Genomic DNA, 72089 nt, shown 5'->3' on the forward strand with positions numbered 1-72089 from the left:
TGCTGGGTGAATGGGTGGTATTTAGGCTCATTACAGGAACCTATTCATGTTGTTTCTGCAAGGTATGACAATATTTTTGGAGTAAATACTTCTAAGACAAACCCAGTAAACTATGAAAGAGTTCTGTACACTGTAGGAAAGAGTGCTGGGGTGCATTTGACTTTCTAGCATGTGTAAATATTTACTGTTCGGCTTTGTGCTTCTTCTTCTAGACATTACCCAAAGCAGTCCTTCACTACAGTGGCTGATACACCAGAAAATCTTCGCCTGAAGCAACAAAGTGAATTGCAAAGTCAGGTAAATCAAATAATTCTTTTGTCTCATTAATATTAGACTGTCACTTCACTTCTCTAGTTTTTCAAAGCAGTGTTAGTATTTCTTTGTGTGCCCAGGTGGCCAAGAAGGCCAACAGCATCCTGGCTTGTATCAGGAATAGTGTGTCCAGCAGGAGCAGGGAAGTGATCATCCCTCTGTACTTGGCGCTGGTGAGGCTGCACCTGGAATACTGTGTCCAGTTTTGGGCCCCTCAATACAAGAAGGTCATTGAGGTGCTGGAGCATGTCTGGAAAAGAGAAGGCTGAGGGGAGACCTTATTGCTCTCTACAGCTACCTGAAAGGAGGTTGCAGTAAGGTGGGTGTTGGTTTCTTCTCCCAAGTAAGTAGTGATAGGACAAGAGGAAATGGCCTCAAGTTGCATTAGGGGAGGTTTAGTTTGGATATTAGGAAAAATTTCTTCACGGAAAGAGTGGTCAAGCATTGGAACAGGCTGCCCAGAGAGGTGGTGGAGTCCCCATCCCTGGAGGTGTTCAAAAAACAGGTAGACGTGGCACTTTGAGACATGGTTTAGTAGGCATGGTGGTGTTGGGTTGATGGTTGGACTGATGATCTTACAGCTCCTTTCCAACCTTTGTGATTCCTAGTTTTTACTTTCATTAAAAAATAATCCAGCCACCAAGCCAGGAACATGAAACTAATTATCACTCTACCCTTAACTGTTTTAGTGGCGGACTTGGTAGTGTTATGTTGATGATTGGAGTGGATGATCTTAAAGGTCTTTTCCTACCTAAATGATTCTATGATACATAGTAGCACTCTAATGTAATTGTAAAAAGTATTCGTAGGTTGGTATAACACTGCAAAACTCAGGGTTTTATTTCTGATCTCACTTATACTAGTTACCATAGTATTGTAAGTCTGTTGACATCACTGAAATACTTCGTAAACTGTTGAAAATGAAGGATCTAAGTAATTTTTAATGTTTGAAATGTTATAGCTCAACCCAGAGAGTTCACTTGCCTTTGATAAACTGTCATTGTTAGCTTGCATCAAACTTAATCATAAAATAGCTGTGTGATTAGCAAACAATTAGTCATTAGCAAACATTTAGAAGCCTTTAATACTTGTCAACACTAAACTGACTGAACAATCAGTTTATGATCTGTTATGTCCTCTGTGAACTCATATACGGAGCAGTCTGTAAGCCAGTTGTGATAAATATGTTATCAATCAAAAACTCTGTAGGTTAATAAGAAATACATTGAAATTAAAATGTAAAAAAAAAGGGGGGGGGGGGAGAAGAAAATGGCGCTGAAGACTTCTGTGACACAAACATGATGTTTATTTACTATTGTTACCCCATAGTCTGTAACATACAGTTCTTATTGTTATTAATTCCTTAATATCTGGGCAGCCTCCCTTTTCCCCCCAATATCACTAATATCACTTTCCTATTGTTTGATTTCATGCAACACTGGAAGTTAGCCTGGCTGTGTGAGACAATTGATAATATTTGATTGCTTCTTATTTTGTAAAAGTTGTGTGGGTTTTTTTTTTTTTTTTTTACTGTTGTGGTTTTAGTCTGGATTTAGTGGCAATCTCTCGTTATAAATTGATAATTATCATTGTCAATTAATGTAATAAAAACCTGTAGCGGAAAACAGACAGTAGGCAACAAGAGGTTTCTTGTTTGTGAACCTCTCTGTAGGTTAATGGGTAAAATCAAAGGAGGGCTAAAGAGATATGCTAGCACAGGTATTTATGATGATATAAATTTTAAAAAATTCTTTACCTTTTACCTTTTACCAGTTATTGATTAGAAAACTTAGAGAAATTCTTTCATGCTGAGATTCTGCCGTCTGGAAAGAAGAAAGTTTGTAGAATGTACATGTCCTCTTGACTTCAGTCGATTTTAGAGTGGAGTTGCTTCATTTTCTTGTAGTCCAGTGGTTCTGTGTACCATAGTTACCACTCTGTCAGAGAGTTAAGAGGAACTTGTAAACTATACTTTTACAGGTCTGTTTAAAAGAATATAAACTTTGAGCCCACTGTTTTTCTAGTGGTTTGATAGAAAATCTTGGAATTCAGGAGAACAATAAAATTTTACTCATCTGTCAGTTTTTCACTGGATTGTCTTGTGTATCTGCACACGCACCCATGTGCACACGGATATATACAAATCTGAGTCCAAAACTTAAAGCAATCGGGTGTATGCTTTGCCTATGGCTACCTCTGTCTGCTTATCCCCAGGATATGAGTTACACCATGGGTGAGTTTGCCCACTGGGACTTTATAAGGGTTCAGCTACACGAATAATTTGGTGACAGCTCTCTGGTACAGTGGCAGAGTGGAAGAGAAGCCAGCTGACTTCCTCACAGCTACATCACCTGCCTTGGGAGCCCATGGTGAAAAAAGCTGAGACAAAGATTTCAAACCTTGTGCTCACAATTCTATACGTTAACTCTCATGTGAATTGTGAGCCTTAATCTAAAAGGCTCTCAGGGAAGCCTCCAAAGCCATACTTTTTAAAGTAGTGGAAAAAGACAGATCTTAATGGGACTGATTTCTGTAGGCAGGCAGGTTTTAACAGGAGAGCTTGTTCGAAGTTGGTTAAGAAAAGTATGGATGGGAGGAATCCTGTTTGAGTGTTTAGAGAGGACAACTCTCCTGTATGAAGTCCAGATGGATCAGAATCTCATTTAGGAAATATACCTTGTCTTAAAGCAGTCTACTTTCTCCATGGTTATTGTGATAATACTTCTGAGGGACTAGGGGCTGTTGAGAATTGTCAGGGAGGTGTAGAGGTCAACTGGTAGGCATCAGTTTGAGTTAAGATTAATGTAGTAAAGACCGAAATAATTTCTGGTTTATGACTGTGTGCTATCCCCATACATGATGGGCTTGGTACATCTCCAGTTTAGCTCACATGTTCCAAACCTGCCTGTATCAATTGTCTGTATTGGCTAAATGTTGACTAACCCAAGGAGTGTGGTCTATTTCCAGAGCCTATAAGAGAAATGGCTTTCCCTTGCCTATTTGAAATATGCTGACATGGCACTTTAGAAGTGTAAGGAAACTTGTTCTGGTATTGTTCTCTATTTGTAAACAAAGGACTTAGTATTCTAGGACTGGATAAGCAGTATCAATAAGAAGCTTGGAGTTTGCTTATGTATAAACTTGCTGCAACTGTTCACAATGGACTGGCATAAAATGCTAGATAAGGATCTACTCAAAACTTGGAAACAGAGAAGCCCTTAATTTGTACAATGTGCCTTTTTACAAGGTTATTAGGCAGTGAAAGATTTGCAGTCGATGCAAATATAGTTCTAAATTATAAGGGCACAATTTACCTACTTGGAAGAAAAGCCGTAATATTTCTGATCATCATTTCCTTCCTTGGTGTTGATTCACATCAAGACTGCATAAAGTAGCCTAACCTGTAAATTGTTTTAGTGCTGAAATAAATATTCCAGGGACTCTTCATAATCCAATTAAAATCTTGTAATAAAATAAAACTGTAAATTCTGAATAATTTCTGTAATATTTAGAAGAGTATAAGGACAGAGAAATTGCCATCCTGAATCAGCCCTATTGGCCATCTAGTCTATCGTTCTGTCTTTTCAGAGAAAGTTGCAAGACTCCCAGTTGAAACAAATACATGATATATGTACATATATACATGCCATCATTCAGGTCTCATGCTGTTTCAGTGCTGTGTAGTAGGAAAAAAGGGTGTATGTGTTTCAAGAAAAGCCTTTCACGTGAAACCAAACTTAGCTGGATAGAATCACATTATTACTACCTTCCAGTATTCATGAGAGCTGCCTGAGCCTCCTGCCAATGCAGTGACAATTTGGGATTGAACAAATTCTGTGTTAGGTAATGTACAAAATTATGTTAACTTCTGAGTAAAGGAGAAATGCTTTTCTACAGTAATAGGTGCTTTCTACTTTCTAAGTAAACACCTTTAATGCTTTTAGTTCTGAAGAGGCACAACCCTGTGTTTAACGGTAAGACTCCAAGTGTCTTTTCAAAATCCGTAGCTTTAGAACTATTGTTTATCTTACTCAGCAAAGCAGGAGGAATTGGTAAAGGAAACACCATTAAATATTGTGTAAGCTAAAAGACATGTTTTTTTGTAAATTTGTTGTTTTGATTTTCGTTTAAGCAGCAGTTGACAGTGTTTTAAGTTGAAGTGCTGGGTCCTCTATCAAGCATCCATTAAGGTCAGCATCAGGTGCCAGGCTGTCATGTTGACATACCATGACAAGAGCAAAACCAACAAAACCCAAATACCGTTTTCTGGAGGAGTCAATAGAGAATAGATTGCTCTTTAGAATACTTGAAAAATTATGTTGTTAAGAAGTCAAAGGGCAACATTTAAAAGCTTTCCAGAGAATGTTCTCCTTCTATACAATATAATTTCAGAGCTTTTCCCTCCTTTAGCCTTTTGCTTCTATGGGCTTTCATTCAACTCTGTAGTTTGAAGGAGATACAAGTGCATTTTAGGAGAAGCTGTAAGTTTGATTTCCCATTCTGGAAAACTCCCCAGTTCAGTGTGCTTCCTGACTGAAGGAAAATGAGTTTTAAGATCTTTCATCCTCTAAATAAAGAGTATAGACAGGGATCCAGTGTCTCGAATAAGATTTTTCTTTATGTCTCTCTGATGAAAAATCCTCATCTTTGCTTTGTCGGGGGTTAGGGCATTCTCTTACTCCATTAGCATACAATGGATACTTTCCACATGCACTTGCCTCTCCTAGATGAACTCAACTACAGAAGTTTCCGATACGCTCATCTCAGCTATGTTTACTTGCGAATTGCCTTCATGTACCTTAGCTACTGATCTCTCTAACTTATAACAGTGTAAATTGCTCTGCAGCCTTTAGTTCTTGTCTGTGGCAATGCTGTGTAGATCAAAATTAGCAACTCCAGTTGAACTTGCAGAAAGAAATGGAGATGTTCTGCAGCAGTTCTTGGCAGGAAGGATATGGAAGTGTTGGATCAAAGGGATGGCTGATGTTTAAGGTGGATTCTCATACTCCAGCACTTTCTGAGGAAATCTACTTTCCGGTAAGTCTTGGGGAACTTGATACAAAATCACGGGTTATCGTCTTACAGCCTTCTTGTCCTAATCTTTGGTGACGCAGCCTGAGGCTGCTGTCCTTGGAAACTCCCAGTGCTCCTTTTCATATGGGAGAAAATACTTTTCTTGTACTTCTCTTAGAGCAACTTGGATAACTGAAAGTGTATGGGATGTTTTTCTGTAGGAAGAAACATACTTGTTTTTCTTGTTAAACCTACAGTTTTTCTTGTTAAATAGAGTTAATAAAATGTTGATTTTCAAGAAGTACCATTTTTCCTTAGGAGACATACCCAACTGAATCAGGCAATTATCCTAAAAGGCTAATATTTAAAGACTCCTTACTTTCTCAGGAACTGCTTGTGTTTGAATTTTTATCTACCAACTCTCACCAGGATGATTGTGGTAATATTGAGCATTTGGAAGAGAGTGAATCTCAGAAAAGGAAACAAAAAATCCTTATGGTCAGATGTTTGCCTCTAGGTTGGCCATACTCCTCTCTGTTCAGGTTGAAGAAGAGACAGACTCTGCCTAGCAGTTCCCTGTGAAAGCACAAGAGATGATGGGTGTAAACTGAAATATGGAAAATTCCATTTATACATAGGGAAAAGCTTTTCCAGTGTGAGGGTGGCTGAACACTGGCACAGGTTGCCCAGAGAGATTGTGGAGTGTCCATCCTTGGAGATTTTCAGAAGAGGACTGGGCACAGTCCTGAGCAATCTGCTGTAGTTGACTCTGCTTTGAGTACTGTGATGCACTAGATGATCTCCAGAGTCTACCTCCAACTTCAGCAATTCTCAGATTCTGTGTTTCCTCTCTGTCCTGTCCTTCCTCCGGTTCCTCTTGACCATTTCAGTCTTCTTTCTTGCTGCCTTCTCTTTGCCTCTCTGTTCCAAGAGTATGTGTTAGCAAACTTCCAGGCAGATTCTTTTTATTAGCTGTTTTTCCTGATTTGTTTAAAAGTTTTTTCAGTTTATATGCTCCACTTTTACGAAGTCTTTGGAATGAACTGCCACAGTGAATGCTATAGGGGAACAGAATGCTGGATGGATTACTAAAGCAGATATTTAATGGATTTCCTGGGGTACCCTGAGTGAGCTCATTGGAGAAGTCATGGAGAAAACAGTCCTTGGAGCTAGAGGCAAAGATAAAAATACCCTCCTTCAGCTGAGGAAAGGAGGAAGAAATATGGGATAGAAGGCAGAGAGTCCTGGTTATAGCTTTATGGGTGATTTTGTAAGTTGTGTCAGAGGACCCTGGAACAGAATTTAAAGATGGGATTTTTCCAGAGAGGCATCAGGTGCTGATTATTTATCTGTTCCTCTCTCCAGTTGTCCAAGGATCTGATCTGAACCCAATCCACCACATGTGTATGAAGAGAGGGGAGAGCGAACAAGAAGAGTGTAGGCTTCTCAGTTGTTGTCTTCCTATTACTTGTGATTGAGAAGTCCTGGAGTCGTTGATTGGGGTTTTTGCATTAAAATAAACCCAGACTGCCTGCAGGAAGTTCTCCCTTGCTCCCCTGTGAGCCCCTGCACAGTAGCATTTTGTAAATCATGCTCACCTACTAAATGTGATCTTTTTCAACTCGTGGTTTGTTCCTTCTTCCCCTCTGAAGACTATTTAAATGACTTGTTTTATCTGCATGAGTCAAAGACACAAAAATCATTCTTGATGTGAATAATACAAAGCTCGAGAGGAGTGCAGAAGGCAGAATGGATTTCAGTCTTCTGGGAAAATGGCTGTCACCTCTTCTGATTGTTATCTTGCTGAGTATGTGAGGGATTCTGTCTACATCCTGTCTGCACTGTACTGGCTCCTGTTACTGTGCTACCATATATCTACACTGTTTCTGTGGTTTGGTGGTTGTTTTTTTTTTTTTTTCTTTCCTTCCTGCAGTTACTAGACAGGCTCTAAGATTCAGGATGTGTCGGTAGTTGTTCTTCTTCTTTCCTGTCTGCTACTCTTCACTGTCACAGAGGCTGGACCAGCACGCGGAGATAAACAAGTTGTAACCCTGTGGTCAGGAGACACCAGAGCATGAAGCAAAGACACCAGTGTGTAGTACTGTAATAGTTGATAAATAGATTGGGAAGCAGAGAGAGAGTTTCTTTGTGGAATACATGACTTATTTTTGTGTTACTGACACATTCGTAGCATCCTGAAATTCTTTGATTTCACAGGTGGAAATACAAATCTTCTGCTGGAATATAAGATCTGATTATGGACTGCTTTTTGAAATAAAAAAGAAGAATGGTTTGCTTTAGCTTTAAGTTGTCAGACTTAAGTCTAAAATCTGATTCCTGGTACTGGCTGCATATCCTACATTTTTTAAAAATTATTTTTATCTAATATCATTGGCCTGCATAATTATACAGAATTTTAAACTAACTCTCTAATAGTAATGTACTGGTCAGTGTAACAAAAGTTACTTGTATAAAGGGGTTGGGACAGTAGTATTTTTTTGTTTTTACTTGTTTATAAAAATAACTATTTTTTCTTATGATGTTGACTGTTCTTTCCCCTATTTTCTTTTTGGGCCAGATCATGCCTTGAAAATCAGTAGGTTAAGCTGTGTACGTTCACTTCCTTTTTTCTGAACCTATGTTATTATGTATATCTGCTTTTATATCTAAGGGTACAATTACAGGTTTCGATGCCTGAGCAAAGCAACTGCTTCAGACCATTCTTTTTATACTATTCATTTCTCTGCAAAAAAAATCTGCAATGATGATGATGGAAGGAGCACATTGCAAAGCAAAGATGAATACTTGCCCAACATTCAGAGGAAACTTTAGATAGACTCGCATGTGAGCATCTATGGAAAATGCCCACCTATCTAACTTTTCAGGTTTTACTGATGATACAAAAGCAGAAGTGCCAGCATTTTTTTTGCATTAGTGCTTGACCTGTTGTTAATATCCATAGTTATTTGAAAACCTGATGTAATTTGGTAGGGGAAAACCAGAATTGAACTATGTTTAAGGAAGCACAGTAGTGTCTGCAGAGACTCAGAAGCAAGCAGCACAAATTGTTCCTGCTGGCCAAAAAATTATGAAGTCTATAAAGTACACAGTCGCAGGATAAAAATCAGCTCTCCCAGTGCCAAGACTTAGAAGTAGGATGCAAAATATATTAACATAATGAGATCCATTTTTCTAGCATATGTTGATGAGGAAAAAAAAAACCCCTGTACATTTTCTCTTTCACATGTCTATTTCAGATGCACATAATGTTTAAAAAGTGAAGGGATAATATATTTATGTGAAATATAGGTAACTTTTGTGGTAGGATGAGGGCAGAGTGGTCATGATTATTAAATAGAGTACTTATTGAGCAAAACCATATTTATAGACTTTCTTATGACATCGAATCAATGTACAGCAAGTAGGACATCCTTAATAGAAAATATTAGGATCAATAAAATCGAAAGTGATTCAGACCACCTTTACTTGTACAACCAGCCATAATAGAAAGGGGACAAAAGAGAGCTACAGAATTCATAGCTGTTATTTTATTTGTAAGCTGAGTTGTAGAATTTTTAACTGCATCAGCACTAGTATTGAAATGTCTGTAACTTTTTAGAGGAACAATTAATAAAAATACTAACTTAAAATTAAGATGTTACCAGAATTTCTGTGATTTAAAAAATGTATTCACTTAATCTTTTATGTTCTAATCTTTAAAAAAAAAAATCCTTTTTTTTTTTTTTTTCCTGTGTGGGGAAGGAACAGGAACATTCGGTGAGCCTGCGCCATACTAGCATGTATGTTCTTTTTCATGTCTTGTCAAGTTTCTCTTCTGATTCTCTTGAGCTTCTTTCTGCTGGTTATTTTTGGAAGTAGGTTTTTTAAATGGTTGCTCTGTGCAACTCTGTTGCAGGAAATTGGATGCTGTGATTCTTGTTAGTTATGTTTTTGTTGCATTACTGCATGGCATTTAAACCCACATGAAGGCAAAATGTGTTCACTTGTAAAGAATTTAAGATGAAGACTGAGAACACAGCAATAGTCATAGGAAGCAAGGCATCCAGGGACTGCAGATCAGATGCTGAGGACGCATCTGTACTGCTAAGTGCAAGAGGGGCAGGAAGATATTCCTGATCCCAAAGAGAAGTAGTGTATACTGGCTTATGGCCACACTGTGTATGGCTGCTCCCTTTGTAATGGATATATCTATTTTTCCAGTTCCTAGTGTTTGAGATAGTGTGAAGGCTGCATACCAGCCCATCAGAGTGGCACTTGTGAAGCATGAAACCAAGTGTCTGTTGTGTGGAATGGCTGGTCAGGTCAAAGGGAGCAAGACTGGTGCAGGTATGTCCATGCTGCCTTTCAGGAATGCTCCCTTGACTGGAGTAGATAGACACTGAGCTGTGCTTGGTCTTGCCTTGGGGATGGCAGTACAGCAGAGCTGGGGAACACGCTCAGCAGTGTGGGGTATCGAGGTGCCAGGACTGGGTTCGTTCCCTTGCCCTCTCCTATTTAGTAGAGTATTGTACCGAGGAAGTCTGTCAAAGCTGGAAAATGAGATCACATCACTCTTTCTTTCCTTTCTGGGCTTCAGATCTGCATCTTTCGGAGACTGACATGTTTAATCAAAAGGGGTCCATGTAGTCTTGCTTCCTATTGCTGACACTGCTGTTTTTTCCTGAAACACTTTGTACTTACTGTGACCAGCAAGAGTAAACTTGACTCGATGGGTGACTGGTCCGATCCAGTGTGGAGTATTGGTAATGTCAGCATTAAAAGGAAGGACAGCAAAGGAGCATGCCTTTACTTATTCACCCTGGGATGTAAAAAAGGAATTTTCAGGAATATGTTTTTAGTCAATGCACTGAATTAGGGGAGCTTGTTTTATTTTCTTGATGTTGCCAGTGTCTTCCTCCAGGAAGTTCTTAGTCTTTGCCCTAGACCTGTAATGGTGGGGATAAATGATCTCTTTTTTTTCCAGCAAATTGTAGTGCCTGGCATATTTAATAATTTGAAAGTGGCATATGAGTATTTTTGTTAATATCCTTTCATCCAAAGTAAAAGCTCAACATTTTCTTTCCCAATGTGAGATTATAACAATGAATTCTTCGTACATCAAAGCATTGGATTAACCCATTTGGCATTTCACATTGTGACAATTAATGGCTTCCATTTAGTTCCTCATTTTAAGCTCATATCTTTTCAGAAGTACTGACCTGTTTCTTACCAAGGAATGAAGCTAGTCATCCATCTTGTTATAATGAAACCAATTTTTATGTTCATGTGGCAATTTCTTAACAAACTTCAGAGGTTCTGGACAGAGAATTTCTAGAGGCAAGGTTAATTTTTCTCTTCATTTTTTTCTTGTCCTTATTCTCATGGCCCTTGCATTAACGTGTTGAAAGAATATGATAAATGACTGTATTTCTCCTAATTGTATTGGTTCTTTGAAAATGTTTTGAATTTGGTCCTTATCCCTTTTTAAAGTTTTATTCCACAAGGATGAGCCACTTTTGCTCTTTAGACATTAGGTTTTTTTCCTGATGATGCTACGAGCTCAACCTGTCAGTTTTTCTAGTTCAAGGGATTCTTGAGAGTGATCATTGCTTGCAGTTATATTTGAGTTTACTAATAGATTGAGAGATCAAATCCTACTCTAACACCTCTGGGAATTGCCTCAAATCCATAGTTAGTTTGTCCCATTGCTGAATATTTTTTCCTGGCATGCAATAAACTTGTTGCATATTTCTGTTGTGATGGGATTGTAGAATTAGAGAACAGAATTTCTATGAGCATGATTATATTTCTTTTTATTTGATGCAGTTATTTTTTTCATAGAATGCCTGTACTCTTTAGATCTATATTGAAGAAAAGGAAAATATTGATTTACCTACAGCCTTCTCCCATGTGACTAACTGTGATGTGAGTATGCTTTTGAAGAGCCTTTATAAGTATGCATTTTGTTTAGCAGTTACTTGTATCTGTTAAAGGTTTTTAAATTGTTAAAGATTTCCATATAACAGTGGAGAGTGTCTGGATTTCTTTACCTTTTTGGCTTTTTTTTTGAATGTAACAAAAAAAGTCCATCCAGATGCATATCTTTGCTTTGTGTAAAACAGCTGTCCCCATTGTGTGCATTGGCAACTGAGTAGTACCCTTTAAATCCATTATTAATTCTGTTTTCGGTCAGCATTTGCTCTGGAGGTGGCCTTAACAAAATGACGAACAAAGCTGCTTAATAGGAGAAATGCAAGCCTGGTGAGAGTGTCACATTCTCTTAATTGGAAGTCTTATAAAATAGAAGCTTTAAGCAAATAACAGGGCAAAAAGAGAGCTTTAGCCTTAGTGGAGAAATTAAAAACTGAATAAACAAAATCTCTCTCATCCCCTGTGTCCCGCAACAAAATGCAGTATGCTGGCTTCTGGATTTTGCATAGCTGCAGAAGGGCTTTGTCTGCTCCAGCAAGAGACCCTTTGGGCACGGTGAAGCTTTGTGGACGTTTCTCTCTGCCCGTGTCTCTCTTTGACTTTGTTTTTCAGTTCTTGATGATTTCTGACCATCTGTAGTCTGAGCTGTCTGCTCATGGTGCAAAGAGCACTTGTAATATGCTGAGTGTGACTGTGAGGAGGAGAAAGGAGAAACCGGCCTTGGCTGGCCTGGTGGTGCAAGGCCAAAACAACACATGAATCAGAAATCGCATGGTATTAGGCCTTTCAGAGTATTTGGAAGAAGAAGAAAGGCAGGAGGGTTCCTGGGCAGTCCTACCCCTTGACCCCAATAAAAGGCCATGAGTGTTCGTCAGCATTTTAGTTGGTCATTTTCCTGATGCTTAGGTTACTTATTGATGGGGCTGTTTTAGATCCAAGAAATATATTGTCCTCCTGATTTATTCTCAGATGGTGCAGGGACCATTCAGAGTTCAATGATTTCTTGTAACTGCTGCCTCGCAGGATGGATTGAGGTCTATTCGGGGTGATAGTTTGTCAGGTAGTGCTATGCTTGCAGGAGATTATGTTGATGGGCTTTCAAGTGAAAGGGTCAGGAAAGAAAGAGAAAGGAAAAAGAGTAGGATTAGTATAATGTTTAACCTTGCCCAAAACAAAGTGAGTGGAAAATACTAAATGCTTTCATTGCACCAAATGTTAGAGCTTTGAAGATATTTGGTGGAAACAATTTTTTTTTGCAAATATTTAATGTTAGAAGCTGCCTGGAGCACAGCTTTATTTTTTTGCAGTAGCTTACTACACTGCAAATTCAGAAGGGCAAAATACATAAGCTGTTTTAATTTAAAAAAAAAAAAAAAAAGGCAAAAAACCCCACCCAAACCCAAAAAGCTGTTGCCTGCTGCCTCTTCTGGTCCTTTAGCACTGAATAATCAAATCAGAAACCCAAATTAAAGAATACTAATTTGATATCAATGACCAAAATATAAATATTTTGTATTTATATAAACTTACAGTTTTGTTTTATTTAAAACTTAAACATTTCTATATAAATATATCTACATTTAGTATATAAATTTTTAATCTCTTGTGAATTAAAAATAGTTGAATTTCACTTGAAAGAAAATAATTTTACTGGGTGAAATTAAGCATAAGTTTCTTGTTTTAAATTTTTTTCAGGAAGTATAGATAAATTGCTTTAAAGCTTTAGAAGAAAAGATGCAAATGTGAACGAAGCTACCACTTATGTATCAAGAGCTGTGCTAATTTTTGTAATACAACTTTTTAACAGCATTATCTGTAAATGAATTGTTGGTATAAACTTAAATGTGGAAACAAGGTCAGAAAAATGGTCCAAGTTGCTCAGCCCTGTCAAGAAGGGAGTAATAGAGATAAGTGTGTTGAGGACGGGATGCTCCAGTGCCTGGGTGATAAGGCTGGAATGTGAGCAGCCATCGCAGAGGCAGGTCGAGCACATGGTACAGCACCATTTGAGATAAATGAGAAGTAGGATATGTGGCTGGTTTTGATCAAAGGAAAATGTTTTGATCGCCCTGTAAGAGGAGAATCAAACAATGAAGTAATGCTGTATTTGACTTGAGTAGTGGTTTTCTGCTACACCGTTGGCCTGCTTGTATACCGTTATGTTGTTAGTACCATGCCTTGTGAACATGGTGGCCTTTGCCACCAGCGTGAGCCTGTGGTCACTCCTTATGGAATAAAATGAGCATTGGAGTCTCGTGATACTGCTGCTGATGTCTCCATCAGCTACTGCAACAGAAGCTACTCTTCCTTTTCCATCCATTTAATTTTAAGTCACTCCTTCAGTTAAATTCCGTCCTTTTCCAGTCTCTTATGCCATCTTACAGCCTTAAGCCCAGCTCTTGCTTTTGGCCTTTGCTTTTACTTCATCTGGAAAGCTTACTTTCATCTGGAAAGCTTTACTTTCAGGCTGGAAAGCTGCCTGGCAGAAAAGGACCTGGGGGTGTTGGTAGACAGCCGGCTGAACATGAGCCAGCAGTGTGCCCAGGTGGCCAAGAAGGCCAACAGCATCCTGGCTTGTATCAGGAATAGAGAGGCCAGCGGGACTAGGGAAGTGATCATCCCCCTGCACTCGGCACTGGTGAGGCCGCACCTGGAATCCAGTTTTGGGCCCTTCAGTACAAGAAGGACATTGAGGTGCTGGAGCATGTCCAGAGAAGGACAACGAAGATGGTGAAGGGTCTGGAGCACAGGCCTTATGAGGAGCGGCTGAGGGAACCTGGGGTTGTTTAGCCTGGAGAAGAGGAGGCTGAGGGGAGACCTTATGGCTCTCTACAACTGCCTGAAAGGAGGTTGTAGTGAGGTGGGTGTTGGTCTCTTCTCCCAAGTAGTTAGCGATAGGACAAGAGGAAATGGGCTCAAGCTGCATCAGGGGAGATTTAGATTGGAAATTAGGAAAAATTTCTTCACAGAAAGGGTGGTCAAGCATTGGAACAGGCTGCCCAGAGAGGTGGTGGAGTCCCCATCCCTGGACGTGTTCAAAAAATGGGTAGATGTGGCACTTGGGGACATGGTTTAGTCTAGTCTACCCTTGATTGGCTTAGAGTAGACTTGGTAGTGTAGGTTAATGGTTGGCCTGGATGATCTTAAAGGTCTTTTCCAACCTAAACGATTCTATGATTCTATGATCTTAGTTCTACTTTGCAACCCAGGCTGCCAGGTCCTCACAATAATATGTGAATTGAGCATGCAGGAATTGGAATATTTTGAAATGAGTGATACCAATGAAACATGGAGCTGCCGCCCTGGACGGCTGTCAGCAGGGCACAGAATCAGAGAGGGCAGAGCTCAAAGGGTCAGCAGCTGCTGAGTGGAGAAGTGGAGGGGATGTGGCGAGCAGACAAAAAGGGAGGACCAATGGTAAAATACTGTGCTTAAGGTAGCGCCTAAGTTCAGGTAGTCAGACGTTAGGGAAGCTTTCAGTGTGTGGAGAGCTGTGCTAAGCAGAGCGCCCGGTTGTGCTGAGGGCTGTCTCTCCAGACTGCAGCTCCATCACCCCTGCGCTCTGAATGAGTTACGGTTACAAATACACGTGTATTGATGATGGATTAAGTTAGTAATCCGTTCCCTCTGTTTTTGTAAATGCTGAAGCCGTAGGGCGGTATTTGTCTGACATCTGGGATGTAACATGTCCCGCATGGATCCGAACATCTAAAATAGGCTGTATGAAGAGGGCCCTTAAGAATGCCTGTTTCCACCCATTAACTATGAATAAAGTGTCACATGGCTGTCTCAGATAAAGACTTCTAAAGTAGAGTAGAATCAATGTCTTGTTACATGGCAGCCAGTGTTTGAATACTGAATGACATGATAACCAGACAGAATTGGGCTTTGCAGGGGACTGGAGTCAAATATAAGGAAAAAAGACTGGAGAGAGATAGGGCACATCAGAAGCCTAGTGAAAAGCATATCTGCTATCCTGAACCAGCAAGTTGTGGAAAGTTACGCTGGTCATCTTATTTTATACCACCCTATACAACGTTCTTGCTCCCGGAAACATGGTGAGGGGGCTCACCAAAAACTCTTGGTTAATGTTTTACCTTTGCTGCTTCCTTCTGTTCAGAAAGGATGGGAAGAAACTTCCTGGTGACCATAGGTATTGAAGGTATTAATTTTAAATAGAAGCGTGTATGTGCAGAAATATGCAATCTGGACACTCCCTCTTTCTGAGGGAAGTCCCACCTGCTTCTGGTGATTCGAGGAATGGATGTTTATAAATATTCTTAACAGGCATCTCTATTTAATTTTTTGTTTGACTTTGTTTAATGGCAAGTGATTTGACATAAGCGTCAATTCCTGGAGCATTTAAGTGTTTCTGATTCATTACTTCTGTCTACTTTCAAGAAAATTGTGTTTTACCAGTTAAGAGTTTATGTACATTGGGGACTTCATTAATTTTGTTACTGAGCTCTCTGGAGCCATTTGGGTTTTATATCTCCCTGATGAAAGAAGAACCTCTAGATCTGATGTACAAAGAGTACAGGAATATGATTTTTTTGTTTTGTCAATAGTGAACAATTCTAGTGGTTAAAATTTTTATTTTATTACTCTTCTGAGAAACCAGTTTGTTTAATTTTCTGATTATGACTCTGAATGGATTTTTGTCTACTTTTGTAAGCTTTAAATGGGCAGAAGTATTTAAGATCTACTGCAGCGGTGTTAGAGCCCCATATTACCAAAGCACAAAGTGTTGATTTTAAATGTGACTACTGAGATAATCAGGAAAATGTAGGCTAAGATAAAGAAAAGTTTAGGTATATCTTCAGATATATTGAGAAACTGGCAAGTAATCACTGGATTTACACTTATTCCAGATCTGTCTGATTGGTTGAAAGGCTGATTTGTGAATGACTGATTTTTTTTTATATGCTAGAAATGGCGTATTCAAAACATGGTTTTGAATGGATTTTTTTCCAGAATGTTGGCCCGGAAGTTGAAAACAGTGGAAGTTCAAAAGTTGAAAAAATGCTTTTAAAATTTAAGTACCTAACTTTTTAAAAACAAATAGGAAAAAAATTCAGGTGAAAAAATATTAAGAATTAAAGTTGATGCATAAAATGTTTTGCAGTTTTCAGGTTGTCGTCTTCCCCCCCCCTTTTTTTTTTTAATGTTGTTAGAAAATATTTGTGGAAAGATTTCACTTGACTCTGTTCAAGAGACCAGGAAGGTTTAGCTGTTTTCCACTCATTCTGTATACTAACAGCTTCCAGCCACCTTCTCTTCTCTCACTTGTTATGTCCAACAGAAATAGAGAAAAATACATATTTCAGACAGTTAAGCTCTCCCTTCTGGTGAACAAACCTCAAAGCAACAGCATTAAGAGTTCTTCCTTAAACACATGGAACCATGTCCTCAACTTGTGCAAAATGATTTTATCTCAATGATTTCCTTTGTCTCCCAGTTCAGTTAAAACTGGTTTTTGGTATTGGGGAATGACAGCTTTTGCTGTTAATGGGAACTGCAGTGTTTTCAGCATAGCAATTAAATTTCTTTAATAAATGCATTCATTTAATTTTAAGGTCATCCATATGCTTTGTTATGGAAAATTTAGTTTTGAGACAAAGCACTAGCAATGGGAGAAATAATAGTCTGGCAAATAGAACTTGCAGGACTCAGTCAAGCATATTAAATGAAAGTTAGTTTTCTCCACTTTTAATAATTACAATAGAAAATAAATAAGATCATTTAGCTCATACTTAGCAAATGTTTCTTTGACTCCATAAATCATGTAAGCCTGAAAGATGTTAGTCCAGTGAGTTATTTTTAATATCTATAAATCTTGCCTCTGATGCAGTTAAAACAGAGAAGTTTTTTGGCTAGAATGGAGTGTTTCAGTAATAGTCAGATTTGTTTCTAATATATGCTGAAGGAAACTCATATTTTATTTAAAAATAATATGGTTTTAATTTTCCATTCATTTCCCTCTGCTTCAAAACTTTGGGTGCATCACTGATGATGGGAATTAGAACTTGGAATTTTACCGAAATCAAAGGAAAATATTCTTTTGCTGAAACGAACTGACAATGTAAAGTCACAGCAGGAACTTCCTCCACGTAGTGCAGTTGTCTCTAGCTGCTTGGGAACTGGATGCAGTATAGCTGCTGCTATAGCATGGGTCCTCAGCTAAGCGAATTATATTCAGCTGAGTAGTTTGTATTGCAAAGACAGTTAAACAGCAGTTCTTAAAAATCTTAGATATCTGTCTATGAGGCTGTATTGAGCAATGCAGACATTGGGTCTGTAAATAAATTGACTGCAAAAGCCTTCGCTTGGAATCATAGTTAAGTGGCCAAAATCAAAATATCAGACAGGAACTTCTTCATATTATTGGATATTTGGTTTACCAGAGATTTTTTTCTTTTTTCCAGCTGATGTAATTACAAGTCTCTCAGAAATACAGTATCAAAGAAGTCAAATAAATAGTCTTTGTTGTGCCAGTTGGCTATTAAATGGTAAATACTAGTTTTGTAAGGGAAGGGGAAAAAAAAAGTAGTTTTACATGGCAGTAATACTTCGAGGGGACAAAAGTTAGCAAATATAATCCCAGGGTTAAACTGGACATTATCAATAATGTTCCTTTACAAATAAATAGACCATTTCCTTTTTGTAATCATTGGGATGACAGCAGTAAATTATTCATCTGCAAACTCTGTTTCTGTACTGCACTGATGGCTGAGGTTCATTGTGCTTACCAGGCTGATTCATGTTTGCTATGTAAATGGTTGAATAGCTGCTGTTGTTACTACCTTGGTAATGAGCTACAACAGTGATGGGGAGATGTTGTCTGTCTAAGGAAAAAGAGAGATACTTCAACAAGGAAAGGAAAGGTTGGGAAAATGTATTTCCTGTTTGATATTTTATTTGAAAGAGCAGATCAGAAAGAAACATGTGACTTACAATTGGTTTATATCAATCTTATCTTCCTTTACTTACCAGGTTTTTCTTCTTTGAGGCATGTGTTCTTTGCAGCAGAAATGAAACAGATATTAACAACTGTCCTGACCCTGATTTGGAAATAAATTACTGAAGCATATTATGTTTTAAGGGTGTTTGCTTTGTGTATATTTCAATTATCGTAGGAATGTATGCTGTTGAAAAACAGAGGTTATTGCCCTAGTTCTTTCTTATCTTGCTTTCAATTAAATCTGATTTCTGTTACCATAGCATTGCCTGCTCGTATGCTGCTCAGTCCAGTGCTGGTCATTTGTGCATATTTTCTATTTGACTGTGCGGCTGTTCTCACTCTTTCTGAACCAACAGCCCCTGTCCAGTATTTTTGGTCTGTGTGTGGGGTGGTCAGGCAGCTGTTTTTCCCAACTGATGCAATTGCTAATATGTTTCCTATGCATGAAGGCAGACTTCTATTCAGTACCCCTGGGGACTGTAAACATCATTTTTATCATGTTGGAACTACAGGCTCTGTCAGCCCAGTGAAGTTGTTCTCAATTAGTATGAGGCAGTCCAATTCAGGAGGGAATAGCTGCTCCTGTTTGAGCCCATTTTTCTTTGAGTGTTGCCTACACTGATTTCCAGCTGTTACTGTGCAGCTTTGGGGAGCTAATGGGGTTCATTGGGAACATCTATCTCAAAAGGAAATGCCTGAGTCAGTGTCTAGTTGAATGATTGGAGATTTTCACACACAAAAAAATGGTTAATACCCACTTAGCTAATTATCTCCCAATGTACGTCATCATCTTTTCCAGTCCAGTAATTAAAGAAAATTAAGTGGAACCTTGCTAATTTGCACTAATGTTGGGAACAACCTATTGCCAATTACTGAATTCTGCGAATTAGTGCAAATGAAAATGAGCACTTTTTACAAACTGTAGAGTAACATGTGCTGACCCTTATCCAATAATGCCACATTATTACTACACTGTCAATAACTCACCTGTACATGCATACAAGGACAGAATCTTTCTTATGCTGAAGTTCACCCTTTGTTAACTGTGTAAAGATTACTATCTTGTAGTGGATATCTTTTCTACTGAGGTCTAAAGTCATATAAACCTTCTTGAACACCCTGTTTTTTAGTGGAGTTCAATGAAGCCTTTCGAGACCTCCTTACATTCTAATATAACTTAAGTTTCTCCTCTTTTGAAGCAGCTGTAGTTGTCCCCATGGCTGCTGGAGCCAGCATAGTGTCTTGCTTTGATCCTTTTGAGCTGCTGCAAGGGGCCGAGAAGCCTGAGAAAACAGCCCTTCTCAAAATCCAGTGCAAGTGAAAGATCACTAACTGCTGTATTTTCAAAATGCCCATTACGTTTTCCTCCATGAAAGTAGTTTTGCTGACAATTCCCGCATGTGCCTGCATTACAAGCCCATTCCTAATCTTTCCTTCAGAAGGCTCTCCCTCCAATCCTGTTTATAGTGCCAGAGGTAACCCCGTAGTTTCCTGGACACCCAGTTTTCTCTTAGACTTGGTTGGGTAGCCCCTAGAAAGCAGGCTGCCTTCTTGCCCACATTCTTTATACTAGCTCTACCCATTGCTTTTGGCGTGATCACTGTCCAGATCCCAATAAAATCCTAAAGCCCCTGGTGAGCCTATGCTAAATAACTCCTGGCTGTTGCCAGAAAGTTAGGTGTCATTTGCAAACCTAATCATTAAGAGACAAAAGGCTATTTTGGCACACTTGAGATTTCTGTACCATCCCTGTCTCCCTCATCTGAACACCAAATATGGCAATCTTTTCATGTTTAGCTGTAATTTTTTCTCATGTTTTTGCATCTGATCTGGGACTTGGTGAGAAACAGTTGAGACCACCTTGCACCAGCCTTAATTAGACTTCTGTTCCCTAGTTTCAGGCACCATCTTTTTCATTGTTTGCTATTACTTTTGAAGATAACAACAGTAAATCGGAAGCAGGAGCACTTCTTCCTATCCATGTTTTAACCCTCTGCCTGTCTTTGGGAAGCTTCCACTTCCGAAATGAGTTAAATTTATCTCCAAAGCCAAAATGATTCCTTGGCAACTTTAGCTTCACAGTGACCCTCTTTAATAGCTATGCATCTTTCCAAGGCCTCTCTCCATCCATCCAAGGTGGTATCTACATTGCTTTTACTGGAATCTCTCCAGTCACAGTAACACAAACTGATTAAAGCCTGGGTGCCTGTAACTTTCCAGAGCTTCAGCTTACAGATAGGAAGGTGAACACTGTATGTAGAGCAGCCAAATAAGCAGTCTATGACCTAATGGCAAGACTATGACAATCTATTTAGATAACCTGCTTTTCAGCTTAGGCTGCCTTTTACTTTTCTTTTGAGACACCTAGTTATAGGAAACTGTCTGTAAGCTGCAGGATCCAAATGCCTTAAGGTATTAATTTTATATGATGTAAATTTAGCAAAATGGGAAGTAGGAAAGTAATAAAGATTGTGTTTCTTTGCTTGTATTCTACCAGCTGTCCTTTTTGATGGTGGAAGAACTTCTACTGGAATAAAATTGCTGTTTGGTAACTTTAAAGTTATGAGGAATGAAACATAAGATAAGGTTTTCTTTTATCCCCACTCCTATACATTTTGACTTCCAAACCAAAGAGTCAGTTCCCCCAAATGCCTAAGCCCAATTTATTTTCATTACAACTAGAACACCTAAATATTTAAATCAGTCTTAGGGACTCAGATGATTAAGTTGCTTTTTGAGACTCAGTCTTCTAAGTCATGTAATAGCTTTTTGAAAAGCATATTCTGCCCTAAGGTCGTCATTCAAAAATCAAAAAATCCAAACCTATTCGATTAAGAACTCTGTTTTAATGGTCTCATTCCATATTTAGTTGGCCACGGATTTGGTTAATTAGAAGTAAAAAACAGCACTAAGATAACTAGTACATAAAAGCCAGTGTAATTGTTTTTCATAAAATCAGGTATTGTGCTTGGGATAGGTGATGTCTTAAAACAAATACTCTGCCCTCACTGCTGTTGCACTCACAATCTTCCCAACCATCTCTCTGTAGAGTAAAAAGGAGCTACACCAAATTCATAATGTGTTTTTTTTTTGACAGAAGAGCAAAGAATTGAAGCTGAAGAAGAATTTAGGCAATTCTACTCAATATGACTTTTTTCTTTGATTTGGCAAATGTGAAGCCCACATATCACTTCAGGATAAGCAAGGTTGAGAACAAACATTGGCTCTTTAGCAATTAAAATTTGCTTTGGTTGAACACCTAGAACAAATCCATTAAATTTAGTCACACTTTTGAGCTATCATAGAAGCTGAAAATGGTGTATGAAAAATTCTGTGATGGATCTTATGACAGTATATAAGCAGTTACGGAATGCTCTGCAGAGAACATACTGTTAGACAGCTTTTTTAAAATGGCCTGTGTAGGGGGACACTTGTGCTTGGAAAGGTTGATGGCTGTATCCAAATGCCATTCAGGTGCTTAGGAAGAAATATTACAAATGAGTTTCCGTATGCAAGCATTCCACCTGTATAGTTTGGGATGCAAATTTAGCTGCAGCCAAACAGTATGGGCTATGCTGACTCCGGACCTGCCAGTATGGCTTATTAAGAAAACTTGGCCCACAATATACTAATATGCTATATGGCAGACTGTTGTTGTTACAACAGCAGCCTAGAAAATAAGGATTGCTTTAATATGACATTATATGTGATTGTCTTGCATGTGTTTGCATAGTTTTATAATACCAGAGCTAATGCAGAAGGCCTTTGATTTGGGCAGAAGTAGTGAAGTGGTGTAAAGCATTCCCTGCAAAATCTGAGGTTGTTGGTGAGTGCTGGAAGATAATTGGACTATTTCTTGGAGAGGGTTCAGTGTAAGGCCACTGTTGTGGGTTAACCGCAGTAGGCACCTAAGCAGCATGCAGACTCAGTTTTCCCTGCTTACTCTATTCCCAGGGGGATGGGGGGAGAGAAAAGGAAGAGTAAAAGCAAGAAAACTTGTTGGTTGAGATAAGCATAGGTTAATATGCAAAGGAGAGGTGGAAGAAAGCAAGCAAGCAAGCAAAACAAGTGATACCAAAGCAATAATTTACCACTTTCCATGGGTAGACAAAGCCCAGCCAGTTCCCAAACAAAAGATGGCTAACCTACCTAAACACCCTTCCTCTCCAATTTATTGCTGAGTGTGACGTTAAATGGCATGGAATATCTTTTTGGTTACAGAAGGTCATCTGCCTGGCTGTGTCCCCTCCCAACCTCTTGCACACCCCCAATCTATTCACTGGGGGTGCAGAATGAGAAACAGAGAAGGCCATCATGCTGTGCAAACACTGTTGAGCAACAGCTAAGATACTAATGTGTTATCAGTGTTGTTTTGGGCACAGATCTAAACCACAGAACCATAACAGCTGCTATAAAGAAAAATAACTCCATTCCAGTCAGATCCCAGTACAGCCACAAAGATGATTAAAGGGCTGGAGAACTTGACATCTGAAGTAGGATTGAAGGAACTGGGTTTTCTTAGCCTGGAGAAGAGAAGGCTGAGGGGAAATGTAATCACAGTCTTCCAATAACTAAAAAGACAGCTACAGACAAGGTGGAGGTCCTCTCTTTACAAGGTTGCATGGTGGTAGAAGAGGCAATGAGAATAGTTGCTTCAGGAGAAATTCTGTCTTGGATATAAGAAAAACGTCTTCACCATGTGAGTAATTAACTGTTGGAATAGGTTGCTCAGAGAACTGGTGAAATCTCCCTTGCTGGAAGAATTCAAGATTTGGCTTGACAGAGCCCTGGATAACCTGGTCCAAGGCCATGCTTTCAACAGAAGGTTGGACCAGACGATTTCCAACCTGCTTTGCCATGATTCTTCATGGAAAGTAGGGCTGTTGGTTTGGAGATTTCTTTTTTTTAATTAATTATTTTCTGAACACAGCTTAAATGTAATAAATACATAAGATACCGTTACATAGATTCCAGAGGATTTTGAAACAAATTACATTCCCACAACTGAAGAGGAAATGTAATTCAGTAAACAGTGCACTTAATATGTGTCAAGACCTTTTAGGGTCAGCTCCTCACTGCTCTGGTAACTGGGGTGCTTAGTTTCTCCTCATGTATTAGTTCTGTGATCTCTAAAATGAGGACAATTGTCTTATTATTCTTCTAGTGTGTTAAAAATAGCTGATAAGCACTATCTAACAATGAAAGTGCTGTTTGTGATACTGTTTAGTTGCTTTTAGCCAAGCATTTCTTGAATTTAGCAGATATTCCTCAGGGACAGGGCCATTTTGGGTTGAAAGATATTGGTGTTTAAACAGTAGTGAGACAGTGTAATTTTAAAGCCTAAATAGGATACAAGCTCTTCTAGGACTTATGTTGTAGGTGTATATTTTTCTGTTACAGTTTATGTAAAATTTTTGGAGCTGTTTATTTTTAGTTTGAGGGGAGGTTGCTCAAATTATGCTTTAAAAAGGTTTAATTTTGAATTTTTGCGAGAGGCAATAAAATCAGGCAATAAAAATGTATTCCTGATATTGATAGATATATATTGATTTTTGTATTGCAGTTCCTGATAGCACTGTTCAAGGGGCACATTTTGTGAATGCAACAAAAACCATCAGACAAACCCTGTCAGGAGTAGGAGGAGGAGTTCACTGGAGTTCATTGAGAGTGTCATGTGAAAAAATTCCCTAGTGTTGATCTTTTCCTTCGAAATATGTTGAACGTTTATTGTAGCACGTACGTAAAAACGTGTCTTTACGTGGTTTAGTAGGAGAAACTAAAAGCAAAAATTGTGGCAAAATGATTAGCTGACAGTCATGTGTTTGCATAAACAACATATGCTGTAAACATTTGTCTTGTCATTTTAAAATATAAACTGAGGCAGGACAATAGATCAGATTCTGTCCTTCATCAAAAGAAGAATGGATTAAAGCATCTGAATTATGTGGATGCAGCACAATAATTGTACAGGGACCCTTAAAAACTTTAAGGCTCACAGATGCAGCGGTTCCAAAAGGAAGAAAAGAAAAAAAATCCCCCAGATTAAAGCAACTTGTTTTTAAAAAAAATGGTTTTAGTCATAAAACAGAAATAAAGAACAAGGAAGAGCATTAACTGTTGCCTTCTTCCCTCTTGGGAAATATATCAGACCATATGTTTGAAAATAAGAAAACTTACTTTCAAGTCTATGGCAGCCGATGTTAGAAAACTCTTAAGATAGTGCAGTACTGACCTCCTGTGTTTCAGGATATAACAAAATAAATGTGTGAGAAAATGTCTTGCAGTTATGAAATAACACATTGATGGCTTTTTGCTGACATGTAGGAAGAAAAGAGAAACCAGTAATGCTGTCTTCTAGTTCAGTCTTATAAACACACTCATTTGTGACTTCAGATTTAGTCTGCTGGTGTCAGGCAGTATATGGATAGTAGTGTTTGCCAGGAGACTACCTATTAGCACTTCTATTTTCATAAGAATTGGTGAATCCATGGGTCTTGGATCTTACTTTGTTCTGTAGAACATTTACCGTCTTAGTATTGCCCCTATTATTATCCCACTTTCTTCTACAGTCTGGGAGGGAGGGGGGAAATCGTGTTGAATCACCAAATAAAAGCCTGAGTTGTGAGTTAGACAAGAAGGAAGGTACTCGTACATGAGGCCGATGCTGTGAAGGTCCTGAATGTAGTCCATCTGGTATTTATTTCCTATTAAAATTTTTTGTCTTGCCACTCTGTTCATTTTTTTCAGTTTCCTTTTGTTTCTGCAGTCTTCTATTAATAATATGTCCTTCATTTTTCACATTTTCCTTGTATCAGTCACACTTTTCTGTTTCTTAACTTTTTCTCTGATCTCTTCTAAAAAGAATTTTGCATGTACTCAAATGACATACTCAACTGTCAAACTCTAAACCCCAAAATTTTGTTTGAAAGTTCATGTTTGCTTTTGTAAAACAAATAAGGAAAGCTTTATGTTGGACTTTTTTCTCTGGAAAGCCTTGCTTGTGGAAAGTAATTGATTGCTATGTCATGATGCAGTGGAATCCGGCTCGGGAAGGATTGATTATGAGCGTAAAGAAAAAGGCTCCATCTCCGCTGATGGGCTAGGGGGGGAAGGGAGATGAAAAAGAGAAGAAAAAGCAGGAGAGCACGGGAGAAACAAGAGGTTAAGAAGAAAAAACTTTAAACATTTAGACTCTTGAAAATGGGCTTTGAAGGATTGTGGCAAACAGACCTTTTTAGAACATGTTCTGTGTTCTTGCTAACTATTGTGTGATACTTGCACCCTAAAGTGATAAGGGCTGGAGAAATAGCTACAATGGAGGTAAATCCACCTTGCATCATTCACTCAGTTTCTCAAGCGTCTGTGGTGTAATTTGTATTAAAAATGGTCAGTAGTGTTTCTGGCTTATTATGGAGGGTTTTGAACCCTTTGCAGTGTTAGAACATTGGGTTTTGGGTGGTGAATATCTTTTATAGTTGTAATTAGTTAATGCTATAATCAGTGCTCTCTGCTGCGTGATAAGGGAAGACCGAGCATTATATGTGCATTTCTAACCTGTACCTACAAATAGGTAAGTTAAGTACAAGAGATGTTGTGATTCTTAAGTGGGGGTTTTACACCGTGTCTATATTGTTTTCAGCAAAGAAAAAAGAAGAAATAGATGGTATTTCAGAATGTGTTGCAAAAAGGTATCCAGGAGCAAACTCTGCTCCTGCCTGCTGCTTTCTCCACACCGAGGGTCAGCTGCTAATGTGAGTGATGGCTCAGCAGGGGCCCGAGAAGACTTTCTCAACCTCATCTAGAGTCCCTGTGCATCCCAGTATGGATGGAGATAGCACATCTGGCAGTATTTGCTTTGAAGCAGGAAGCGTGAGTTTGGGATTGTGGCACTGTCTCCGTTGCAGTGGCTGGCAGAGCAACTTAAGCACGTGAAAAGCATACACTGCATCCATTCAAAATGTGGTCGAGCATCTGTAGCCGTGTACACTCCCTTGAATTCCTGGCAGAAATTCCAGCTGAATCAGCTAGAATTGCACCTGGCACTTCCATTGCGCTATGGTAAAAAGAATGGGTTGACCTAAAGTCCAGATTTATGTGGATTTAGTTATGGAACTATGAATAAAATCACTGCTAACTTTAAGGGCTGTATATCACTTTGGAGTAGATAATATATTCTGTGCTTGGGTATTTTTTGCATTTTTCTTGAGGAGAAAGAATAGTGTCCTGTTTTGCTTACTGACTCTTTTTTGGTTGTGAGATATGTATGTAATTACTGGAGTCACGGAATTGCTTTAGTGTAAGCTGAAGGAATCATAAAAAGGTTCATGGGAAAGATGGTGTTTCTCTGGGCTCTGCTGAAGCTTTTTTTGACGTTTAAAGAAGCAAGATGTGGTATGGAGTTCACAGAGGATTTCGGGCCGTAGTTAAAAGTAAGTTGGAATTTGTTTGACCTTTTTCCCTGTACATTCTTTCCAGAACATTAGGTGGCTGAGGTCAAACTGAAATGTGTCACTGGTCAGTGTCTGAATTTAATTAGTAGGCAAGGACTTGGAGAACTCAAAAGTACAAGATGCTTGATCACCACCTACCCATTTCAAATAAAAACAGAACATGATCTGTTTGTGTTTTCCTTCCACCAGCTGGTATAGTTTTCTTGAAATTGTTTGTTTCTAAATTCAAGGTTTAAATGTGGGAAATGTTACAGAAAACTGTTGTGTTACCAGGCTGGTTACTCAGCCTGGTTTGTGACATCTGCAATGGTTTATGTGGACAGTCACTACTATATATTACACTTAATAACAGAAATCATGAACAGTTACCATATTTGCTAACTGATTTCCTTACTTCCTAGTCAAAATTGCAAGCTTCATGTTGATTTATAGATCAATCTAAGAAAAATTAAATTAATACATTTTACTCTTAAAAAGACAGAGACTGTTGTAGATGATTGTGATGAACTGTGATATAAATACCTACTGACACTTAAAAAAGCAACAATTTCAGCTAGTTGAGTACGGCTTTCCTAAGCCAAAACATAGTAGTAACACTCTGCATCTTGGTAACAAATATGTTTGCAATAACTCAAACATTTTTCTTCCTACAACTCAGCCTGCCTGATTTCTTTACGTACTACTCTCAGCATTTAAAATAATGGCAGGCTTGAATAGCTCTGAGAGAATGACATGCCCCCAGTTTGAAAACACAATGCAAAGACTTGAATTTTGTACATAGTCTTTTAATAGTCATCACATCAAAGAGAGAAGCAGCAAGAAATTCTAGGAGATTAAGTGTGCATGATAGGGAGTTTTAGTAAAATAATCTACCTTTGATATGTATTGATCATTTCCATGTTACCAAAATGACTCTCTATAAATCCTTGCCAAAATGCAGTTTAGATATGGCCTTTAATTCTAAGTCCTCAAGTATTTGCTAACAGTCATGGCAGCACAAATATATGTCTACTTTTTCCTCATAAAACTGGAAAATCTTTTATATTGACTACTAAAGGGTAATAGAAATGGAGATGTGATTTAATAGATTAGTTTGAAGTGTAGGATTATACCAAGAATGCTTTCTCAGGTCATTTCTTTCTCTGAAGAGCTCTCTACATCATCACTTAGTCCTGTATTTTCTGTGCTTTAAATTTTAAATTCTTGACTCAGCAAAATGATGGGTGGCTGAGAAGACACAGGGTCATTGGTCTCCTGTTAACAAGTGTTTCCACAGTGTAGTTATTTTTGTCATTGTATCAATAGAGTAGATAGGATATTGAGGCTATGGTGCTCCAATTAACACTGCATTGTGCCTTTGGTAAAAGATGGCAGTGCAGAGCCCTTGATAACCAGGTTTGAACTGGATTCCCCTTGGATGCCACGGGGATGCAGCCCTGTGGCAGTGCTGCTGTGTTTTCAGGGTTCCTGATGTTTATCAGGGGTTCCTTCTTACTCTGTGCCTGGTGTGTCCTTCGACCTCTGTTCAGCAGGACTCCTCTTATTAGCTTAACTAGTGATAGCCTCAGTTGGCATTTACCAGTAATTAATAATTTCAGAGGATGGAGCATTTGTCAGAAATTTAGCTGGCAGGTGGAAATGGGCAAAGCACATTTTCCCAATACAGTGCTGGTGAAAAGAAGAAGTTAATCAAAAGACATAAAAAAAAAAAAAAAAATCAAGTTACCAGTCAAGACTTATCTCACAGCAGAGCCGTGTTTAATCTCCTTAGTGCACAAAATGATTGTGATGACAAGTTTCCACACATACACCATGATAAATGGATGCTATTCTTTTATGGCAATGATTACATTATACATGTTGGCATTTATGGGACATAGCTGCTTTTTTTTAGAATATTCAATCTTCTTGCCATGTTTTCAACTATTGTTTTCACTGACAACTGGAATAAGACCATGAAGTCAAGTGGCAGAGGCCATAGGGGTCTCTGGTTGCTGAACTGCTTCTCTGCTTCAATTTTCAATTTAGATTTGCTTGCTAAGGTTGGTTTTTCTGTTTCTACTTGGTGGTTTATTTCATCTCTAAAATAAAAAGCACACACTTTGCGCTGAAGTCCTTAAACTCTGCCTGCAAAATTGTAATTAGATATGTTGTGGGTGCAGATAAAAAATGTGCAAAAGCAGCATGTCATGTAATTGCCCACTGCATATGTGCAAACAAGAGGTTTTCATGGAGGCAAACGAACCTGCAGATTGTCTTTGCCCTCCCCCATCTGAAAAATTAGCCTTGCATACGCTTCATATTTTAAAGTAATAGCTGATCGTTGTTTAGGACAGTAATAACCATCTTGAACGAATGAGACTTTAGCGAAGTCTTAAGTGCTTTGTGCAGTTACCACTATCTTTGAAAAAAAAAATTCCATGTGAAATTCAAATTTTTTAAAATTTAATTTTAAATGACAGATCAATAAATGTGGGTCTTTGGCTTGGTCCTTTGTACTCACCTACAGCTCCAGCTCTGCCACCGTTTCCCTCCTTCCTCTATATTTTCTCTTCTGTCTTGAGTTGCCTTGTTTGGAATCTGAACATTTGTGGCTGTTTCTGCAGCACTTTTACTATGCCGTGTGTGGAAGAGCTGGAGGGGAGGACAGTGATAAACCATTAGCAAAAGTATCATAATTCATGCGTAATATTACAAGCATTAAATTAACGGCTACTTAGTTATAATTCAGGATGGCCTTGCCTTTAAAATTATTTTTTTTTAATGAGTTGCCATGCTGTAACACTGCTGTCCATTTGCTGGATTCCCTTTGCATTACAGTAGCTCTTATTTGTCTAATTGTGTATATTTTAATAGCTAACATTTCCTATTTCTGTCTCATTTGATGCTGGTGCTATTAACAAAGAGAAAACTGAGACCAGATGGTTGCCAAACAGTGAAGCCACCTGGTATTCTAGCAATGCCAAATATATTTTCCCCTCCACTTTTCTTTAGAAAATTACTGAGACAGGTCCAGTAATCCCATCCCTGGAAGCGTTCAAAAAACGGGGATGTGGCACTTGGGGACATGGTTTAGTCTAGTCTACCCTTGATTGGCTTAGAGTAGACTTGGTAGTGTAGGTTAATGGTTGGCCTGGATGATCTTAAAGGTCTTTTCCAACCTAAACGATTCTATGATTCTATGATTTTTAGAGGATCCCAGGAACGTTTGTGTGTGGCCGGACAAATATCCCAAACCCTGTAAGTTAATCCTTGCAATTCTCTTTGCTGCTGCTGTTCTCTCTCAGGTAACTCCATTTCGCTCTCTCTTTCCGTTGTCCCCCTCCCGTTTCCCTGCGCTGCCGGCTCTCAGGTTTGCAGACCTTGCTCCACCAAGCTGCCTCTGAGGCTGCAGGCGAAGGCCTGACCCTGACCACTGCTTGCTCCACCACGCTCTGAAGCACCCAGCGCTGCTGGGGTGGGACGAGGGGCTCTCATTGCAAGCAGAGTCTAACAGGGTGAACCTACTGGGAGTCCTCCAGGAGCTTCTCCCCACCCCTTGGGCTATCACTAGTGCACAGCAAACAAGTAAGAAACCACCTTGAAGAACAGGGTGTTTTGGATGCAGCAGCCTGCGGCTTGCCATCTGATGCCTTGTTGATTTGAGGGCCAGATCTGAACTAAAGCTGTTGTCAGGGGTGTCACAGTGTGAGTTGGGACTGACATAATCATAGACTGATGATACAATAGTGCATGCACAGTGTACAGTTTGCTCTGAGTAGCAGGAGTTAGACTAAGCTAACCAAAAATATTTTTTCTCCAGTACAAACTGCATCTACGCTCTTCTCCCCATGCCAGTGCCGTATGCTTGATGTGAGCTGCACCATGTGCATGGTGACAGACGAGCTGTTCGAATGTGTGCTTCTCACACATTTCAGAAGTCTGGTATAGGCAGTGCCTGTGTCAGTATTGATACATCTTTGAGACAAGCAGCGTTAACACACCATATTGACACAGGTCTGGGTCAGGGAATGGAGTGTAACTCCTCGCTTAGCCACTGCCAGTCCTTCTCTGCCTCCTCTCCTTCCTTCCTCTGCCTTTGTAGCCAATTTCCTAGACCCTGCTGTTTTGGAGACCCCCAAATACCTTGAGTGACACTGATGTGAACCTCTGGGTGCTGTGGTTCAGTGAGTGTAGGTGTCCGTCTGAGCAGCCTGGTTGAATTCTGGCAGAGAGAACGGCTGCCGCTATGTCAGCTCTCAGCAAATACCCAGATTACTGCAGTATCTAGTGGCTCTAGTCCTAGCATGCTGTGCTAGGAGCTGTACAAATTCGACACAAAACCCCCAGTATCTGCCTGAAAAGAGCTTATACTCTTATCTGTGAGAGCCAGGAGAATGGTGTAAACAGATGAGGAAATAAAAGAAATAGTAAGTTTGGTATTCAGCACTGTAACAGACAGCTGTCTGTAACGCTGTGCGTTATGATATACATACTAATTTCTTACAATTCCTTTCCTGTGCTGTGGTCTGACAGTGGTTGTGGTAGCATTGAACTTTCTTCTTGGAGCCCTCTGTCTCATGCTGGGCATATGGTGCCTTTATTCCTTTGCTCATCACCCTCTTGCACTACGTACCTGTTTCCAGCATGTTCTGAAAGGGTCAGAAGCAGCAGTCATCGTTCATTTGCCAGGTTCTGAGCTTCACTGTTGCTCTTCCAGTGTTTGCCTCGCTGCTAACGTGGTCTCCCTAGACGGCTGCAAGCCATCATGCAGAACAGTCCCCTTCAAACAGCGACCCTCGGTGAAGCTGGGTTTCTGGAGGTCTGTGCTCCTGCTGGTTACAGTACGTTGGACACAGTCCCATTACAGCGCACGCAGACCAGTTCAGCAGCGGGAGATCTTTCGGGGAAAAGACAGCAGAATGGCCTCCCTTCAAAACTTCCCATCCTTTGGGAAATGGAGAATACTCTGTCATATCTTTCCAGCAGGCAGGACTTATAATATGCGATTAAACTTTGTGATAGGAAAATAACATAAAAACAATGTCTTGGTGGAAATACTGCCCATTAAGTGCCTGCCCAGAGGTACTCCTATTTGGCCTGTTTAAGCAGCAAGGCATAATAATTCAAATGTGCTTTACAGAGGCAGTTGCATGGAGTGACAAGGGTGTTACTTTTTGGGGCTTTTCTGTTGGGAAGGGACAGTGTTTGTCTTCAGACTTCTTTTCTGTATTATGTTAGAACTAATTTTGCAATATTTACCATTTCTCAAAATATGTGAATGTGCACTGCAGTTGGCAGTAGAGCTGAGGATCAAACTTACTGCTGTGAGTAACTGCATTTCCCTGCAGCAGAAAATATTAAAAATTATCAAGGAAAAGGCTGATCATTGTTTGGAATCTGGGAAGTTTGTATCTAATTCAAATAAGTATGTTGGAAAGCACATTGTGCAATTGCCAGAAGTTGTGCCTTTTCCTCTTATGCCAGCGCATGAGAGTCCTGTGGACTGTGGACAAAATTCTCTGCAATTAATGAACATTTCAGTGCATTTAAATAGGTCTTTTTTTCAGCCTATTTGATTTGTGCAGGCTGGCTGTATTACTCACAGAAGCTGTATTTGCTTTCTGTGGAATATACCTCCCTGCACAGATGAATTGAACAGGGCAGACCAAAATCCCTGTTGCATCTTATCTGTAGGGTATGAAGTTTCCTGAGGTATTAAAAAGGGGATAGCATACTGGCTGAATGTGTGCTGAGCGTTCTCCCTTCCAGATAAACAAATCTCTAAAGAATATACAAACCATTTCATATCTAAGAAAATTAGCATCTTTCAGGGTTTTTTTTTAACATTGTGTGTCAGTCCTCCAATTTCCTTGCATACAAATGACAGATACAGTCTGTATCATTACTGTCAGACTATCACTGCCACTACTCTCCCTCCCCTAAAATAAAAAGATTAGGTTGTTTTGGGAGGGATAAGTTTCTACTTATTAGAGGTGAGAAAGAAAAAGAAACAGCATTGATAGTTATGACAAAGTTATTTTCATCAGTCTACTTTGTTTCACAAGGAGGCGGCTTTACAGTAACGATAAAGCTCATCTGTGTAAATGTTTTCAAAACCTAAAAGTGATCAGAAGGTAGGATGTATACAGATTTAGGAATGTCATTCCTGTCTTTTATAAGAGGCAATGACCTCTCTCCTAGTTTTTCCCGGTCAGTAAAGAAAAAAAAAAAAAAAAACCAAACCCAAACCCCAAGCCTGTGGCCTTTAGTGCTTGGAACTAAAAAATAGTTGGTTTTATTATACATTTCTAAGGAAGTTTTGAAAAAGCAGCACAGGGTAGCATTTAAATAACAAAGATCCTTCTTTAAATTCCCACCTTCTCTCCACTAGCTGCCATTTAACAAAGGGAGCGGTTTTTACAACTGGGGTGATTTGTAACTGTTCTCTTCTTTCTCTTCCCTCCCTCCCCTCCTGCTCATTGTTATTAGCTAACATCTCTGATAAGAAATGCAACGTACAGCCCCTATCTGCTCCTTCAGGATGCCTGGTCTTCCTTTTATGAAACAGTTGGGTGTTTTTTTTTTTTTCTTTTTTTTTGTTTTTTTTTTTTAAAGTTTTCAGTTCATTTCTGGAATAACTTCTCTAATTTGTGGACCCTTCCTTTCTTTCCACTTTTTTTCTGTGTGTAAACAGGCCCTGCTGCTACACCCCACTTTTTGCTCTGATCCTAGCGCAGCCAACTGTCACTTTTTAGCCTGCAGGGAACCTTCTGGTACTAACATTCCTGCCTTGTTTTTATTAGAAGGGCATCTCTCACAACATAGCCCTCGCTGTTTGAAGAAGAAGTCATGTGTATTCAGTAGGAATGAATAATGGATATATTTAAAGGGTACCTTGCCCTTCTCGTTCCTTTGCACATCATAAATAACCACTCTTTTAGTTTGGTTTTACATATTGCTCTACAGGCACAGTTTGAAAAAATCTGGTGATTCAGCTACCAATTTAAAAAAACACTGTGCTGTATGCAGCTGATAGTTTCTGCATCTGAAAACTGATCCCACACCAAACTCAGTCCCAGCATCCGTGTGTCACTCTAGAATTCTGGAGATTTAGGAAACTGGTCACGAATTTACTTTGAAACATCTCACAAAAATACAGCATGACAGGAGGTGTATAGACAACATGATGGGGAGTGTTGGGGCTCAGTTCACTTCACCTGGCTTTAGATGTTTTTTTAAGATATCTAGAGGTATTTTAAGTGTTTTTAAGATGTATTTTTACATCTTACAGTATTTTTAAGATGTTTTAAATACAGGTATTTTTAAGATGTTTTAAATATCTTCTTCAGAATGAGCTGAGTTCTTCCTTGAAAATGCCTCTTTTTTCTCCCCTCGCTAAAAGTGGGTTGGTTGATGAGGTTGTGTGTAGGTGTCTGTATTAGAGACATCTGCTTTTTGTCCAGTGAGCCCACTGTTCCTGGTCAGTTAGCCTATCTGAGGAGTTCACTGGATTAATGGCTGTATTCAGGGATAAACTGAAATTACTCAGAATTTTCCTATTAACTGTAACAAGCTTTAGTTGAGGCTTCCAGAGAAGATCCTAAAATTGAAGGCTGGGCTTGGAGGATGATTTCATTATCTCATCTTAGTTTAAGGATGTTAAAGTGAGAGTCTGAGCAGCAAATGTTTTTGATGGGGGAGGGATGAGAAGACTGGGCATATTTTTACTGCCCATTTTACTTAGATAACTGACGAATGGAATGACTTAATTTGCCTGTTACTGTCAACACTGCAAAACTATCCCCAAGTTTTCATGTTCTTGCTGTAGTACTTTCCCTTGAGCATGTGGCTAAGGTTTTTTTATATGTATTCCTTGGATCTTGTAGCTTCAGGAGTCTAGGACAACCTATGTCTCTTTCCCTGTGTGTTGTGGCAGGGCTGGGGTCTGATGTCCGATGTGGTAGTGTGGGGTGGTGTGGGCTTGAGCCAGGGACTCAGCGGTCATGAGCCTGTATCCTCTTTGCGAATTAGGCAGACTACCTGTGTAAGCATTTTCTAGGTGTAGAGGCAAACAATTTGGAGGTATTGGAAACCGTATACTCAGATGATTCAAGCATCAGAGTGGATGAAGAAAAGACAGTAAGATCCAGGTTGCAACACTGATTTTACTGGTGGCCTTTGGCATCTTCTGATCTCAGTTCATGTGTCTGTAATTTTGGAATTGTATGACTTCCCTGTGTTTCTAACAATTTCACTCTGCTTGTTGTTATCATGATATTTGAGAGGCTGATGATGTAAATACTAGATTTGCATTTATAGGAGGCTGCCTAGATACCAAATTCTATATGAAATTATTCCCTGTAAGTGATTCAGCTAACAGGCTACTCCAAAGATTAACATTTGCAGTGATTCAGTTCTCTTCACAAATGCCTGTCTTTTGATGGTTTTTGGAATATTAGTTGGGACAAAAGAGTATTTTCTGTGTTTTTCCCCTCTGCAGCTGAAATTAAGAATATCTGACATTAAGAGCTGAAAATAAATGAAAGCTTAAGCATACAAGGCTGAACTGTCTGCTATGTATTTTCTGGTATGAAACTGCCTTTCTTAAATGTATCATTTTCCATTCACCTTTCCTTCCTGCTTTAAAATGAAGAACAAAAAAGAGAATTTACAATCTCAAAAAAATGGGGTTTACTGTCATGTTCTAGCTAGAGTTTAACTAAAACTAATCTGTGGGTGGCAAGCTGTAGGCATTAACTGGAAGTTGATTTTATGGACTTTCATATTTTTTTCACTTTTTAGTTCCAACTTTTAGAAAGGAAGTTCTTCCTAAAACATGAGGATACCTTCATGGTGCCTTCAATAGCTTGGGTTTTATCTTCATTACTGAGTGGCAGAAAGATAACTTGCAGAAAAATTTTAAGGATTTCAGAATCTGCTTACAGTTAAATAGAAAAGAGATGTAGTCCCTCTCCCCTGCCCTTCGTTATACAGAGACAGAGGAACTGACTGCATGGGATGTCCGTAACTAATATGGCAAAGGGGGCACAGGGTGTGTACAATGGGCATAGCTTTTGCAACCAGGATTGCACTGCAGGCTTCCACTTGATGTATCAGTTTCCAAGAAATAACCAATAAATGGCAGAATAAAGAGGTGTAAGGAGCTTCCCTAAGAGCACCTAAAGGCGGATGATCCATTAACTCCGTGGAATAAGAGATGGCATGTCCCTACCAAAGAAGTAGACAAGAGGAGCTGTAGGATAACGAGGCATGAAGATAGTTACTAATGTGAGTGATATATAAGGTGCCAGCTACATGGCATCTGAGTGACAGACATAAGACACCTCAAGTTTGCTAAGCTGTTAGCAGAGGCCAGAGGGTATAATTGCAGTGTCCCGTTATTTTCTGTAACACCTGCATGGCCGCATGTCTGTGTTGCTCAGGACTAGATTTTTCAGATCTTTTCCTCTGCACTTTGTTCTGGGCTGCATTCTGGTTGCTCTCAGTTGGACTGATTTCAGTCTCTTCTGCTACAGCAGCGAATGTTCCCTGATTTTTTGGCAGTTGTTATTCCTGCCCCCCGCATGTCATGTACTGGCTTCTGCTGCCTGTTAGTGTTTGTTTTGGTTACCTTTTGTAATATATGACTACAACTTGCACCCTTGGTCTGTATTACAGTTTTCTGAGGTCAGTTTTCTTTACATCCCTTCTGGGGTCAATCTTCTTTACATCCCATGCTGTATTTTTTAGTTCCGTTTTTGGCTTGATTCTTTGTGTGTGTTGTGGTTTAGCCCCAGCCAGCAACTAAGCACCACGCAGCCGCTCGCTCGCTACCCCTACCGTGATGGGATGGGGGAGAGAATTGGAAGAGTAAGAGTGAGAAACATTCCTGGGTTGAGATAAAAACAGTTTAATAATTGAAATAAAGTAAAATAGTAATGATAATAATAACAATACAATAATGATGGTAATAATAATAATATACAAAGCAAGTGATGCACAATGCAATTGCTCACCACCCACTGACCGATACCCAGACAGTTCCCAAGCAGTGATTGCTGCCCCCCGGCCAACCCCCCCCCAGTTTATATACTGAGCATGATGTCATATGGTATGGAATAGCCCTTTGGGCATTTTGGATCAGCTGTCTTGTCTGTGTCTTCTCCCAGCTTCTTGTGCACCTGGCAGAGCACGGGAAGCTGAAAGGTCCTTGACTAGCATAAGCAGTACTTAGCAACAACTAAAACATCAGTGTGTTATCAGCGTTATTCTCATACTAAGTCCAAAACACAGCACTATGCCAGCTACTAGGAAGAAAATTAACTCTATCCCAGCTGAAACCAGGACAGTGTGAAATTTTCTACACTCTTCAGACCAAAATGGTCCTTGTTATTTGGAAGATGTATTAGGTAGGTTTTTGGGGTTTTTATCTGGTGGGTTTTTGCAGGAGGGGGAGTGTTTGGGTTTGATTTTTTCCCCCAGAACTGTTTTTGTGCCTGCCTGTCTTTTCTGTGGATGTGCAATTTTGGGTTATATCTTTCTGGTACCCAATGGGCAGATGCCTCTGAGCTCTGCCAGTTAAAGGCTGCATGACCATGGTTTGCATGGCGCTGAGCCCAAGCTAACATATCCTGCCTCTCAGCAGGACTTACTAGCTCAGTCTTGATGCCCTAGCCAACCAGCAGTTATGCATTTTCTGTCCACCTTGGAGAGCAGGCAGAGCAAGTTCACATGTGCTTGTGATTACTGTGTACTTCCTTCAGAGTACACAGCTCACGTGTTCATAATTTTCCTGGTGGTTGCCTGACTGTTCTCCTTTCTGGTGGAGAGAACAGCAAGACAGTGACTGTATGTTTAGTTCAGACCCTGGAGTTAAAACCATATTCGAGGATTTAGCAAATCTATACATAAGGCATTTAAATTTTTTTTTTCCCCTTGCTTCCTTCATGTCTGATAATTATCTTTCTGTTTGGAGGAGTTTGCTGTCACTAGTTTCATTTTTGAGGGTATTATTCAAATTTGTAGTAATTTATCAGGTTGCATTTAGATTATATGTATCAATCTTTCATTTTCTGCCTGGAGAGGAGATATGGTAAAGGCAGATCTGTTTCTGTTGTGGTGGAATAAGAAATCCTTCACCTCCTCAGACTTCTGTTGCTTGGACTAGTTCAGACACAGAATATACCAGGTGATAGGGAGTGGACAGAAGATCTGACAGTGTTTCTCTGACACAAAGTTGCAACCTCATCTCTCCTCAGCTGCAGTTCTGCACAGAATTTGTTTACTGCTTCTAAAATGTTGATGTAAAGTTTGTTTCACAAATTGAATGGATGGTAATTGCTGGTGGAAGTGGGGGAAAACCAGCTTGATCTGCCACTGGCTTGTTCTTTATGTAGCCTTCTCTGTGTGTGCAGACTTTGGAGAACATTAGTGCTGTATTGTGATAGAAAAGGACATGACTGACTTCCACTTTGCCCAATAGCAAAACAAGGTGCAAGGCACTTAAGCAGCATACTTAGAGGCATAAAAATAATTTCTTGGGCAGAAGCACCTAAGTTGTTTCAATGGAAATAACTTTTGATGGAGTGGAGCCTAGGCGACTTGTTTGGATATGAGCCTGCTGAAACAGTCTCAGATTGCCCTCTCTTCACTTGTAATTTTACTTGGATCCCAGCTACTGTTCACATGCTGTTGTGATGCATCCAAACAGAGGACTCCATCTTTTTCTCATTCTGAAATTGTTGATCTCTCACTGCCTCCAATTTCCTGTCCCTGCAGATCCTGGGGTCTGGAACGCTTTTGCCTGTGCTTTTTCTGTGAGCCACTCTCACCAACCTCAGTATAAAGAGACCACATTATAGAGACATTATCTCCAGAGTTACTATTTATACATTTTAATTTGCACCCATCCAACGTTTTAACTGTTCTGACATGGATTCCAAGATTTTTCTTTGTTAGAAGTAGTTCCCTGGCAAAACTGCGAAGGTCCTCAGGGAATTACAATGCAGAGATTTGCAGATGGTCGGAGACTTGCTCAGGCATACTCTACAGGGTAGCACAGCCAGACTTGCCCAATGTTTGAATGATGTGTATAGAAAGACATTATATTTAATGTTAATGATGGCACTTGAACCTTTTTACTCCATATAGTTGCAAATGTTTTTTGTAGTGTTGGAGTGCTGGCCTTTTCCAATTTAAAACATCTTTGAATAAGAAACTTTCTTCTCTGGGAAAGTTTCAGCTACTACGATGAATGCTTCAGAGCCATAGAGTTGTGAAAATGGCTTTTTTACTATACTAAAAGGAAAAATTTCTAAAATATGACTGTGTGTATTCTAAAGACTGTTTGAAAAAATTGCAAAATGCAGTCTCAGGGGATTTTTGTTTTGTTTTATTTTACTCCCTACAATTTTTTTTTTCTTTTAACACAGATTTCTTTAGCTGACTAAGAACAGTAAAATTAAGGGAATGAAATCTTTAACCCTGCAGTCTCTTGTTCCAGCAAAACTCATTCATCAGTAGCCTTTTAGAAGTCCATAGCTCCTTGACTTCCCTAAGGAATGCCCAACCTATAGCTTCCAGTTCATACAAAAATCTTGAGGACTGTTTAGTTTGCCCTGTGGGCCATTCCCAGTTTGTGTGTTCCAGATGGCTGTTTAGATTTACTGTGGACAATAGTTTGAATTGAATGACAGTGGGAGGACCATGTTTTACTGCCGTAAGGAGAAGCAATGCTTGGCCAGATTGGGCACTGACTGTTGTTGGTTCTTCGATGGGACTTAAATGTACCTCTAACATGAGCAGTAGATGAACAGGATTTAGAGCTATGGGCAGTGTTAGAAGACAGGCAATGCTGTGAAGACTGATAGCTAGCTTTGGGAGATAGGATAATGTTAGGGATCCTTCATAAGAGGGATTAGTCAACTAAAAGGAAGTCTTACTGAGTTTAATCTGGAATTGTTAGAATCATAGAATCGTTTAGGTTGGAAAAGACCTTTAAGATCATCCACTCCAATCATTAACATAACACTACCAAGTCTGCCACTAAAACAGTTAAGGGTAGAGTGATAATTAGTTTCATGTTCCTGGCTTGGTGGCTGGATTGTTTTTTAATGAAAGTAAAACTAGGAGTCATTAAGGTTGGAAAGGAGCTGTAAGATCATCAGTCCAACAGTCAACCCAACACCACCATGCCTACTAAACCATGTTTCAGCGTGCCACGTCTACACGTTTTTTGAACACCTCCAGGGATGGGGACTCCCCCACCTCTCTGGGCAGCCTGTTCCAATGCTTGACCACTCTTTCCGTGAAGAAATTTTTCCTAATTTCCAATCTAAACCTCCCCTAATGCAACTTGAGCCCATTTCCTCTTGTCCTATCACTACTTACTTGGGAGAAGAAACCAACACCCACCTTACTGCAACCTCCTTTCAGGTAGCTGTAGAGAGCAATAAGGTCTCCCCTCAGCCTTCTCTTTTCCAGACTGAACAATCACAGTTCCCTCAGCCGCTCCTCATAAGACTTGTTCTCTAGACCCTTCACCAGCCTTGTTGCCCTTCTCTGGACATGCTCCAGCATCTCAGTGTCCTTCTTGTACTGAGGGGCACACACATTATTCTTTATGTTTGATTTACCTGTAACCATATTTTAGTCATGTTCATAAAACCCCTAATTTACAGAGTAAATTTTTTTTCTGTCTTGCCATTAGGTTTTTAAGAAGCAAGATAAGGCAAAATCAACAAATGTAGGTGCTCTGTGGAAGAAGCAGATCCAAACAAAGGCATCTTTGCCAAGATGCGCCTCTAGGACCTGTACTGTGGGAGAGGATTTCTTGCCAGTCTGTGAAAACCAGTGTATTAGCAGATGGTGACCTTTGGGAAGTAGTTGTGTGTGCTGGGCACATAAGGAGCAGATGGCTCTGCGTAAACCTCAAACACAACATACTGAAACAAACTCATAAATATTCAGGGTGTGGTAAAGACTGTAGGTCTATGAACATTCCTCTTGGGGCAAATGTGATGTGAGGGGTCCCATCCTCTCATTCTACCCTGCTTACTCCTTCCCTGCTGGACATCAGGCATGATGATGCCACAGTCTGTGGGAATATTCAGTGTATCAGAGTAAGGAAAGAGGATGTTTTGGAAGCAGATTATTGGCATAGCTACCTGGTCTGTACAGGGAAGTGGAGAAGGGACTGTGCAGGAAACCAGCTTTGACATTGCCTTAACTTTTGGGGATTTAATATTTGCTTTGTAGAGGCTGAGTAAATTTTTGAGGTAGAGATGGAATGAAGAGTGTTTCTGAAGTCGGCATTATTCGCAACTCTCCAGTGATGATAAGAGCATGAGGATCCACCATGTTGAATTCTTTCTCCGCTGCTTTTTTGTTTGGTGTTTTTGGACTCCTATGTTATTTGTTCAACTGGTATGTGCTTCTGTTATTGCAAATGAGTCTGTACTAAGGGTAGGTGCCAAAAAACCCAAGAGAATAATTGATCTTTTAGGCTCCATTTATATTTTCAGTGTATTTTTCCCAGGAAAAATTAATCTTGTTTTGCTAATAGGTGGCTTTGCTGCCAAGTACCAAGTATACCTGCAAAGAAAATGAGCAGCATTTTCTCCAGCATAAGATTTTATGTACAGAGTAAGATGGATCCTCTGTCCTTGGCTGCTTCATGCTGACCTCGTGAATGGATTTACACAATCCTGTCTTTGGCCCTCTCAAAAGATACCTTGTTGATGTCATGAATCTGAGAAGTTTGATGTGTTAAAGATCTGTTGGATCACTTAGTCCTTTTGCTGTGAGTCTGTGCAGAATTACTTCTCATAGAGTATTTTCACTTAAAACTTTTTCATTTATGGTGATTTATTACTGTTTTATTTCTAATGTTTATGCCATGCATTGTTTCTCAAAGGATCAATTTTTCAGGGCACTCACCACAGAGGGTGCTCTGCATTTGTGAGACTGCACTGAACTATGGAGCCAAGAGGGAGGCATTACGAACCACTGGCTGGGGATGAGTTGCTAAAAAGCATCTTTGTAGGAAATGACCTACATTAGGGGTTATAGACATTCCCATTTAAAAAATAAATTTCAAGGGTTCCAGTTTGTCATGGGTTGACCTTGGCTGGCTGCCAGGTGCCCACCAAGCCGCTCTCTCACTACCCTCCTCAGCAGGACAGATGGAGAAAAATACGATAAAAGATACCTCATGGTCAAGTTTAATGGGAAAAAAGCAAAGGCTGTGCATGGAAGCAAAGCAAAAAAAAGAAGATTTATTCTCTACTTCCCATCAGCAGGTGATGTCCAGCCACTTCCTGGGAAGCAGGGCCTCAGTATGTATAGCAGTTGCTTCAGAAGACAAATGCCTTAATAATGAATGCCTCCCCTCCCCCTTAGCTTTTGTTGCTGAGTATGATGTTTTATGATATGGAATATCCTTTTGGTCAGTTTGGATCAGCTGTCCTGGCTGTGTCACCTCCCAGCCCCTCACCCACCTGCAGCCTACTGGCCTTTGGGAGAGGTTGGGGAGACATCCTTGATGCTGTGCATGCACTGCTCAGCAATAGCCAAAACACTGGCATGTTATCAACACTGTTCTAGCTACAAATACAAAGCACAGCACTATATGGGCTGCTATGAGGAAAGTTAACTCTATCCCAGCCAGCCGGGGTACGCAGTAAAAGGATCTGGGGGTGTTGGTAGACAGCTGGCTGAACATGAGCCAGCAGTGTGGCCAGGTGGCCAAGAAGGCCAACAGCATCCTGGCCTGTATCAGGAATAGTGTGGCCAGCAGGAGCAGGGAGGTGATTGTTCCCCTGTACTCGGCGCTGGTGAGGCCGCACCTGGAATACTGTGTCCGGTTTTGGGCCCCTCGATACAAGAAGGACATTGAGGTGCTGGAGCATGTCCAGAGAAGGGCAACAAGGGTGGTGAAGGGTCTGGAGCACAGGTCTTATGAGGAGTGGCTGAGGGAACTGGGGTTGTTTAGCCTGGAGAAGAGGAGGCTGAGGGGAGACCTTATCGCTCTCTACAACTACCTGAAAGGAGGTTGTAGTGAGGTGGGTGTTGGTCTCTTCTCCCACGTAGTTAGCGATAGGACGAGAGGAAATGGGCTCAAGCTGCGCCAGGGGAGGTTTAGGTTGGAAATTAGGAAAAATTTCTTCACAGAAAGGGTGGTCAAGAATTGGAACAGGCTGCCCAGAGAGGTGGTGGAGTCCCCATCCCTGGAAGTGTTCAAGAAACGGGTAGACGTGGCACTTTGGGACATGGTTTAGTCTAGTCTACCCTTGATTGGTTTAGTGTGGACTTGGTAGTGTAGGTTAATGGTTGGACTGGATGATCTTGAAGGTCTTTTCCAACCTAAACGATTTTATGATTCTATGATTTTAAGTCATCCATTATAGTGATATTTACAGCTCCTATACAGAATATTCTTTTCTACTGTAAATTGGTTTAAAGCAATTAAATTGCATTTTAATCCCTGATTTTGTAGCAACTAAAAGTTTTCTGGGTAAGAAAAACTTTAATTTTTAAATTATCTAAAATTGGAGGTCAGTCAGCAGTTGTTTCCTCCCCTTTTCATTTGTATGCGTTCTTGATACTGAATGGGATTTTTTTTTGATCCAAGTTCGGAATGACTGATGGCATCTTTATTATTTGACTTTTTCTGGAAACTGAGAGGTTTTGTTCTTTTTAGATATTATTATAAATTATAATAGCTAGTGGTTTTAGTGGGCCACATTTCACTGAAGTGTGGTCTTTGTGAAACATTACATTTCTTTGTGATTTTTGTAACTTGAAACTACATTTTGTAGTTAGATAGCAAAATCCAATAATGCATATAGTAACTCTGCTAATATTTTGAATACATTTTTTTTTTTTTATGATTTCAGAGTAGTTGCTCTGAAGGATATAGTTAACCTTACTCCTGTGATTTATTAATAGAGAGTAAGAACCCTTTTTATCTGACTGAAGGATTAAAATAATGTGAAGTTAAAGCTGTCTAGTTCCCTCCCTCTCTTCTTCTTCTGTTCCTTTGTAAGATGAATAAAGGTCATTTGAAGTTAATGACTGGTACTTTTGGAACTAATAACAGGAAATGCTCTTTCTAACAATAGGTGATCTCTTATAGGCAGGACTGAGCCCATTTCTTCTTATTAGGTGTGTTCACTTGCTCATAATTCTGGTAAACTTTAAGCAGTACGGCTGAACATTTCCATGTCAACTGTCTGCCTCGGACCAAATTTGGAATTTTTATGCAAAATACTCAGCTGTTTCCAAGGCTGAGACTAGGACAAACTTTTATTCCTTTATTCGAAATTCTTGGTGCGTTTTTTTTTTTTTTTTCTTTGGTTGAACAGCTCTGTTGTCTTAGCATTTAGGGCTGAGGAGTTGAAGCTTGCTGAGATGGAAGAAAGTCTTTTGTGTTAGGCACGTGTCCTTGGTCATGGAAGTCTGTCCAAAATACAAGTTTTGTACGAATTCAGATAAAGAAAGTTCACGTATACTCATAAGACCTCTTTCTTAATGCCAGAAAGTCCTGGAATAGTATGTCTACCCAGTATATTCAAGGAAGCCTCTGAGAGTCAGTGGGAAGCCTGAGAGCCACGATAGAAGTAAAGGGGCATAATAGGCAATGGAAAAAACATATTTGAGAAAGGTATTTGAAGTGCCTTGGGTAAAGGGATTTAGCAAGAAGCCATGGAGAGGTGGACTAGACTAGTTTAGAAGCTCAGAGGGAGGCAAAGTGATACCTGATAATGGTGGTCAAATGGAAGGAAAGGTGTAGAGGGGTTGAACCTGGGGGAGATGAACAGAAAGGCATGGGCTACCAGCCCATGCTTTCCTCAAAAGCCTGAGTGGAAGCGCTGTTTCCTTAGTCTCAGGGTGACGTGAAAATAATATGTTTTGTGTGAAATCTACAGTCATTTGTGCATGAATTTCAGCTAGCTCTAAAGGTGGAACACAGGAAAAGTGGTAGTTTGTTGCTGTGGTCATTTACTGCAGTGTCTCAAGGATTTATACGATGGGCCTATGTGTGAACTATATACAATGATAACTATATACACTAAAACTGCATTTAAAGAAAAAGCAAAGGTTATAAACGTACACATCGAGGATTAGGATGGGCAGGACAAACTATTCTACAGCCTTGTGAAACTTCACTTTTGTGATCTAGGGGTATTTTTTCCTGTGTATCACCATCATAACATTAAGTGTTTGCTGGTGAAATAAGCCTAAGCCAACCTTGAACTCAGAGTTTGGTGCATAAGCTGGATGTTTTCTGGTTATCAGTTGTGTAAAAGAGAATAATGCTTTTTATAGTACTGCTCTCCCATGTGTTGCAAAATCTGGATGTGTGTAGTGAATAAAGCAGGGGGCACAGGAAGTAAAAGGAAGCTGTTATAGATTATAGGTAGCCGAATCCATCCGTGGAGACATGGGTCCCAACTCTGTCTTTGTTGCAGAGTTTTGTCTGTTGCTCAACAGTGACTTAAGATTTTGCAGATTTCATCTTGTTTCTTTATGTTGAAACTGAGATTCCCAAGCCTGATTTGCAGAAGTGCTGGGTATTTGTAAAAGTAACTTAAGTCCATAATTTGAACATATTCAAGTGTTAGGAATCTGAGAGTAAACACCCTGGGACCCCTGTATATTTTTGGAAATTAAGCTTTTTTCACCTCAGTTTGCAGGTAATTTTTCTGGGTAGCCCCAGAAGTGTGGGTAATGCCATTCCTGCTTTCCAGTGTGCATTATGAAGATTGATTAATGACTGTGATAAGAGCTATAAAAAAGCTCCTGAGGAAACAAATATCCCTACCTTGACAGTAGGATTTGAATAGTCTGGTCTGAAGAAGGATACAACCACGTGTAGAACCATGTCTGCTGTGTACAGAATAAAGCAGGGGGCCTTGTCAAAGGCTAATATATGAGTACCTTATTAAAGACAATATTCTAATGCATATGTGCAAGAGGGACAAATTAAGCTTGTACAGGCAGCCATTCCCTAATTTACGAATGTTTGACTTCGCAATCTTCTAAATACTCTTTTCATGCGACATTTTTTTAAGTGTAATTTATGTTTCAACTGGGAAGAGACTGGTAGACTCATCATGAAGAGAGGCTGAAATATGAAGCTGTGTGTTAGAAGACCTCCAGATTTAGTTATACCTATTTTTTGTGTGAAAATAATTGCTTGCTTGATGCTGTGTTGGCGTCTGTAGTTCTGTGGTTACTGCTCTGAAAATGAAACGATCGCGGAGAGTGATCTTCCCACAATTGCAGTACACGTGGAGGTGAGGCTTGCAGCACCCCCGGAGGAGGCAGTTGCTCAGGCACTGGGGAATTTTGGCCAGTTGCTGCCTATCTGTTCATGGGTGAAGGCAGGCTTCTCCTTTAAGGGCTGAAAGTCTTTTACAAATGCTTCATTTACAGTAAAAAAAGAAATGCTACATTGCTAGGGGCACATTGTGGAAAATGAAAGCATCCTTGTTCTTCTGTATTTTCTGTTCTGTAGGTAAAATACAAAAGAGACTTTGAAGAAAGCAAAGGAAGAGGGTTCAGTATTGTGACCGATACGCCCGAGTTACAAAGACTGAAAAGGACTCAGGAACAAATCAGTAATGTATGTGACTGCCACCTAAAGTGATTGTAGATGGAGAAATAGTGTGTCTAAGAAAAGGCGTGTTTGTTGGTGATTCTGATGAAGTCTGTGAGAGTGAAGAATCTGATTTTGGTGACCGATTTGTGTATGTCAGATTTTGAAGTGTGTGTAACCGTGTGTACCACGGACTTGTACAGCACATTGGCAATGTGTGTTCACCTCTCCAGCTTTCAGCAAGTATGCTCAAAGTATTTTCTATACTAAAATGATTTGACACTTTTTGCTTTTTTAATAGATTTGCCAGCAAGGAAGAATACTTTTGTAACTCTTTATTTACATGTGAACTATATAAATTATATAAACTGTAAAGTTTTGTCTTTTTTTATCAGGGGCTGTCAAAATTAGCATAACTAGCAAGATGGAGTTTTCTAGAAGCAGATAAAATTTTGATACTGAGTTTTAAAAGAAAATACATGCAAGACAATATTCTGCAAGATGAGAAAGGAATGGCAAAACTTAACCATGTGTTTCATTAGCTTAGAGCTTGAATGCAGAATGCTTTCAGGAGTGGGATTTTTAAAATTGGGACTTTGCCTGACATGTTTTCACTAGGAAAGTTATTTATTTGTATTGTATTCCCTTGTAGCATGTTTAACTCATTGCATGATGGAATATTGGGTAATAGGTAGTGCAAGTTATGATATGTATGAAACAGGTAAGAACTAGAGGGAGCTAGAAATATTACAGAATCAATACCATTAGCTTGTCCTCGCTTCCCTCCTGATCGTTCTTCTGCTGTGCGAACTTGTGTCTGTAGACTATTTTGTGAAATTTTTTTTGAATCGTTCCTTGTAGTAATGAAATAACAGCGTGGCATCAGAGGCATCCAGTGTAAGTATGATCAGAAGAATATGATGGAGTTTATTTACTTGAAAGAAAAAACTTTTTTCAGGTTGGGATGTTACTGAAAAAAAAGAGTCACTGAAAAATACTAGTTTATCACAGCAATGGGGATGTGCCATTCTTGCTGAAGCATTCACCAGTTAAGATTTTGATGTCCAGGGCTGGTCTTTGAGGTGAAAAATTTGGTCTCATTTCCCGGAACCTTGGCCAGTGGGGAGGACAGTTAATTTAAGAGCCATGCAAATGCTCCTGTGTGTAGCTAAGGTGAGAACAAAAGCTCGTATCTTATGTTAAAGCTGGGGCTAGCTGAAATTTCTGGTTTGTGAGAAAGAAAGATGTATTTTTCAGAGAGGCAAAAAGCATGGCCTTTAAGACTTCCATTTGGGATCTGGGAAACTTCAGCGAGTCCCTGGTTTTAATCAGCTGTATTTTTTTTATTCACACCAGGAACTTAAATTAGGTCCTCTCATGACCTACATAGCTTCCTCGAGCAAGAGTGATTCTTTTGTGTGGGGTAGTTCTGGAACGCATCAAGGAGATGAAACGAGCAATACCCTGATGAATACTTAATCCTTTGCATGGGTCCACTCTGTTAGGAGAGGTTGAGAGGAGAACCCTGCAGCAGGCCTATGGTACTCAGTTTTGGATATTGGCATGCCAAGAAATTTAATTAGATCTCCCAAGCCCAGTACCCTCAACATCAGAATATAGAAGAGTATGACACAGCTCACTTGCATACTCCTTCTCTCTCTCTTGTTCAAAGCATATTGGGTTTTCTGTTGTGGGAAAGGGGGAAAATAAAACCAAACAAGCAGTTTTGTGAAATGGGAAAGAGTTTTCTTCCCATCTCTATTTTTGAGTAGGACAAGGGGGTTTCTTTTCTAGCTGAAGACCTTGTTGCAGAATTTATGATACTGTCTAGCTCCTGAACCAAAGGTATCTAGCTGTCTTTTCAGGCCCAGAACTATCTTTTTAAATGTGAAAAGTGTTTTTCTTTCTTTTTCCCATTTTTTTTCTTGGTGGTTGGATATACCACTCCTGTCTCTTCGTTCCTAACCACCCAGTCTTAACAACATAGATTTGTTCCATCCAGTCTTAACAATACAGAGTTGTTCCATTCAGTCTTAACAATACAGAGTTGTTTTCTTTTCTTGATGTATGTAGCTGACAGAGATTCCAAGTCATGGACTCTATTAGAAATAATTAATATTGAAGGGTGAAATGGAATTTTAAAATGTGCATGATAAAAGAAGTTGCATTTCATTTACTCTTACACTAAAATAATAACTTGATTTATAGCACTATATCCTAGAAAGATAATTCTACATAGTCCACAACTTGAATCTAATTAGAAAACTCCTGTATTATAGAAATACATTCCACACAGAGTAGTTTCTGTATTTATCAGATAAACAGTATACATCATGGACTAAGGATCCAATTAAGGTTTCAAGACACTGAAAGGTAAGCACTTTAATAATTCTAAAATAATTTTACTTCTCATATATAGCAAAATGGAAGAATACTAATATGTATATTTAATTTTCAGTTTTGTTTGGATTTCACCTTGAAGTATTAGAAACTTCTCAAAGAGCCTATTTGAAACAAAATTGTAACAACTTCATTGAAGGGGTAAGTGAGCACAGTTAAGTGTGTAGCTATTCTTGATGAGGATAAGTAACAAAATGAAACTAATGATAATAGATGTTATTTAGTAGAAATCTTTGTAAAACATTGTCTTTTTGTCCTCATATTAAGTTTTGCAGCATACATGAATATAAGCACAGTGCTCTGACTTTTTAAAGAATCTCTTATGCTATCAATATAAACCTTGTGAGGAAAAAAAATGGGGGGTGGGAGGTGGGGAGGGGGAGGGGGGGGGGGGGGATGGGGTGGGAGGAGCGTGATGGAAGGGGTTGGATTTTGGTTGCTGTTTTACCACCAGCAATCCTGCCTCTGAAGACTTAGACGAAACTCGTGGGATTTATTTTATGGCTCAATGGATTTATCAGGACCAGAATGGAGTTTCTTAGAAAAGAATGAAATTTACCCCAGTGTCTCATGTTTTTTAGCATTAAAAGCCTAATTCTGCAGATGTACAACATGCTCATTAGAAAGAATCACGAAGCCTCTCCAGGACATACAGGTTCAGCTGCTCCAAGCTACGACTGCTACAACTTCTTAGCACTGAGATAGCTTGAAAGGTGTAAACCACACATACTAGCATGCTAGTCTAGATTGATGCAGGGAAGGCTGCATAAACTAAGCAGCTTTTTTTACTGATGATTTTGCAGGATTTTTAGCACCCTTTGCATGGCTGAGCAGGCATTTTAAAATTTAAATAAATTTTATTAATTAATATGTGTGAAAATGTTTATAAGTATTATAAAAAGTATATAAGTTTATAAGTATTATAAAAGTTTATTAGTGTTTTTTCAGTTATTCCAAATATAAATTTCCATCACTTCTGCTGCAGATGTCACTGTTTCTTGGCATTGAACATGTAGTTAATACACACAAAATTTATACTGTTTACACAGAGAAGTGTGTTAATTTTGTTAAAAGACCTTGCAATGTTTTTTGTCCATCTTGAACTTTGAGAGGATTTTTAATATGAATGCAAATATTCTCAAAATGAAAAAAATACCACGTGTTTTTATAGGTGATTTTGCCAATAAGCTAACTGTAAACTGATTTTTCAAAGAAAAAGTTAAGGTGGCAAAAGGAACAAAATAATTAAAGAAGATGACAAAAGTCCTTTTATTGATCTATCATGACACATGGCTAAATGAACAAGTGGGAACTCAATCTAATAATATTTCCTTTGGGGAAATGAAAAATTTTCAGCAGTTTGCAGCAATGAGCTGCAGCTTACTGCCGCCACACTTTTATGTCTAGATATATGGCTTGAAGCATGTTTTATCCTATGTGAAATAAGTTGCTCTTTCTTAAATCTGTTCCTGGTAAATGCCTGCAAAGTATAAAGCAGAACGTGTGTCCATACAAATTGATGGAGTGAGAAGCTTTCATTAAGATAAAGGCCAGTGCTTGGATAGTAGAGGTTGCTGGCTTGGTTGTATGGTTGGAAGGGTGCATGGAAGCTTTCACAGTGCTTGCTCTCATTACATTGAGAGCCGGTGTAAGCGTTTCTCACTTCCACATTCATGCTGTTATGAACTTAAGTCATGTGGGAGCAAGAAGCAGTGCACATCTGTGCCCTTCTTCCCTTTGAGAGCTAGCAAAAGAGTCATGCAGTTCATGCATATATATGTGACTTGTTTTCCAGGAGGTTTGGATTGTATATGAAGTGAAAACTATACCTTAAAGTAAAAAAAAGGAAAATAAGAAAACAGGATAAACTTGGTTTACACAGCACATTTCCAAGGTATCCTATTTTGGTGAAGACCTTAAGTTAAGAAGGACAGCAGAGTTAGTAAAGAGAAGGTCACTGAATCACCCCTGGGTGATGGGGGTGTCTCCCCCATATACCAGGAGTTGAACTCCTCACTGAAGTTAGTGAAGCCTGTATTGGATGCAGAGACAGAAAGCCTGAAATCCAGCTGATTTTGGAAAACTTACAAATAAAGCCAACCAGTCTCTTTTTCCCGCCCCCCCCCCCCCCCCCCCTTCAAAAAGCCCCCATCCTGATTCCAAGAAGTAAATTAACAGAGCTTTTTGCCTATTTGTGTGAAAACTGTTTCAAATTCACTGAATTATTACATAAAATTGCACTTCTTTAGATATGATTTTTTATTATAAACAACAGAATTTTCTTATAAATGAAAATATTGTAACAGTCTCAAAAGCAGTGTAATTGGATTTGAATCAGAAAGGCTGTGTATTCATTGTCTTTAATAAAATATAGTGCATGGGGTTTTTTTAAGTATCAAGGGCCACATTCTACCTGCAGTTAAATTTAAACAGCTTCAGGGAAAGCAGTGGCAGACAGGATTTCCCCCATAATTTGAATCAACTAAACACCTGTTTTCTGGAGAAAGACACAAGTGATAAGGAATTGGGTACTACCTCAGATGAGATGTCTTCATGTAGCAACTGAAGGAGGAAACAAACGACATTACTGCTGTGCGTATGCGCATCTGCACGTCTGAAAGTAGAAACTGTCCCTAACAGACATTGAGCCATGGCTCCATATTTGGAAGCTATTGGCACAGTTGTTCAACCTGTTTACTTGCTCAAACATAAAATGGTCCTTTAAATTGCCAAAACAGATTATAGAGAAAATTGGCAGGAGAAGATGTTAACAACAAGGCCCGGAGCTCCATTTGTAGGATTCACAGTGTAAAGCCTGCAGATACTCGTCTCTAAGGGCTTTTTTCCCTCCATTGAATTCAAGTGAAGGAGAAGAATATCATGAAGGGGAACAGAAAAAATTGACAGCAACATCAATGTCTACATTTCACAAAACCAACCAGGGCACCTCAACGAATAGACTGGGTAAGCATGTTAAATCACATACAAAAAGAGCTTACATTGTTCTAGGCAATGCTGGGATTTTCACTGCTTCTGAAGTGATTCACACTTTATCTGACTGTCTTTATATTCCTAAGCATGATTTTTTTGTTGTTGTTGTTGTTTCATTTGGAAAATATGCATTTAATCATATATGACAACTGTGTGTACTAACATAGACAGAATAGCACTTGCTGGCCAGCATATGAAGCGCTGCATACCCGTAGCAGGCGTGGAAGGCTCGGTCCGCCATGGTACCGATTGCCTTCTGCTTCTGTTGGTTCCTCTGACAATTTAACACAAGCTCCAACACCAAGTGCTATTCGTTATTTGGTATGCTGTAGGCTTAATTCCACGCAACTGCATTTCAAATATGCTACGTATAACTCGTGATTAAGCATCTACCAGTTGTGTTCAACAGCATTTTTTTCTGGCTGGATAAGCTAGGAGGTTGAATATGTCATTCCTATTGCTAATACAAGTGGATCTCTGCAAAAAGGTGGAGTTCCTACTGTCCTCCTGTGCAGTGAACATACATGCATACTCATGTCCATCCTTGTCCCTTTTCTGGATTTATCTTCTAATCTTGCATTGTATAGATACATACAAATGGAAATTCTGAGAAGCCCCAGGTCCTTTGGCTTTCTAATATTTCTGTGTTGAAGTTTTTTGACTTCTCATTTGGAGTAAGCAGAAATAATTCTGCCTTTAAATGTAGAGTCCTAATAAATGCTTTAGAAATGACTTATCAAAAGAATCACATTAATCTTCAATGACTATGAATATTTTTTGCAGATTTTTATATAGCTTTCATATACTGTACAGCTTTCAGAAATTTGTAAAATGACTGAATGCATGCTTAAGAAATGATGAATCTAAGGAAATATAAGTAATATTTTAGATAGAACTTGTGCTAAGTGAACAGCTGGAAACCTCTGAGAATGCATTTCGAACCCCAGTGTGTATTCTACTTCAAAAAGAAAAATCTTTCTTTAATGACCATTATCAAAGTATTATGCAAAGTTAGAAAAAGACAGTGTCAAATTAGCCCCTATGTATATGAATTCTCTACCTACACTTTCTGTAAAAAGTCTTAAATTATTTAATGGCATGCTGCTTTGTCCACTTCTTCCTACTTTGATCCCTGTGTAGGACAATAGTCGCTAAGCATTCAGCTTTGTAATATTTTCTTTCATTTACTGTTTATTTACTGTATGGTATGATACTCCATACACCACAAAATGTTGTAAAAACAACCTGTAACATCTTTGTGGAGTTTTCCTCAAAGCTGCTTTCTCACTTCTTTAACTGTATTGAATGAAATTGTTTTCAGAGTTGTCTAAGAATGGGGAGGTATTGGAATCCCCTTTTATGGAGTCCTTATTTAAGTGAAGAACTAGAGCACAGAGATTAAAGTGTTCATGCTAATCCAGTAAGTGGCACCTGGAGTAAACCATTATCTTCTATGTCAGCCTTCCATTAGAGGTAGAGGGAGGCACAACCTTTTCTAGGGAATTTTACAGCTGTTTCTTGGGGAGGAAAAGATCACTGAGAATCCAGAGCAGTGTGTTCGTGATTCATCAGGGGTGGTGCTGACTTCTTTTTCTGTTCCCATAACTTTTTCAGATTCTCTTTGTTAGTATCCCTTTCTTAATCCTTGTGATATACATGAAAATAGCTCCCAACGTGTGGGAAGAAACAGTATTTTTAGACCCCAGAATGCCAAGTTGAAGGATACTTTTTGGAATGTTAGATACTCATTACAGTTATGTATAAATTGTTCAGTACAGGTGGAATTGAATAATTCAGTTGACTTTAACTACTGGAAAAGTTCTGCTGAGCAGGTGGACTTTCAATTTGCAGCAATGTGTAACTCAGTCACATTAGGTCATACTCTGTGGGGGCAGTAACACAGAAATCCCTAACATGGTGACATTCTTCACCTGCTGAAGATCAGCTTCCTGGTCCAGAGCAGGAAGAGCATTAGAGTCGATCAGTGACATTTGATAAGACTGCTTTTTTTGTAACACAGGTGGAAAGATGCATAACTACCAGAAAGAACAGAAGCGTTTTACCATTGACAAGCTGGAAACCAAACCCCTGACCAAGAAAGACAACTGCGTTTGGAAAAGCGGTTAGCATTAAGAATAGGGATTTATAATAGGTGTTAGTGAGTTGTTTGGTCTATTATATCCCATACTAGTGGGATATTATAATAGCCATATAATAGCATAATACTAATAGCATTAGATGTGTAAATTCAGATAGGCATTTGGATAAGTCCATTGAAACACTAACCCCAAATCTATACTGAGGTTCTGGTAAGGTACTAATGTGTGAGAGAAACACAACATCAGCAAATTGCATAAAATCGAAGCGCTTCTCTGTCAGACACAAGTCTGTTTGGACTTGAATGGCATGTGACCTTGGGACAATTTTGCTTGGGCAAGGCTCCCTTTCAGCAGCCCCACAGTGAGGATGGATAAGTGACCTCAAAAGAACCCTCACAAATGTGAAGCTGAAACTGTCCTCAGAGATGTAGGGGGAAATATTTTAGGTTAAGTGGATCTCTGGTAGTCAGAGAAAGCAGATGTGATGCCTACATAGCTGCCTCTTAAATGGTCTTATTCCATCTGGATTTATTCTATAGGCTTTGTTAGAAAAAACTCTTTTCTCTCCTTTTTTAGCAAATATATGTTATTGTGGTTTATTATGTCTTTTCTAGGATTTCAGAAGTCTTTTTTGTAAGTTTATAGAAGAAATTGCTGTAACTATTGTTTATTTTCTTCTATATCACTGCTTTCATATGAAATCAGTTGATTACAAAAGCTATAGAGCCTTTATGAGGTTAAAATACATCTCACAGTTTCAAAAAGTTTTCAGTAAAGTTCCACAAGGAATAGTATAGTCTTTCTGATTCTAATTTAAATAAATACATTTGACAAGATGACTGTAGCCTTACTCACTATATTGACAAAATAAAATGAGTTGCGTGGTGGAAGTAAAATAAGCTGTCCAGAAAAATCCCCAAAGGTATGGATTTACTGCATTTTGTAAGTGGGTCAACTCATGCATGAGAAATTAATGCTAATTGTAAACTGGTTGCAAAACTGTAGACTTTAAGTTGGATTGAATCAAATGATGACCTAAGTATTTCGATAGAGATGTCCTGTCATGCTTCTCTTTAGAAAACAGCAACAAAGCTGAGCATTACAGAGAAATAATTAAAACACTTATTTGTGATACACTAGAACAGTGTCATTCAACTGCAAAATCAAAGGCATTTGTATTCATTGATGTCACTGGCACTGGTAAATTTTGAGCTGAACCTGTATTTGGTTAAACCTGTATTTAGGTTGATTGCTTTACATGAGATACTCTAGTTCAGTAAAGAATGCTCTATTTCTCAATGATCAAAATGTTCAGTCCAGTCTAGAAAAAATACCTCTTGGGCTTTTTCTGGTTAAAATAATAATAAAATAGAAATGTCTAGTTAGGAGATACAAAAGAAAAAGATAGAAATTCCTGTCTTGCTTCATCTTCTATTTGTGATATAACATTCATATTGCAAGGCAAGGCTTATATGAAAGGCATCACTAATTTGAGAAACCACTACATAATCTTCAAATATGTAACATAACATTTCATGGACTTCATTTTTAATCCACAATAATTACCATATCTTGTCAACAGATGCATGTGTTACAGGTACACAAGTAAACCTCTAGGTCAATATGTACTTATTTAAAACTCTGAACGTCCTAATTGGAGGCTAAAACAGCTATGTAAATGCGAACAATAAATTGACAGTTATGCTATTTTCACATTTTGCTGCAGTATTGACTGTATTGCACATGTCTCTTTGCACTGTAGTTTATGGAATGAAAAATTCCAAGCTGTAATGAAGACAACTATAAAAAGTATTTTGCGTCAACTGTTGTAAGCACTAGTCTGTCATTTGACTAAAGGACTTGAGTCTCTAAACAATAGTGACTTCAAGACTTAATCGACTTAGAAAGTTTCTGATATTTAAATATAAGGCTTTTTCGGTTGTGGTACTAAGAAACTAAATCATGACAAAAACCTAACAACTTCTTTTTCCTGTGTCACTTGAATATATTTAAACAATATCAAAATCACTCATTATTTTTAACGAGTACATATTTTTGAAGCCAGTGTTTTTTACATATAGTAAAAAGAGAATTAAAATAAAAACTCTTCATAGTAGCTGAACTTGGGAGCTAATTAAAATGAAGCTTTTAGAATGAGCAAAAATTAATTAGCCAAAAAGTTGAGGACCAGGACTTAGCACCTCCAGAGATCCTTGAGTAGTTAAATGCTTGCAAGGAAAAGGTAATTTCTAATTTCCTTGTTTTCCTATATTGTCCATTAGCCGCTTAACATTTCAGCTTTTAATTCTGTCTTATCTGATGCTTTTGTACTGTGCATCAGTTGCTAGGGCAGCATCTTAGGCAGTAAACCTCCTGCTGAAGAACAAGATGCTCTGCTGCTTCTAAAGCTAATACTGTCTTTAATCTTGATCCCTGGAGATTTCAATGTCTCACCCCTATGATGCTCACAGACTTCATTGACCTTGACAGCAGGGGTATCTGGTCCTCTGTGGCACTCATTTTTTTTGCATGTTAACACACATATCTGTGATTTCCTTAGCCTGTCAGTGGATACATTAGTTGTGACAAAGCCAGCACTGTAGTAAGTGTAATGAATAAACTTTTTAACCATGCTAACACAAAAGGGAAGGTAGCAAAAGTTTGCATATGATGTTTCTGCTTGTGTCTACAAAGATCTTGGAGGATAAGAGCTTACTTTTCAAAAAAGCAGGTTAGAGTGACACAAGTATTGCTTTCTAACCCTTTCTGCTCTTGGTATTATTCAAATAATGGTTTAGTTACAGAAACATTTGTGTACTTTTTTGAAAGGTTCTTTCTCTGGCTCAGACCAACATAGTCTCACTGTTAGCAACCACAATATTTTAATGGAAAACTGAAGGTTTTTTTTTTCCCCAGATCTGCCTTGAGTTAATTTCTTTCTCTCCTGTCTTTTCTCAGTTTAGTGACTCTGTTCAGTCCTTCAGAAAGATGATATATAAAGGGGCAGATGCTGAATATTTCACTAAGCAAGCCACAGGCAGCAAATAGAGGGAGTCTGAACCTCAGTCCTGTAGTGACTAAATACTGGATTTTAGGAAAGTCTAGTCTGAGGAAATTGTCATTTGAGAGGTGGTTGTTTTGCAGTTCAAGGCTCATTATTTTCAGCCTTTCTGAGCTATACTCCTGCTGCACCCCTGCTTTATATTGGCTTCCTGCTTTCTTCCCTAGGGAATGATGGTGTAAAGTGAACCCCTATGCAGTTTGGCCAGTCTAGCCCTTTTCCAGCCTTTAGAAGAGAAGTATACTCCACAGTGCGTGACACATATTGCTGGGGTTAACTGATTTTTATAGGGTTTGGCATAATAGGGAAGCCCTTTCCAATTTCCAGAATAGTGAGTGGGTAAGCAGCTGAGGAGGATAGTGTGGTTGGTGTGGGTTTTGGCACAGCAGAGGTGGTCTTCGGGGGAGAATTGGAGGATTGGCTTACGGGGAAGCTGTGGCCAGACCCAGAGTCTGCATCAGGGCAAGGTCTGGGTGTCTTCAGGCTGTGTCTCAGCATACCAATACTGAGCAGGGATCCTGCTCCCTCCTCTTCTCAGCTAGTGGGACAAAGGTGCTTTGTCACCTTTTATCTTGAATGATATTGGCTACCATTTTGTTGCAGAGTTGGAGCCACGTAGTAGTGCTGCTCCCTCAGGCACCACTGATGAGAAATGAAGGATTCAAAGGATCTGGGAAAGTGCCTCCATCTCATCTCTCATGTTTTCTTGCTTGCTCAGCAGGGAGATCTGCTGTTGTGTGGGCTGGGCTGCCCTTGGCTGCAGTGTTGTGAGCGTAAGGGGAATGGCCAAAGGTTTTCTTTGCCTGTGCCAGGAGAGCTGTAGATATGACCAGGGCAAGGGCAGCAGGCATGGAATGAGGTCACTTGTTTGGCATTGCCTTTTGTTTAGCATTCCTTTCTGTGCAGTGCATGTTTCTGGCTCAGATAATAGCTGGCATGCTGTCTTGAATTGAGAAGTTCAGTTAGCAGTCAGGTTCCTTTTCAACAGAAATGAACTGGATGAAAGGCTCAAAAAAGCTTGGCAGTGACAGAAAATTAAGCAGAATTATCAATGAAGGTGATGGCAAAAAGTTACAGAAGGCTCTGACAGTGTTGAGGGATTGGAGATTAAATGATCAACCTATACGGAAAATGGGTGGAAGAATTACTGAGAAGACACAAACAAGAATTGAGCTTTCAGTGTGGAAAAAAAGATCAAGCAGAATAAGTCTATAAAGTCACAGATAGCATAGAGCTGGAGAAGTGAATGTGATTATGTACTGTTTCTTATAAGGCAAGAACTAGGACCAGGAGGTGTAGCTGTCAGGCATCATACTTAAAAGAAAAACAAATATGTGGCATATAATCAAACTGTGAAACTCATTAATATAGGAGACAGTGAAGCCTAGAAGTATAAAATACATTTAAAGAGGGATTAGACAAGCTTGTGAAAGTTAAATCCATCAGGAAATATTAACTGTTGTAACCCAAATCCAGTGACAGGGTCAGGAAGGCTCTGGTATGCTGATAGCAGGAAACTGGGAGGATCTTAGCAAGGGGAAGTCTGTGTTTCATAGGTACCTTCCCTAAGCATGCATATTGAGCAGTGACAGAGCCATGATCATGTGTCGTCAATGAGACCAATGAGTCCATTGGTGAGCTTAGTACCTCGTGCCATTTCTAGCCACAGCTGTGGCTCAGCCCTACCAAGCAATGACCAGTCCATTGCTTCCTTGGTTATACACAGCTGGGTTGAATTTACAGGGTTAGAGTTAAAAAGTTAGTTATGCACTTGACCCTAGACCCTCTCTGATATCGACAGGCTTCATTCATGACATCTGATTGTCCTTCTGGCCTTTCTGTTACAAACCAGAAAGCCTTTCTGAGCCTTGAAGGGCAAATTCTTGAAGAGGTGGCTGAGGTGCGAAGGTAAGTGGGATATGACAGATATTCCTTACGTACATGCAAGTGTTCTTGCATGGCTGTGGCAATTGAAAGACCAGGTACTAGTCAAGAGTAAGATGGTTTTGGCCTCACCAGCAATTTAGTGTTTTTCAAGTGAATCTCCTGATCATCCTACCATACTTTCCTTGGCATTGCAGGACTGTCTTGGAGCATACAAAGTGGATTCATTCCATATGAAACTAAACCAACCACTAAAGTGTATCCAGTCCATTGGACCAGAGTAGAGCTAGGCCATAGCTACTCCCCCCTGCTTTATGTCCTCAGAACCATTTCATTCTGGAGATCTGCTCCTATTGTGCTGCTGTACTTGCTAATGGAAGCATTGCTTATGTTATCCTGCTTAGGAACCGGTTGTAGCTTCGAAGTTGCATTCCTGTGAGACCGGAGAGTGATACTAACTACAACTACAGGCTTTAAAATTCAGAAGGTGGAAGGGTGGAAATAGTGGGTGCTGAAAATCCGATTGTTGCATGACCTCTGTTTGCCCTGTCAAGGGGTCACTGAGACTTGTCTGGTGTGTGCACTAAACTAGTAATTTATGTTTGTGGAGGATGTCAGGAGGAAGATTCATGTCTGGATGTGCAGGTCCTCCATTAGGACTTAGGAAGACATGGATTGATTAGGTGGTTATTGCCACATGCAAAATTAGCCTGGTCAGAGACCCCTAACAGGGAGGCTTAGTGCATAGCCAGTGAGCCAGGCTGCCACTGATAGAGCCTCAAAATGTTAACAGTAGGATAACTAAGATAACTTGGGGAGTTATTGCATCTGATATGCTGGGCCTGAACTTTGTGGATGACATAGGCTGCATCTGTCAAGTATGGGAACTGACTTTTGCCATGATTTTTGAGTCTGGATCATGAGAAGATAGGAACGCAGTCCCTGTGTGTTTGTCTGTGTATGTATATGTGATGCAGGAGGGAAGGCGGGTAGCCAGAAATGTAGCCGTGCTGGTTGCTGTTGCTTTGGGACCAGTGTATAAATATATGCCAGATGTATAAATGAGACTTGGGAATTGAGTATATCCCACAGGTATAAATGAGACTTAGGAGTTAGCTGGTAGGCTTGTGTCTGTAGGAAAAGATATTCTTACGGTCCAGAACAGCTTGAGGAACTTGGGCAATCCAAGGAAATCTGCTCCATGTTAGCAATTTGTTTATATTTTGCAACATGACCTTTTCTGACACCAACTCCAAATAAAATGAGAGGGTTGAGAGCTGAGGCACACAGTCCTTCTCTGTTAAACTAATAAAACTGGCTGTTAAAATGTATCCTGTCGATCTGGCATTCATTCACCTGCATATCCTGCTCCGTGTTTGGTTTCTGTTCTGAGGTGTGTACTGCACAGACACGGGTCCATTTGCTCAGTCCTATTTCTTACTGGTTTTCAAGGACTGGCTGGATAGAAGAGAGGGATTTCAGGAAGCATTTCCTGCTCAATGAGGACTTTGACTCGCTCCAGTTAGGAACATTACATCGTAAGGGCCACTGAGTCAGGTCCTTGGCTGTCAACAGCACTTCCTCACAGACATCTTGTCATGCATGTTTTGAGCCTGGTCTTGAAAGCCTTGAGATTTTTGGTCTTCATTGTCTAACCATGTATTACCTTAGGTGTTTCTTGTTTGCCAGACAATTTCTCTTAGACATGATTGAATGCATGGATCAACTGTTGCTGGTTTGTACTAAGACAGGGCAATACAGCTCATTACACCTGGATTTCGGAGGTCTTTATTCCTAACCTTGCTGATGGCATTCTTCATTGCCTCTGGCAAGCTAAATCACTTCTGTTTCCCTTTCTACAACATGGGGATAATGGTGCTGAGGTCCTTTGGAAAACTTTAAAGTTATAATGAAAATGATAGAACAGCTGAATGGTGTGGCTGCTGGTGGTTGTTACTTATGTGTGCAAATTTTGTTAGTGGTAACTTGGGAACATAGGAAACAGTACAAAAGGGAGTGTCTTGAGTCATCGGATCTAGTCCTCTTTCTTGTGGACAAGCATATCACACAAACTTCTCAAAAAACATGTCAAACTCCATATTAATCTAATCAGGGCTTTAACCCATTCTTTTTGAAGATTGTTTTGTAACTTCACCTGCTGGAGGTTAAAAGCCTCATCCACTTTCCACAATAAATTTCTTCACGGCAGGGCTATATCTATTTGTGTGCGAGCCTTGTATTTTTATTTGCATGGCACTTCTACCTCCGATACATGTTTAGAGAGAGATGTCATTCTCAGACTTTTGTTATATGAAGCTGCAAAAGTAAGTACTTTTCATGTGCCTGTGCAAAAGTCTCACTTCCACAAAGTCCTGCCTCTACCTGTTCTGATAGGAACTCACTCCTTTTGAGTATGGAGGACAAGGGTGTTTTTCATGCTATTCTAAGTGAGATTTTAAAAATACCTTGCCTGATTAATTTCAGGATTATATTTGCTTTTCTTCAGGGCCATTTTGGTGGCCTGCAGTCGCTGTGTGATTGATTCAGATATGCAAGTACACCTCTTTCCAACTATCAGACTTATAAATTGCAGCAGAAATTCTCTGAAGAGCATATTTTTGCATTAATATTAAATTCCATCCTATTAATCCAGACCTCAAACCCAATCAGTTTTTCACAGAGCATCTTCTTTACAGCCATATCTCATTAATGAAATTATTCAATAAAATTAATCCCAATAAGGCCCTTAAGGTAGCTTCTCTTCAGAATCTTTCAGCCTTTCAGCATCATTCTGCTATCAGCACAGCTTGTTGAATTATTTGTGGAATCAGCTGATCTCCTACCTGTCTCTGAATTTGCTGTTCTTAGATCAATCTCCATATTTTCTATCTTAATATGTAAACCTTATTCTTTTGTACTACTTTTTTGTACCGTACCGATAGATTCTTACTAGTCGTTATTACGGGATTTGTGATTTCAGAGTGCCAGGGATTTATTCACTGCTCTTGGTTAGTTATTTCCAGATTCTTTCAATTTGGGCACATAAAAATCTCTGTTTAGTAATTTCCTTTGCAAACTCCTGTAGCTATCCTTTTTTTTTTTTTTTTTTTTGTTATTGTTTGTCCCTCCCCCGAGTATCATCATTCTTACTAAAAACTGATGAATAATATAGTTCTGAATTGACTGAATTCTTTCTGTCTTCTGTCTGAAGAACAGCTGCTTTTTTTTTCTTTGTATTTTCTTTTTATTTGCATAATTAGGGGAGTTTTCATTTCTTGCTTTCATATACTTATAAAATCTAACTTTTATTTTGTAACACTAACATTGTCCCTTCCCTTTCTAGTCTCCAAGGTGCATTTTTTAACTTTTCTTTTCTTTTTTTTTTTTTTTCTTCTAGTCTCATTTGTTATTCCTAGTGCCTTTTTTGAAATGCATGTTTATGATGTTGGATACAGAGGCTTTCTTTTGAGATTTTTACTTTAGTTTGGATGGAGGTTCTAGAAAAAATATTTTTAATGTCCGAAAAGAAATTCTGAAGCTCTTCTAGATTCAGATCAATAGGCTTATCCTTTCAGCTGATTTTACTATGCAATTTGCTTAATTTGTCGTAGTGTATTCCTTTGGAAACAGAAGCAGATGCAATAGTAATATGCTTTTGTTTTTCCTCCCAATTAATTTAATCTGAACGCACTGGTAATTAGTAATTATTCAGTTACTTTCTTGACCAGCTCTTCTTTCTCAAAATTGTCCTAAACTAAGCCAAAAGAGTATTTTCTCTTTGCAGTGTGAAAAAAAAGTTACATCTAAAATCTCTCTACCATTCTTACTGTCTTTACTATTATTAGCATTTATTCTCTAGGCTATATTTTGATAATTAAAGTTCCCTTTTAGGATTCCATTCTTAGACCCACATACCTCCAGTAATAGGAAAGATATTTTATAAATGCAATGGTCTAATCTTGCCAGTTTGTGGTCTTTGAATTTATTCCGGAAAACTAATCAACGTCTGCTTTCCCAAGTAACGGGTAGAAGTAATTTGCCAGGGTATTGATATATAACAGTGCTTGACAATTATGTGAGAAGGTCCATGTAATGTTATAGGTGGGCTGGCGGAGTTTGAAGCTCAGTGGAACTAATTTCTGTGATAAAAGCCTTTACATTTGGCTGTAGTTTTAATGTATTCCACCTTCATAAAACTTTCTTCACTCTCATCTTTCCACTCTGCTCAATACCAATGTGACTGATTGGTCTTTTAAATAGTGTGCTTTCCATTCCTCTCTCTAGCAGCCCTGTTCCCACCAACTTTTCTACCAGCACCAGCGGATCAGAACAAACTTCTCCATCGTTGCCTTCTGCAAAAGAAATGGGGACAGTTTTTAGCTGTCTCTTAGTGTGCTCATGCAGCACAGCCTACTCAGAAATCGTCTGTCTCTTCCTGTTGTTATCCTTTCTTCCCCTACCTCTCATCATCTTTGGTTGCCTACCTTCGTAGCAGACAGCAGAAGAAATGCTGAGTTAACCCAACCAGCTACTGGTAGGGAAATCTAAACCAAGTATGGTGAAGGGCTGGAGAGGAACGCAAAATATTAAATACTAGTGCATTTTGCTTTGGCCAGTGCTAAATTCCACAGGAAACAATGGACAGATGTTGAAATCCTCATAACCATGGAGTCCATAATGCATTGACAGAGATTAACCAGTAATTCACAATTTTTGCAGGGTCTCTGCACACTCAGGCTTCATTTTTAAACAGTTTTTCAGGTTCACAGAAAAGCTAAAAAACCTTTCATTTGTTTTTGTTTTCAGATTAAACCTGTGATTTTTGGAGAACAGTTCATGGGAAAGAAGTGAACTCTAGGAGATTCCAGAGTTTGATGTGGAGTTAGGAGTGCATAATGCCCTATGGTCTGTATATATAGTACATCCACCTGTTTCTAAGAGGCATTTAAAGTTGTTACTTTGACCCTTAAAGTCCTAAATATCTTGGGAGCTACCACCTCCTTCACAGGTTTATAATGTTAGTTTGAGCAAGAGATCACTTCGGAGTTGTGCTAGAACTGGTTTTCAGCTGTCTGGTTTTCTTTGGTGGCATCACAAAAATCACACCTAGGACAGTGGCAAATTATATTTGCAAAGTAGTTCTCCATATTCACCAAACAAAAAAGATTATTCAGGCAGAAGTACTTTTCCTGATGTGAGTATATCTGCAGTAAGGATTTTGCTGGAATTAAAATGCTGTAAAGTATCACAATTAACATTTTTAGATTAAAACAACACCCAGATGATATTGTTCTTTGTTTAGAAGGAAAAGTATCCAGCCAGGCCACTCTACTTTCGCATCTCTATTCTTGGTTCAAATTTCTGGAATTTAGGCATGCTGTAAAGCTTATTGTACTAAGTGGAAATTTGGGGAGCTTGGCTTCTTGTGATCGGAGTATAAATATGCTGAAATAGGAAAACAGTTTTTCAGGAATGGAAACAAGGAAAGTTCAGCTACTCATGTCTCTGTTGATTTGTTCTAAATTTCTCTGATTTTGATTGCATTTGTGATGATTCATAAGTGAGCTTAGAGATATTAAAGATAATTTTTCAGAGATGTTTGTGCTAAAAAGACCCAAAGGAGTTCAACAGTATTGTCTCCTTTCCCATTCTGCAAGGTGGACTGATAAGGATTTTAAAGTAGGTTAAACGCATAGTTTTTTTTTTTTTTAAACTTGAGTTACAGGCATATGTTTTAGGCACCGCAGAATATCAATGGCTGTGTAGTGGATTTCCTAAATAATGACAGACATGTTGGAAATCTAGGAGAATATAGAAAATACCAATGGAAAACTTTTATCACAAGGAGTTACTGTCCTTTACTTGATATAAAAATAAAGATTATTGAGAAAAAAAGATCATATGGGAATACAGGCTTTGAGAAATTAGTCCTGTTGGTTTCATACAGCTTTTTATAAAGTTCAGGTAATTGTATTTCCTTGCTCCATGTGAAGATGTGAAACAGTATAAAACTTAAAAGTGATAGACCTTGTTAAAATTCTTACTATCATTATTGATAGTTGTAGTAATGGCAATATAACTGTAGATGTGGACGTAGTTCTTGCGTTTGACCCCTTGCAATAACAGCTTCCTGGATACTTTTTGCTTTGAAAGATATTGAAACTTCACAAATGCTTTTGCTGCAATTTGGAGCCTTTCAAAGTTATTCATAACAGGAACAAGGACAATCCTTTTTCTGTGCTCAGAATATGTGATAGTCTATTGTGTGGGGCACTCATTTCAGATGTAGGTTGCTATGTCTATGTGCTGCTCTGCCACTAGAAAAGTTTCACTTTGCAGACCAATTTTTCAAAAAAGGCAGGGGAAAGAGCGAAATCAAAATAATTAACACACAGTTTCTTTGAGCCAAAGCAGAACTCAGATCTGAGTCCCTATTTTGCCTGAAAAAATTCAACATGGGTCTTGCACCTGTGTATGTGATGCTTTAAATCAATTTCATACAGAATTTTATGGAAATCTCATGAAAGTTCTCAGTTTTAGAGCAAAGTAGTGTGCTGATCATCCTTTTCAGTCCTACTGGATAAACAGCTAAATTGATGTGGATTCATAAACAGAATGAATGGTTGGCAGACACACTTTGATTTGAAATATCAGCTGTAACTTTACATGCTGGTTTGTACATGCAAACCAAGGAGGCTTCAGGTTTAATGTGTGAAGGACCATAGCTCAAGATCTCCCAGTGTCCTGTGTCTTTTACTGCCGAGATCTGCTATTTGGCTATTCTGCCAGATCAGAGTCTTCCCTCTCCTTCCCTTTGTTCGTCTCCAACTCCACCAAGAAAACTGAAGCTGAGCTTCTGTGTGTCTCCCATTCTGCTGATGCCCAGCATAAGACAAGAAATCTAGATGGTCAAAACCAGTTTGCCCTCACAGCAAAGTTCCTTTTTGTCCTCTCAACTCTGTCCAAACCATGGATGGGTTGTAGAGTGATTTCTTCTCTGGAGGCAAGTGGTGTAACTTCCAGGTGAGACGTGAATTATAGACATCTTTGGCCAGTTTTGCCAATGTGGTGTACCGATGTGCCTCTGACTGTCCTGCCTTCCTTTTTCACCTGGGACAGTCCTCTGTCAGCTCAGTGGTTGGTGGTGTTCTCCTGAGACTCTCTGGTAGCATCTCACTGGGGTGGAATGTGTTTCTCAGGATGGGGTTTATCTTGTGTTAGTTTGTTATTTTCATTACAAAAATGCCAGAAATGTAGAAGCACAACTGCATTCTCATATTGGTTTACTGAAACAATAAATCTACATACTTGTTCCAAAGACTTTTAGTCATCAGGTTACAGGAGACCAAACCTCTTGGTAGATCTGTGTGGCCAGCTCCAAATGCCATGCCAGCAGATTGTTGCATCAGGGGAAATCCCTTAGCTTGTGTGCAAGTCTGAAAATGAGGGGACATCCTGCTACTCTTTTTCGTCTTATTTTGTCACACATGCTTCACTGCTAAACTGGGTCTGCATTGTTTCATCTTCTGTGTTCATTTTGAAAACCATTTTTTAGGGTCATATTAGGATTATGCTTTAGTGAACCAGTAGTAGTTTAAGTCTGGGTGCATGTGCGTAGTGCTCCTAGGTATGATCTAGGACAGTTTTCCTAAAATGAACTATAGAATATTGTTAACATTTTTAGATTTTTCATAAATTTTCTTGCACTGACACATAAGGGCTGTTGCATTTATATGATACTAAAGCAGTATCAAACCTGATGATAGAAATCATGGTTCATTTTGTTCAAATGCAGTCATGCACCCCTCAGTTGTCTACAAGCAGACGTATTTTTGATTGCTAAGCAAAGTTTATTTATGTTAGAGTTACTGCTCCAAATGACCTTGGCAATTTACAGTCCCCTGTAGCTAATAGGTTTCTGAATGAAAACGGTGAAGCCTGAACTCTGTAGATATATAAAGTAGTGCTTTGCTGTGTATTAAGAGGAATTTTCAAGTATGCTTTTTGTACAGTTTAATAACAGTGCTGTACTAAAAGCTATTTAATCTTTCTTATCAACAGTTAACCTTGATGTCCCCATAGACATTAAGCATTTTTTTTGTTCTAATTTGGTTAGTGTGATCCCTTCTTAAGTCAGTTGCTCATTCAAAAAAATTGTTGTTTTCCCTTTGCTTTATTGATACTTCTTTTTAAAAAGAAGTTTGCTACCACATGGCTAGCAATGATCAGTCTTTTTCCCTTACTTCCTTTTCCTTTTTTTTTTTTTTTGTTTATATATTTACATATTTCCTTGATTACATTAGTTTTTTATCTAGAAGTGGAGAGAGTCATTGCTTGTTGAAGTGATGGCTTATAAAGACTCCTTAGTCTTTTATACTACATTTCTTTTTGGTATCCTGAAAGTCTTGTTCTTGTACAGGGTTTTGCCAACATCTCTGCTTTGTCTGTGCTTTCCCACACAGATGCCTTCCACACTTCCCCCTCATACATCTGTAGCTTTGGCAGGTTGGTTAGAAATACTCTTAAGTCAGCACAAAGGAAATCAAGGCTTTTTAAATGCTCACTTTTTTTTCTTCCTTCCTGGATTTTCTGGCTCAGTCTTAATTCAGTATATTTTGCTGGAATTCTATTATGGAAACGCTATACTAGATAATAATGATGATGATAATTCCCTACTCCACTGCTTTGTGGGAATCTGCTTGACAGAGTGTTAAAAAGTAGTCTTAATAAAAATGAATTAATGCTATTGATAAAAGTGCTAATAGCCAATGTGGTGACAAGCTGTGCTGTCTTGAAAAAACAATTTAAAACCCCTAAATCATCATTTAATTCTAGCAAGGCTTTTTTATTCTGAAATCTATAAGCAGGTCTTACATATATGAAGAGCACAACATCATGGATGAATTTCGCCTTTCAGAACTGAGAGGAGATTTCTATCTGTAAGCTTCACTTTGAAAATGTGCTTTAAGAATAGAAACATTGATAGTGTGAAAGTAGTGAAAAAAATCTGTGGAATGTTTTTAAAAAGCAATGCTATTGTTCATTTTTGTCTGTAATAGACCCTCACACCAACATTTGCACACAAAAATAACCATGTAAGCTGTAACATATGTAAGCTGTTTAGGTCATTAAAAGGGATGTATGGAAGGTTGTGTGGAAAGGATGCATGAACAAAGTATCATTCATCGGTATTCCATAGTAACTATCTGCGTGCCTCCTTCTAGCACTTTTAGTCTGTTTCCTTCTTGAAGGAAACAAGATCATTCAAGGTAGACTAGTCCTTGATGAAAGACAAGTATCTTACATTTTGCAAAAGTGTTATTGTTTAAGAACTTTCCAGAGTACCTTCTTTCTTCTAATTTTTTTATGGTGTGATGGTTTGACCCTGGCTGAATGCCGAGCGCCCACCAAAGCGGCTCTATCACTCCCCTTCTCAACTGGGCAGGGGAGAGAAAATATAATGAAAAAGTTCGTGGGTCGAGATAAGGACAGGGAGATCACTCAGCAATTACCGTCGCAGGCAAACCAGACTTGACTTGGGGAAAATTGGTTTAATTTATTGCCAATCAAAACTGAGTAGGAGAGATGAGTGAGAACATGTGTAGGGTAATGAGAAATAAAACCAAATCTTAAAACACCTTCCCCCCACCCCTCCCTTCTTAAGCTCAACTTCACTCGCGATTTTCTCTACCTCCTCCTCCCGAGCAGGGCAGGGGGATGGGGAATGGGGGTTGCGGTCAGTTCATCACACGCTGTCTCTGCTGCTCCTTCCTCCTCAGGGCAGGACTCCTCACACTCTTCCCCTGCTCCAGCGTGGGGTCCCTCCCACGGCAGACAGTCCTCCACGAACTTCTCCAACGTGGGTCCTTCCCACGGGCTACAGTTCTTCACGAACTGCTCCAGCGTGGGTCCCTCCCACGGGGTGCAGCCCTTCAGGAGCAGCCTGCTCCAGCGTGGGTCCCCCACGGGGTCACAAGCCCTGCCAGCAAACCTGCTCCAGCGTGGGCTCCTCTCGCTCCATGGGTCCACAGGTCCTGCCAGGAGCCTGCTCCAGTGCAGGCTTCCCATGGGGTCACAGCCTCCTTGGGGCACATCCCCCTGCTGCGGCGTGGGGTCCTCCCTGGGTGCAGGTGGATCTCTGCTCCCCCGTGGGCCTCCATGGGTGCAGGGGCACAGCTGCCTCAGCAGGGGCTGCGCCAGGGGCTGCAGGGGAATCTCTGCTCCGTGCCTGGAGCACCTCCTGCCCTCCTGCTGCACTGGCCTTGGGGTCTGCATGGTTGTTCCTCTCACATATTCTCACTCCTCACTCCAGCTGCAGTTTGTGTCTTGGTGGTTGTTTTTTTTTTTTCTTTTTTTCTCCTGCTTCTTAAATACGTTATCCCAGAGGTGCTACCACCGTTGCTGATTGGCTCGGCCTTTGCCAGCGGCGGGTCTGTCTTGGAGCTGGCTGGCATTGGCTCTGTCAGACATAGGGGAAGCTTCTAGCAGTTTCTCACAGAAGCCACCCCTGTAGCCCCTCTGCTACCGAAGCCTTGCCATGCAAACCCAAGACATATGGCCAATATTAAGGAAATATTTTAATATTAAAATCTGAATACTAAGGAATAGTCTTAAGAATTAAAAAAATGTTCATTAAGAAACATTTTGGATAATTGAAAGTTATATAACTGTTTGGAAGCAGACTTTAGTAGCCAACTTTAACCTATATGAGGACAGTTTATAAATTTTACTCTGATAGACGAGAAGAATTAACTAGCAATTTAAAAATTAGAAGTTATTATAGCTGTGATCTGACTAAAGTACTTACATGTTAGCAGACCATGACTCCAGGCAGTACTGTGTTTATCTGGACCTTTAAAAGGCCCTATTTGCAAAGCTTAAAGCAATTAACTTCTGTAGTATAACTGTAACCACATTGTAATACAAATATAAAATGCAAAATTACATTGCACAGATCATTCTTGGTTAAGAAGTGATATTCATAAAGGACCTGATAAAGGGAATAAGCAAAGAATGACACAAGTGTGTGATAATTGTAAGTTATTCAAGATAGGGCAAGAGTAGAATGTGAAGAATTACAAAAAGACTTATAAGAGTGAGTAACTGAACAATGATACGGAAAATTAGATTAAAAGCACAGATAAATGCATATGTATAGCTTGTGGTTATAAAATAATGGCTTCTGACCATTACCTCTCATGAGCAACTTCTCTGAAGACACTGTCTCAGTGCTTAATAGCAGTCAAAAAAGCAATTCAAACATTAGAAATAAATAGGAAAACAAAAGAAAAAAACTTGATTATACCTCTGTGGAAATCCCTTTTTCACTGTCGTGGTTTAACCCCAGCCAGCAGCTAAGCACCATGCAGCCGCTCAATCACTCCGTCTGCCCCGGTGGGATGGGGGAGAGAATCGGAGTAAGAGTGAGAAAAACTCCTGGGTTGAGATAAGAACAGTTTAATAATTGAAATAAAGTAAAATAGTAGTAGTAATAAGAACAATATAATGTCATATGGTATGGAGTAGCCCTTTAGTCAGTTTGGATCAACTGTTCTGGCTGTGCCTCTTCCCAGTTTCTTGTGCACCTGGCAGAGCATGGGAAGCTGAAAAGTCCTTGACTAGCATAAGCAGTACTTAGCAACAACTAAAAACATCAGTGTGTTATCAGCATTCTTCTCCTACTAAATCCAAAACACAGCACTACGCCTGCTACTAGGAAGAAAATTAACTCTATCCCAGCCAAAACCAGGACATTCACCCATACTTTGAATAATGTTTTTGGTTCTGGTACCTTCAGCTTAAAAAAAAAAAAAAAAAGAGTTTCTGGAAAGTCACCAAGGATGAACAGATTCAATGGGAGGAATGAATGAGTCCAGGCTTAGGATTCTTCAACCTGGATGTACGGTGTTGTAGAAAGGTCGACAAAATCATCATAGAGAGTGTAGTCAGGGAGTGACTGCTCTCCCTGTCTTCTAATGCAAGAACTAGGAACTAACAAATGAAGCTCGTCAGAAGAACAATCAAACCAAGCAAAGAGAGGTGCTTCTTTGTGGAAAGTATTAAATGATGGATTTTTGTACTCAAAGATGATGTGAGTGCAAAAAGTTTAGATTAGTTCAAGGACAGGGCAAGCACTGAGAAGAAAAATCTGCTGTGGAATGAGACAAACCACACCAGGCTCAGGAAATACACCAGACTGAAAACAGTTGGAGTCAGGGGTGTGTAAGTGGGGGAAGTATCATGTATGTTTATCCTGTCCGTACTGCTTCCTACTAATGCTTGTGGCCATTCTTGGATAAAGAACACTAGGCCAGATGGACCTTTGGTCTGAGCCAGTACTAGAGACTCTTAAATTCTTTCTTAATATAGAAGCAGTGATAAAACATTTATATAAAATATTTTTAGAAAAATGTAAAATTTAAAACATTTATATAATAGATGGAGAGAAGTTGATGCTGAATATAAGTTACTAGCTAAATACAAAGGATACAGAAAGGTGAAAGAGTCCACTATAAATGGCTAACAGAGTTAAAAATAATAAAGCTTTTAAAATAAAGGATCATTATAAAATGTAATTTTTAGCTATAACCAAGATAACTTCTGCCAATGTAATCTTATTTCAAGTCAATGGAATGCAGTTTCTAATCTGATCCTTTCCAATTTGTCTTAGCATTTTGCATGTTGAATTTGTATTTGAAATCAGTAAGCTCTTATTTCACATTTGGGATTTAGGCTTTTTAAAGTTACAACTAGGAAATATAAAAAGTTACAGTATTTTTTGAATGAAGCAGAAAGATGTGTCCATCCCACTGCCTCAAGATATTTGAAGCTGGACCACATGACTGTTTAAAGAGGGTTTGTTGTCTGTGATTAGTGAGGCATATGTTAGATGGCTAACTGGCAGATTTCAAGATCTAGTTGTTACTAAAGGGGTATCTGAAATGAGGATGCGTTTAGTAGTTTCCTCAGGGGCTAGTCCTTCGTCAAAAAGTTGAAATATTTTTGTTGGCACTCTAGTGAGGTGAGGTGTTTGCTGGTAGATTATGCAGATACAAAGTTAAATAATGCCAGAAGTAAAAGGAAACTTGGTGATCTTTCAACAAGTACCATTATAGAGTGATTTCAGATTCTGGGTTAAATGGTCAAAGTCCGAAAACACTTACTTTTAATAGTCAGATGTAAAATAATAGGTTTATGAACCTGAAAGGCAAATGATACGTATCACAGAATGAGAGTTGGATTTGATAACCAAAAAAACGTAAATTCATTCTAGTTACTTGCTTCTCTCATTGTAGCACTGGCGCAAATGAACTAATATCCTTGGAGGTACAGCGAGAACAACACTGGGTAGAAGGAGGAGAATGCAATCAGCAGAGGTTGCACAGAGTCAGGACTGATACTAGAG

Source organism: Pelecanus crispus, chromosome 2 (assembly GCF_030463565.1).
Source record: "Pelecanus crispus isolate bPelCri1 chromosome 2, bPelCri1.pri, whole genome shotgun sequence".
Lineage (NCBI taxonomy): Eukaryota > Metazoa > Chordata > Aves > Pelecaniformes > Pelecanidae > Pelecanus > Pelecanus crispus.